Below are 72,089 nucleotides of genomic sequence, written 5' to 3' on the forward strand. Positions count from 1 at the left end.
CCACCGCTGCCCAAAGGCGGGAGGTGGAGGTGGATGCCCGCACGTGCGTTAGCGACCTTGTGCGCTATACCGAGTTCCTGTGGGAGGAGGAGGAATGCCTCGTCAAGCACGCAAAGAGCCTTACCGCCGCCGTGGCCACGGCAGACGCAACCTTAGAGGCAAGGAATTAGGAGATCTACGAGGAGAACCACCGCTTCGAGAGGGGTCATCTGGAGCGGCAGGGGGCGTTCGAGGTGAGCGTTGCTAAAGCTGTAATAGCAGCAGGCACCGTATTGCGGTTGCCCAGCTCGTCAGTAGGCTCCTCCTCCTTCGCCTCTTACTGAGCGCGCTCGGCGGAGGAGAGGCAGCCGAAAGTATAGTACAAAGCCCCTCCGCAGTAGTATTTAGGGGCTATTTTGTTCAGTTCATATGACTATAGATGTGGTGGAACTGTACAACATACTTAAAATTAGCTAGTATATATAGTTGAACTAGCTATTTCAGTATGTGGTTAGCAACAATTGGGGAAAAGTTTGGTCGGTTCAGCTGTCGAGTTGAACTGTTTGTATAAATTAAGAATGTCTGCTTAATCTATGAATGAAATCTATGCTTAATTACTGAATTTTAGTTGCAAAAATTAGATACTGCTAGTGATTTTTAGCTTCATATTTTGACAAATCGCAGTGTCACAAGGTTGAAAAATGGCAATGTTACTAGATCAACAAATGTCAATCTTTCCAGTTTGACAAATGGTAACATACCCAATATGAAAGATGCAAATCGCACCAAATTGTTTGTAAGTGGTTGCACACAGGTCATCAAAAAGAATCGTCTGCGTTGAAGAGATGCACTAATCCTGCTCTCACTTTGCATCATGTTGTCCCGGAGTCGACAGGTGGGGCGCGGGAGGACAGCAGCTGGCGGCACTGAGAGGTACCGTTCGACGGTGGCATCTGTCAGGACCCCGATTCCAAGTCACATCGATCTAGCCGGTAACACCTCATATCACATTGCGGCCTCACGCACGGTATCCCCACGGGTGTCTCCTTACCATGGACTGGGCCCGTTTGCGCCTTTTGGCTCAAGTATATGATAGTGTCGCGAGCATCCATATGACAGAGAACCCGGGCCAACATGGCTAGTCGTGAACCCAAAGCGGCACAGACCTATGGAGACAGGCATACATGAATCACATCGAGCATGTCGGTCAACAGCGTGCGAATCCGGGCTGTAGCACTGGGCTAACAGGACTCCGAGGAACCCGGACTATAGCAGGCTAGGCAGGACTCCGGAAGTCACCGCGTGATGTTTCCCCGAAGGGACAGACATAGGAACAAAGTGAAACACATGCGGCCAGTCAAGTGTCCTGAGCAGTAGTGCTGGGCTAGCAGGACTCTGGTGAACCGGGCTGTAGCGGACTACTATGGCTCATGGAAGCACTAGACTACTTTTCCCCATAAGAGAGGCTGCCAAGGATAAACCACTAGATTGTCGGATCCCACACATACCAAGCATTTCAATCATACACACAATATGCTCGATATGTGTAAATACAACATGGCATCACAACAAGACTCTACGACTCAAGTATTATTCATTAGGCTCCGAGGAGCGAGATATTACAAACATGGGTCTCATGACCCAACAATCATAGCATACAAATCAAGCACATGCGGAAGCTTAACATGTCTGAGTACAGACATCTACAAATGAAAAAGGCTGAGAAGCCTGACTATCTACCAGATCCTGCCGAGGGCACAAGATCGTAGCTGAGGTATCAAGCTAAACGTCGAAGTCCACACGGAACTACTAGCGAGACTGACGTCTCTCTGCAAAACATAAAATAGGCAAACGTGAGTACAATTGTACCCAGCAAGACTTACATCAGAACTATCTACATATGCATCGGTATCAATAAAGGGGGTGGTGGAGTTTAATTGCAGCAAGCCAGGTTTGACTCAGTGGCTAACCTGAACTACGACTGCAAGCAACTCTCTTGAGGTGGCGCACACGAGTCCACATATTCACCATTCAATACACCACTATGGATCCGCTCTCGTCTCCCTACGAGAAGGCCATCCATAGCACTCACACTTATCTTGCGAGTTTTAGAGTATCCACTTTCACTTGTCTATGAACTGTTATAGGCAACCCAGAAGTCCTTTACCGCGGACGCGGCTATTCGAATAGTTTTATACCCTGTAGGGGTGTACTTCGTCACACATGTTTCCACCACTTAGCGTCTGCACACGACATGTGCTCGACAGACTTCAAGCGAAGGCCGACATGGGTGTAGACCACGACCTGACTAACCGCACAAGTCTCTAGTCCAGGTTTATCGCCTATTCGGGTTCCATCCGCAAGGAAATCCGGTCGGGGTGTCCTCAACGGCCCCAAATGATGTGTACAGGGTCCCGAGATGCCAAACGGGCGCCCGGCATACCCGGCCACGGTGTATCTACCGCATCATAGCCGACCCCTAGGGTCACAGCTCCGCACGGCCGCCAACACATAACCTATAAATACTAGAAACTAGTTGCAACTCCTGGACAAAGGACGAGAGGGGTCAGTAAGTCGAGCGGGGTCATATTTCAGGGCCCAATGCGTGGTAGTAACTGTTTCATGGATCACAAACACGGAACTTAGTTCCTGAGGACGGCTTCAATGAGACAACCCACCATGTACTCCTACATGGCCTCTCACCGCTACCTTTACCAAATCATGTTCACACACTTAGCTCTCAACAGTAGGACATGTTTACACACCTTCGATTCATCCCCGATGAATCAGGCCTGACTCAACTCTAAGCAGTAGCAGGCATGACAAACAAACATGAATGAGTAGGCACATCAGGGCTCAAACAACTCCTACTCATGCTAGTGGGTTTCATCTATTTACTGTGGCAATGACAGGTCATGCAGAGGAAAGGGGTTCAACTACCGCGGCATGTAACAGTTGAATCGTTGTTGTCCTAATGTAGTAAAAGAGAGTAGGAGCGAGAGAGTGGGATTGTATCGGAATGAACAAGGGGGTTGTGCTTGCCCGAGATTCAAGACGTGAGGTAGGAAGAAAGGAGGTCACAAACTATCACAGTCTTCTCGATCCAAGCTGCACCTCATAAGGTTGTTGATTCATTGCATACGTTGATCTTGACATCCTCGCTTTTGAGATCTTCATCCATGCGATGACGACGGAAAGAAAATCTACTAGGATTGATCTTCTCGAAGATCGAGCTATACAAGATCAACTCGCGGAATGGGATGTCGACACATCTCGAGTTGAGACACAACACACATCGAGAGGGATGGAAGGACAAACGACAAGATTTGATTTGGTGGGCAACAATTCCACGCTTAGAAAGATGGTGGATGGCGTCGAGGTGGCATGGAAATAATGGCCATGATCCCGTAACGGGGCACCTTGGGAAAGGTGACTCGTTGGATTGTTCCCTTAAGTGGCAAAAAGAATTACTTTTGATCCATAGCTCATTGAAACTCTTCAAACCAGCCTAAGGCAATCACAAACGATCGTGTGAACAAATTCGAAAGAATGGCAAACCCATACCAGAATGGATGATGTGGGCTACCTTGTTGAAGACAATGCAAGGAATGATTTTGCTTGCACGTGCTCTCAAGAACTTGAGCATTTCCATATTCATCAAGGTTTTACCAACATCCGTGCCAAGGATCCTGGCAACACATCTTGCTACCATGATGAATAGTGTTGGACAATGCAGATGCAAAGGAAGACAACACTTTCCCAGATTTCACCTTAGCGAGGCCAAGGAAGCAAAATCTAGATGATCGACCGAGAAACATTTGGCACTTTGGTTCTAATGTTCTCCTTGATGTGCTAGCGTAACCCATTTATAGATATGGTTTAATAACAAGAACATCAAGTAAAAGGTCAGACTTTGGAAGCACAAGAATCCATAAGGAATAACTACGGAGGCAGATCCTGCGAGATCCTTATGGGGAGGTGACCAACTTCTTCAACCAAGATACTACAATAATAGGCCTTCCGGCTAGGTGTGTTGGCCATGACATCCACGTTACCGGGTTTACCGAGAGACCAATATTATAATTCTTGGGACATGTCCCAACCATCATATCTGCCTGAGATTCAGATCTGGTTGGTGTCAGGATATTCCAGGCTCATCGAATCTAGAAAGAAAAGTGAAAGTTTGCAAAACAAATCGACGAGATGACGTTGCGAGATTCTCGAAAAATGAACTATGATAGCAAGCTCCAAAACATGAGCTGGTCCTGCTAAACACATGTGAACACGTTGTCGCAGACAACCATGACCACGTAGTAGTCTTACAACGAAACACTACCGAGTTTTGATTGGGACCCATCATTGGAATAACAAAGTCTTGTGCATGTCCGTCCGGGCCCTTCAGGGTTAGCGCATGAACTTCTTTTCTTTGAACAAATCAATCAGTGGCTTGGTGTGCTAGGAAATACCGATGGAATGGAGGTAGCTAATCTCTCAAGCCATAGTATACTTCGCACGTGCATGACTGACTTGGGATGATTCCCGAGGAAGCAAAAACTAACTTTCTCAAATTCACGATGGCAACTTGCACCTAATGCACGTGAACTTGGAGAAAGCCACTTCTTCCATCCAAGCATAAGCTTCATGAACGAAACACGAATGCATGGTTACAAAGTTCCCAATACTAGCTTAATGTTCAACATGAATCATGGGGGAGACAAAATGTTGCTGATGGGCTCAACATCAACTCATCGGAGTTTCCATATCACTGGACTTCCACCATCATGTGAACACGGTGATAGCATTGGTCAGACCAAAAGATGTAATGGTGTTTGCTCGAGGGATCAACCACGAGTAAGACAACATTACGAACATCATTGGTTCTGATTTGACTTGACAATAGCCCATACTCAAGTCAAAGTTTTGACAAGACAATAAATCCAACAACTGATCACGAGGACCAATTGGTGAAGATATCATCTTTCTTCAACACACGCACACACAAAAAAGATATCCCTTAACATGAACTAGGTCAGACAAGCTTTTATCTTCCAACTATCCAAGTTGTTGTTTAGCTTAACCAACTAGCTCAGGGGTATCCAACACCGATTCTTGGAGAAAAGGCGTGGCTACAAGAAACCAACTTGATCACGAACTCAACATAGCGGTCAGGTGACAACCTAGTAACACTTCCGAGAAGATATTCGGAAAATCACGAACCACCGATATGCCACTAAGCTCGAGAACAATCTTGCTTTTCAGGGCAAGGCGATATGATCAAATAATCAAGGATAGACACAGTCCCAACTCTTGATCGAAGAGTGCACCAGGAAAATGGACTAGGTAGCACGATCAATCTTAGAATGATGACTCAATAACCAACACGCTAAGAATGAGAATATTGTCCATTAACTACCAAGCAACACAGTTGCTAGGAGTATTGATTCACACATCACGATTCACTTGTCGGCATTCCGGTTGCGACAACACGGGACCGAGGAATGAAAAAAATGATGGCAAGAAGTATCACTGCGTCAAGAATTCATCAGAGATGGTGCAATTCTCATGACAATCCTGACATAAAAGGGGTAATACTCCAGGGTAGAACAGAGCAAAAACTGGGTTGGCATTTGATTTGTAGAACACAACTACTTTGACCCAATCCTGGATATGGATGAGGTACTGGAGTTTGTTTCTCCTAGTCATCCTGAAATAGAATGGCTTAACGGACCACACGAATAATAGTCATCCTTGGACGAATGCACGCATACCCTTGACTATCAATTGATATCCGAAGGTTAGGAAACAACTAAAGAGGGACAACTCAAAGGAACATATAACTTTCTGAGTTGTGGATGCATAGATTAACTTGTCGAACGAGTTCAACATATTTCTTCCGGATAACCCATGCAGAGAGGTAGGATTGGCAGAGTCACAAGTATAATGGAGAACTCATCAAGAGCACTCTAGTTGTGATCTTTTGGTTCAAAGAACTTCCGCCAAGGATGGTTCAGGGTATCTGGAAGAATGATATACCATGGACCTCGAGGACTATCACAAGGGTTACTAATTATCCTAAAGGAACTACCAAGCACTATCAACATGAATTAAGTAAGGTGAATCTCGGGTTCAAGAACCCAGTAATAGAATACATACTAACTATTAACATCACGGGATGCTTTCGAGAATGATGGCCAGAATCATCACGCCGGGAACACAAAACATGGATAGATTACTAGATGGTTTCATAAGACACCTAGAGTCATAATAGTAGCTCCAGCATATACGCCGAGGCAACGGAGTACCTCACAGACCGTGTAGTGTGCTTAATCTGGCCCAAAGGAACATTGAGAACGGGAAGAAGGAATTTACAAATGCATCAGACTATTTCAAAACCTGGGATGACTCGGACAGCATAACGGCTGTAATTGCTCAAAAAAATATTTGAGACATCCTGCAAAGTAGTGGCATAACCACTTAACATCACAATATCAAGGTTCTGAGGCCAGCTATGAACATACAGAAGTAATAGAAACTGAACCGAGACTTGAATCCAAGAATCCTACAAGTCTACGGATTATTAACACGTGATCCTGATAGAAAGATGAGAAGCCTAGTTCTTAATCCCCGTAGAAGAGAAGAGGGTGACTCAGATCAGAAGGGCATAAGGTAAAGGAGTAAAAAGAGCCTTACGTTCCCTTCCACAATCAATTCGCTTACATAACTAAAGCATTTCTAGACTCGACTTCGACCAGTTTGGCTTGGTAATCCTACAGGCAGTCAGGCTCTGATACCAATGCTGTCAGGACCCCGATTCCAAGTCACATCGATCTAGCCGGTAACACCTCATATCACATTGCGGCCTCATGCATGGTATCCCCACGGGTGTCGCCTTACCATGGCCCGGGACCGTTTGCGCCTTTTGGCTCACCTATATGATAGTGTCGCTAGCATCCATATGACAGAGAACCCGGGCCGACATGGCTAGTCGTGAACCCAAAGCGGCACAGACCTATGGAGACAGGCATACATGAATGACATCGAGCATGTCGGTCAACAACGTGTGAATCCGGGCTGTAGCACTGAGCTAACAGGACTCCGGGGAACCCGGGCTATAGCAGGCTAGGCAGGACTCCGGAAGTCACCGCGTGACGTTTCCCCGAAGGGACAGACATAGGAACGAAGTGAAACACATGCCGGCCAGTCAAGTGTCCTGAGCAGTAGTGCTGGGCTAGCAGGACTCCGGTGAACCGGGCTGTAGCGGACTACTATGGCTCATGGAAGCACTAGACTACTTTTCCCCATAAGACAGGCTGCCAAGGATAAACCACTAGATTGTCGGATCCCACACATACCAAGCATTTCAATCATACACACAATAGGCTCGATATGTGTAAATACAACATGGCATCACAACAAGACTCTACGACTCAAGTATTATTCATTAGGCTCCGAGGAGCGAGATATTACAAACATGGGTCTCATGACCCAACAATCATAGCATACAAATCAAGCACATGCGGAAGCTTAACATGTCTGAGTACAGACATCTACAAATGAAAAAGGCTGAGAAGCCTGACTATCTACCAGATCCTGCCGAGGGCACAAGATCGTAGCTGAGGTATCAAGCTAAACGTCAAAGTCCACACGGAACTACTAGCAAGACTGACGTCTCTCTACAAAACATAAAATAGGCAAACGTGAGTACAATTGTACCCAGCAAGACTTACATCAGAACTATCTACATATGTATCGGTATCAATAAAGGGGGTGGTGGAGTTTAATTGCAGCAAGCCAGCTTTGACTTAGTGGCTAACCTGAACTACGACTGCAAGCAACTCTTCTGAGGTGGCGCACACGAGTCCACATATTCACCATTCAATACACCACTATGGATCCGCTCTCATCTCCCTACGAGAAGGCCATCCATAGCACTCACACTTATCTTGCGAGTTTTAGAGTATCCACTTTCACTTGTCTATGAACTGTTATAGGCAACCCAGAAGTCCTTTACCACGAACGCGGCTATTCGAATAGTTTTATACCCTGCAGGGGTGTACTTCATCACACATGTTTCCACCACTAAGCGTCTGCACACGACATGTGCTCGGTAGACTTCAAGCAAAAGCCGACGTGGGTGTAGACCACGACCTGACTAACCGCACAAGTCTCTAGTCCAGGTTTATCGCCTATTCGGGTTCCATCCGCAAGGAAATCCGGCCGGGGTGTCCTCAACGGCCCCAAACGATGTGTACAGGGTCCCGAGACGCCAAACGGGCGCCCGGCATACCCGGCCACGGTGTATCTACCGCATCATAGCCCACCCCTAGGGTCAGCGCTACGCACGGCCACCAACACATAACCTATAAACACCAGAAACTAGTTGCAACTCCTGGACAGAGGATGAGAGGGGTCAGTAAGTCGAGCGGGGTCATATTTCAGGGCCCAATGCATGGTAGTAACTGTTTCATGGATCACAAACACAGAACTCAGTTCCTGAGGACGGCTTCAATGAGACAACCCACCATGTACTCCTACATGGCCTCTCACCGCTACCTTTACCAAATCGTGTTCACACACTTAGCTCTCAACAGTAGGACATGTTTACACACCTTCGATTCATCCCCGATGAATCAGGCCTGACTCAACTCTAAGCAGTAGCAGGCATGACAAACAAACATGAATGAGTAGGCACATCAGGGCTCAAACAACTCCTACTCATGCTAGTGGGTTTCATCTATTTACTGTGGCAATGACAGGTCATGCAGAGGAAAGGGGTTCAACTACCGCAGCATGTAACAGTTGAATCGTTGTTGTCCTAATGTAGTAAAAGAGAGCAGGAGCGAGAGAGTGGGATTGTATCAGAATGAACAAGGGGGTTGTGCTTGCCTGGCACTCTTGAAGATAATTATAGTTCTTCATCGGTGTCATCGATCTCATCGTCGAAACCACGTCTATTGAGAGGGGACAAATACCGGCAACAGAGAAAGAAACATAATCAATGCAATGCACAATATGATGCATGATCATGACATGTCAATATGCTGTGGTTTGAGCTAATGCAACTAGCAACATGTTAAATGGAGTTGGTTTGAACCCTAGGTTCAAATTCAAACTCCATATGTGAGAGTTTAAATTCCATTTATATGAATTGGCCTAAACAGCAGCCATAAGTTGTTCTATCATGCATGAAAATGCCATAAACAGATTCCTTGAATTTTTCTGATAATTTTTCATATATAGATTATTTCATTCTAAGCTACGGTTGATTTTATATGATTTTTAGAAGTTAATAACATTTTCTGGAATTTCCTGAATAGAAATAAATCCAGAAATTACATTATTGCATCAGCGTTACGTCATGCTGACCTCAGCAGGTCAACATGCGCCATCCAGGTCAAACCTGACCAGTGGGGTCCACTGGTCAGTGACCCAGTGCATCCTAGGTCAATGATAGGTGGGTCCCGCTGGGTTATAAACTAAACAAAACAGAAAATAAGCCCGATGTTAATTAGGTGTGGGGCACGAGCGAGCTGGCAAAAGGGATAAGCGGCCTCCTGGAAGCACCAAGAGCTCATTGCCATGCCCAGCAACGATGGGCACGGGCTGCAGTGGCAGGGCACGACAAGGCAGGCGGCGTCGAGCTTCGGCCGCGGTGGCCGGCGGGGTTAGAGGAAGGAATTGAGTGGGAGGAGAGACGGGTTGGGAGCAGAAACTCACGACGATCATGTAGGGAAGGTCAGCGAGCTCGGGGAGGCGCCGGAGCGAGCGGGGCGGCGAGGGGGATCTTCGGCGTCCGATAGTGAGGATGAGGATGATGGCGTCGCTTCAGGCGTTCCGCGGGCGCGTGCTTCGTCTTGGGGCTCCGTGGCGTCGAGGCGGAGCCTCTGGACATCATGGGGAGGCGAGGGAGAGGCGATGGCCGCGGTTGCGCTCGTCGGCGGCGACGACAACGCTTGGTGGTTTGCGTGCGAGAGAGCCAGAGGAGGAGGGGAGCTCGGGGAGAGGTTGAGAGGGCCTGGGGGGGCGCGTGGCGTCTCCAGGGCGACACCGGGGAGGCGGCAGCAAGCAGGAGGTGGCCAGGTACGACGTCGGCGCTCGCCACCGAGCTACTTCGTGCGCTGGCAAGGGGAAGAAGACAAGCGTGCCCCTGGTGGGCTGGGCCAGCCAGCTGGGCCGACGTTGGTGGGCTGCACAGGTAGGTGGCCAGGTAAGTGTGCTCTCTCTCTTTTCTAAATTGTTTCTGTTTTCTATTTTTCTGCAATTGTTTTGACTTAATTAAAATGCTAAGACATTTCCAAAAATCATGAAACTAATCATGGCTACTATTTATAATATATCCAACAGTAAACATTTTAGTTTATGATTATTTGAGCATTTAAAATATTTTATAGCATTTAAATCCCTAAATGCAAATATCATATGATTTAATTCAGAGCCCAAATATGTCATGGAAAAATGTGCAACGCCTCTGGTTATTGCTTCCAGCATTTTCCAGAAATGATGAACATTTTTGAAAACCATTTGGATTCACTGAGAATATTTTTAGTTGAACCTAGTGAATTTCATTTGTTGCTAGGGTTTCAACAATCCCCATTTCAAGTTTCTTTGGAATTAAAACATGATGGCATGAAGAACAAGCAAAGTCAAGCAAGGGCTGAACTGGGGCTGTGACATCATCCCATGCCGCTGAGGGGGGCGCGCACATGGAGAGGAAGGCAGGCGGCCATGGAAGTCAAAGGGATCGCTTCCCAGTGAGCCTGCGCAGCGTATAGCTCGCACGCTTCCCTGTGAGCCTGTGCATTCGAGGACAGCTTGCATGCCTCTCGGTCAGCCTACGCACTGGACTGCGCTCACACGCCTCCCGTTCAGTCAAGGTCAAGCAGCTGTCCGCACGACACCTCCTACAGCCATTAAAACCAAGACACATGGCGTCACGTGAATGGTTAATAGAACGCACACGGTTTGAACTATACAAACGTTTGAGATATTAAACTGGCAGCTATTTTTTCAAAATGCCTTTGTTGGCTGTCATTATTTGAGGGTGGCTTCTCTCAAAATGGACAAGAAAAATACCACATCATGTCGGGTGCCATTCCATGATAGAATGTCAAGTTTCATTTTTAGACGAGTTTTGGATTTACTAGAATTTAAAAATAAAGTATCTCAATGTTTTTTCGGTAATCAACGGTGCCCTGGTGTTTGAAATTCATTCCCATTTCTTGCATGGGACCTAAGCATGCACGCAAGGACACATATTTGATTTTTCAACCAATTTATATGCACTGGAGCATGTGCATGTAGTTCAAATTTGAATTATGCACATAGATGCATCGAAAACTCAGTTAATGCATAAAAATGTCCAAACGAACCCCCAAAAAATCACAAAAATTAACACAACACTCCTATTGTTCTATGTTGACACGAGAAAAATTTGGAAGCAATAAGAGGCAATGGATATCGTTTCGTCCCCAAAGGTGGGACGTTCCCTACCGAAACCATCATGATTGTTGTGAGAAGCTCTAGTTTGTGAGAAGCATATACCCAAACCTGCCCCAAATGGGACAAAAATTTTACCACGGCATGTTGATCCCGCTCCATGATAGCATGCCAATATCATGAATTTTAGACAAGTTTTGGATTTACTAGAATTTAAAAACCTGGCATCTCAATGTTTTGCCGGCAATCAACAGTGCCCTGGTGTTTGAAATTCATTCTCATTTCTCGCATGGGACCTAAGCATGCACCCAAGGATACGGATTTGATTTTTCCACCAATTTATATGCACTGGAGCATGTGCATGTAGTTCAAATTTGAATTATGCACATAAATGCATTGAAAACTCAGTTAATGCATAAAAATGTCCAAATGGACCCCGAAAAATCACAAAAATTGACACAACACTCCTGTTGTTCTATGTTGACACGAGAAAAAAAATTGGAAGCAATTAGAGGCAATGGATATCGTTTCGTCCCCAAAGGTGGGACGTTCCCTACCGAAACCATCATGATTGTTGTGAGAAGCTCTAGTTTGTGAGAAGCATATACCGAAACCTACCCCAAATGGGACAAAAAATTTACCATGGCATGTTGATGCCGCTCCATGATAGCATGCCAACTTTCATGAATTTCAGACAAGTTTTGGATTTACAAGAAGTTAAAAACCAGGCATCTCAATGTTTTACCGACAATCAACTGTGCCCTGGTGTTTGAAATTCATTCCCATTTCTTGCATGGGACCTAAGCATGCACCCAAGGAGACATATTTGATTTTTCAACCAATTTATATGCACTGGAGCATGTGCATGTAGTTCAAATTTGAATTATGCACATAAATGCATTGAAAACTCAGTTAATGCATAAAAATGTCCAAACGAACCCCGAAAAATCATAAAAATTGACACAACACTCCTGTTATTCTATGTTGACACGAGAAAAAAATTGAAAGCAATAAGAGGAAATGGATATCATGTCGTCCCCAAAAGTGGGACGTTCCCTAGCGAAACCATCATACTTGTTGTGAGAAGATCTGGTTTGTGAGAAGCATATACCCAAACCTGCCCCAAATGGGACACAAAATTTACCATGGCATGTTGATGCCGCTCCATGATAGCATGCCAATTTTCATGAATTTCAGACGAGTTTTGGATTTACTAGAATTTAAAAACCAGGGATCTCAATGTTTTGCCGGCAATCAACAGTGCCCAGTTGTTTGAAATTCATTCCCATTTCTTGCATGGGACCTAAGAATGCACCCAAGGACACAGATTTGTTTTTTCAACCAATTTATATGCACTGGAGCATGTGCATGTAGTTCAAATTTGAATTATGCACATAAATGCATTGAAAACTCAGTTAATGCATAAAAATGTCCAAGCGAACCCCGAAAAATCACAAAAATTGACACAACACTCCGGTTGTTCTATGTTGACACGAGAATTTTTTTGGAAACAATAAGAGGCAATGGATATCGTTTCGTCCCCAAAGGTGGGATGTTCCCTACCGAAACCATCATGCTTGTTGTGAGAAGCTCTGGTTTGTGAGAAGCATATACCCAAACCTGCCCCAAATGGGACAAATTTTTTACCACGACATGTTGATGCCACTCCATGATAGCATGCCAAGTTTCATGAAATTGAGACGAGTTTTGGATTTACTAGAATTTAAAAACCAGGTATCTCAATGTTTGCGGCCGAGTGATGGTGGCAAGGTGTTTGACATTCATTCCCATTTCTTGCATGGGACCTAAGCAGGCAACCAAGGACACAGATTTGAATTTTCAACTAATTTATATGCATTACAACATGTGCATGTAGTTCAAATTTGAATTATGCACATGAATCTCAGTTAATGTATAAAAATGTCCAAGCGAACCCTGAAAAATTCCCAAAATTGACACAACACTCCTGTTGTTCTATGTTGACACTAGGAAAAAAATTGAAATCGGGAAGAGGCAACGGATATCATTTCATCCAGAAAGGTGAAACGTTCCCTACCGAAACCATCACACTTGTTGTGAGAAGCTCTGGTTTATGAGAAGCTTGTACCCAAACCTGCCCCAAATGGGACAAAAATTTTACCACGGCATGTTGATGCCGCTCCATGATAGCATGCCAAGTTTCATGAATTTCCTACAAATTTTGGACTTACTAGAATTACAAAAGCAAGTACGTTGACGTTTGCCGGAGAGCCATGGTGCCGTGGTGTTCGAATTTCATCCTCATTTCTTGCATGGGAGATATGGATAAACCCATGGACATATATATGATTTTACAACCCATGTTGGTGCACCGGAGCATGTGCGTGTAGTTTAATTTTGAATTGTGCACCTGAAATGGCTAGCAAACCAATTTAATGTATAAAATATTCAAACGAACCCTGAATAATTCCAATTATTTTAGGACACACATATAGTTGCATGTTCACTCCAGATAAAAGGTCTAGCAATTCAAACACCGTCCATTACCGCTGTGACCCCATTATGTAATTCAAATCAAGATAAAAAATCAAGTAGATCGCACACAGTTTATTATCAGCAACCGTGTGAGATGCAGCACAAAATATCCTGGAGCACCGTCGGAGTATAGTACGCCTATGGCTTACGCGAGAAGGTGCGTCGGCTACAGTCCACAGCCGGCGTCTCAACCTCACTAGATCGCTCCCCAAATATCATTTCACTGTTCAATCATCGCCAGTGAAAGATGGGCACGTGGACCCATGACATGAGGGCAACTTCGGTGGCCCACACTGGCGAGAGCGTGGCCGCAGCCGCCATGCGCGTGCTAACAAGGTGCATGAGCGTGGCCGCAATCTGCGACCGGGTGTCCATGGCAGCCCAAACGGCCGCTGTTGCTTCTCAGGTGGCGGCAACAACATCTGTCTCGGGGATAACAACTAGCGAGAGCGGCACAGCAGCTGTCCGTTCTGCAGCGGCGGTCTTAGCCTTGATGGAGGCCACCCACGACCATGTCGAGGCCGCCCATGCCCATCTCCAGGCGGTCACCACACAAATCGAACAAAGCTTCTCCGACAATGGTCGGCAACCCACAACCGAAGAGCTGGCAATCGCTGAGAGCGTTCGAGCAGCCGTCCATTCCTCTCCCGCATACCTTGCAATGACGGAGCCCGTCCAAGCCCAGATCGCGTCCGCCCACACCCAGCTCGTGGCGGCCTTTTCCAAAGAGATGGCGGACGCAGATGGCGAGATACTTGCCGAGTATGGTGCGATGGATGCCATGGAGCCCCTTTCCCAGGAGACCATCGAGTGCGAACTGGACATGGAGGCGGCGGCGGAGATCGACGAGCACCAGCCGTAGTAGTACTCTTTGTTTTCTTTAATTAAGAGCGTCGGTCTTTAATTAGTTAGAGTAATTTTTAGGTCAACTAGCTCTGTTTAATTGCTGAACTTACTCGATTAAGAAGTGTGGGTGTGTTGTAGTCTCCTTTTTGTACCCAAATTATGCAATGACGTGGATGACCACTGTAACCATGGAAATTCAAACCATATTTTTGACGTTCAAACTCATCACAAACGGGTGAAGCTATCTGAATCGTTTGTGATGTTCACATATCGTACACAGTTCTGAATAAGGGACCGTGTCTAATGACACTTTGTGCGCCAGTTCTTTCGCTGAAGTGATTCCAATTTTTTGGCTTCCGCGGAAATATCTACCTCCCCCTCCCCCTTACCAAAAGCCACATTTCCCCTATTTCCGCCTTCCTTTCCAAGTTGAAACCTTCACTCCTTGCTTGCAGCGCCGCCTCCTCGTCGGCGACCCTCCTTCACGCTGCTCGGCCTTGTCTATCCAGGCAGGTAATCCACACCCGACCTCCATCCTCCTCCTCCTTCCACATCCCACATTCCCCGACCGCCGGCGTGAGCGCGACACCTTCCACCCAAATCACCGACCCCTCCACAAAATAAGTGCCACCCTAAGCCATGGTGCATGTAGTATGGCCAGGATCTCAAGGAGCATTTGGCAACGGAGAAGCAAATCACGGCCACACGCGCGGACGAGGTAACAATGGCTGCCATTCGGGCCGACCCCCAGATCTTGGAGGAGCACCTTACCATTTACTAGCTATGCCGGTTAAGCATGCTCGGTTTACCCATTGCGTGTGATGCTCCTGCCTTTCCTTTACAAATTCTAGTGAATTGTGCTATCTAATTTTACCATGCTCGGTAGAATTTTTGTATTGTTGTGCATGTGAGGAATAAATCGAATTTGGTTGCAATTAATACATGAGAAACATATACAAGTGCTATATTTCCTAGTTCTTAATCGTGCTTGGTTTGGATAAATGGGTTTTCCATGTGGCTTGAATTAATCTGATGAACTGCAATGTGTTTATTTTTCATCAACATATTTTACTAATAGCATGTGAACCCTTACTTAACATGATGACTAACTACCTTATATGTGTTGGAGGGAAACAATGGGAAGCACTGAGGTTTACAATTGAGGTTAGCACGTGCATGGTCTGTTGTCTAATAGCACATTATTGTTCAATTGTAGGAACCATTCTAATATTTTGGTTTTTATCAATTTGGTCTTGCACATGTAGGTCCTGCTGTCGGAAATTTTGACCCACTGTTCGACCCTTTTTGCATATGAGGAAATGAGTTGTCCATGAATATCAATCAGGTCACGAAACTCAGAAAGATTATTAGGATAAAGAAATTAGCGACAAAAAACAACAAGATCTTTGTCTGCACAATGAAGAAGACATCAGTTCACTACAAGATGGTACTAACTATTATACCTTGCCTTTTTTATTCCTTTGCCCCATTTCTAATATAGAGAAGATATTTATGCACATCCTTGTTTTCAGGCCTTTCCAAAGCACTTCACTAATGATTACCTCTCAGAACACCTCTATGGTGAGGAGGCGAGGAAGGTTTTCATACAACACCCACGGTTCAATATTGAAGTGTTTCTGAAGAGGATGAAGGACGGACGGTCAATCATCCACAGACACTGGCCTAAAGTTGCAAATACCTTCAACATGAATGAAGGCTCAATATTCGCCTTCCACTTCAGCAATTTTCCAGATGAGATGCATTTGTCTATATACCGTCTATGATGCTAATTCAGAAAGGTTCTACATGTTGCATGCGAAACTTGGTGCTGGTGCAGTTGTGTAATGGGGTAGGTGAGTGCTGAAGCTATATCATGTTGTACTCTGATGTATTTCAATTATGAAATCCTGCTTCCTTAATATGGAAATGAAATATATTATGTGCCTAATATGAATGTTAATTAGATTAATAAATGGATTATTAATAATAGGGAAATTAGCCTGCTAATGGTGAATTAGCCTGCTAATTGGGTTTTGCTATTGCAAATGGTCATTGAAAAAATACCGTGGGTGATGACCTCAGGCAACGCACAGTTTCTAGGAATAAACCGTGTTAGATCAATGAACAATCACACACGACTTTATCTTGAAAACTATTTGCGTTAGACCACCTTGCGCAAATGTTTACCACATAAAAATTGTGTGTGATGGACAACCTTTGCCACACAGTTTCTTCTATGGACCGTGTGTGATACATTCAATAACGCAAACGATTTAAATGGAAAAATTGTGTGAGGTACCTGTCGGTGTCAAAACCGGCGGATCTCGGGTAGGGGGTCCCGAACTGTGCGTCTAGGCCGGATGGTAACAGGAGGCAGGGGACACGATGTTTTACCCAGGTTCGGGCCCTCTTGATGGAGGTAAAACCCTACATCCTCCTTGATTAATATTGATGATATGGGTAGTACAAGAGTAGATCTACCACGAGATCAGAGAGGCTAAAACCCTAGAAGCTAGCCTATGGTATGATTGTATGTTGTGATTGTTGTCCTACGGACTAAAACCCTTCGGTTTATATAGACACCGGAGAGGGTTAGGGTTACACAAGGTCGGTTACAAAGGAGGAGATATCCATATCCGTATTGCCTAGCTTGCCTTCCATGCCAAGTAGAGTCCCATCCGGACACGAGACGAAGTCTTCAATCTTGTATCTTCATAGTCTAACAGTCCGGCCAATGGAGATAGTCCGGCTGTCCGGAGACCCCCTAATCTAGGACTCCCTCAGTAGCCCCTGAACCAGGCTTCAATGACGATGAGTCCGGCGCGCAGTATTGTCTTCGGCATTGCAAGGCGGGTTCCTTCTCCGAATACATCACCGAAGAATTTGAATGCGAGGATAGTGTCCGGCCCTGCAAAATAAGTTCCACATTCCACCATAGAGAGAATAATATTTTCGCAGATCTAATTTGCTGGCTTCTTTTGGCAGCATGACGTTATGGCATGGCCCGGTGATTATTCAAACCGTTTCCTTTAACCAGCCCCGCACATAACGCGAGGCAGTTTTTCGACACGTCTTGTCAAAGCAGAGATCGTGTCCCCTTATTATGGGATTCTCATCAATACGGGCGTGGGTAACCCAACCGCTCCATCAATTGCGGTGCTTGGGGGATAAGCGAGTTTTACCAGGAAGGTGGGGACGCTTAGCTTTGTCCGCCCATATAAAGGGATAAGGATTCACCTTTCTATCCACGCCCTCTTCCTCCTTTGCTCATCCGTTTTCGCACACTCGAGCTCTAGCGCCCAAGTCCACACTTCCCACCTCAACCTTCTCCAACCATGTCCGGAGCGGGAGGCAGGTGGATGGTCTCCTCCGTCACGGAGGGAGGCATCAAGAAGTTGTGCGGAGCCAAATACTTAGCCACGAACATCGCGCATCGGCTGCCCGCTACGGGGTAGATCGTCCCTACCCCAGAACCTCACGAGAGGGTAGTTTTCCTTCACCACTTCCTCCACGGACTAGGGTTTCCCCTCCATCCATTCGTCCGTGGTCTCATGTTCTACTATGGGCTGGACTTTCTTGATCTGGCCCCGAACTTCATCCTCAACATTTCGGCGTTCATCGTCGTGTGTGAGGCTTTCCTCCGCATCCGGCACCACTTCGGCCTCTGGTTAAAGACCTTCAATATCAAGCCGAAGGTAGTACGAGGCCAACAAGCAGAATGCGGTGGAGCCATGGCGGGTAAGATGCCCAACGTCATATGGCTCGAAGGCTCCTTCGTGGAGACAATAAAGGGATGGCAATCGGCATGGTTCTACATCACCGAGCCACGTGACGCCAAATGGGCGGCAGCCCCTGAGTTTCGATCCAGATTCCCAATACGGCTCACTTCCTGGAAAGAGAAGGGCTTGTTGTGGGGTTCATCGGTGGAGCTGGACGGACTCCAGAAATGTATCCGGACTATGGCGAGCAAGAAGCTCAAGCTTGTCAACATAGTCCAAGTTATGCTCATCCGCCGGATCCTCCCGTGTCAACAACGGGATTTTACCTTGTGGGAGTTCGACCCGGCCCAACACCAGATTCTGAGCGAGCTCTTCGATATGACGCACAAGGATGTCTGGAAGGTGCTGTTCAAGGGCGCCGAGGTCCCCCCTTCTCTCGCCGAGGACCGCGGACTAAGCGCAAAGCGTCTAGCGCGTTCGGTGAGTTCATACGTCCCGTAGGACATTTATTTTCCCTAGCTTTATTATGCGCGGGGTCTAATCTCCATGCCTTTGATAGGACTGGGTGGAGATGTCGGGGCAGATTAACTGTCCGGCCCCTTTGCCCGAAGACACTGCGAGCGCTCTCCTGACGGAGATGCTGACTCCGTCTCCTTACAAGGTGCCGGAGAAGACCAAGAAGGCCAAGGGAACCCGAAAGAGTTCCCGGCGCCAGGTGTTATCGGACTCATCGTCTGATAACTCTGCGGCACACTCCTCCCCTGAAGAGGAGGAGGAAGAAGAAGATGCTCCCCCTCCAGGCGGGGGAGACAAGAAAAGGAAGGCCGCCCCAACTGGGGAGGCCGAAGGGTCCAAGAAGGGGAGGACTCTCCTTCCGGACAGTTCCACCGCCGCTGACGAGGGCAAGGACGATTGGTTGCCCCGGGCCAAGCCCCTGGGGAGATCGTAAGTATTCGGATACCAAAGTTACCCATAGGATTCCTTTGTCGCACTACTTTTCCTAACGCCGAACTCAATTGTGCAGGCCGCCCCGAGCCAATATCGAGGTATCATCGGACAGCTCCCTGGGCTCGTCGGACATGGATAGCGATCCATTCTTGACCGCCACCTCCCCTCATCCTGCTGACAACGCCGAGGTGCTGTCTCAAGAGGCACCGGGTCGAGGGGAGACAGTCCTGGAGGCGCCTCAGGGCGACCTTCCGGACTCCGGGAGCCGCGGGGACGGGGACCCCAAGCGCTCCGAGTTCGGCCCTCAGCCGAACACCGCGCCGGACCCTCCAGCGGTTCCGGGCTCGGGCAGGCAGCCTCCTTCTAAGAGGGGCAAGACGCCTATTCCGGTGACCTCTGTCCATCCAGAGGCACCGGACAATCTGCTGGAAGCGCTTCGCAGCACTTCCATCGACGAGGAGCACCGCACTATCATGAGTGCGGTGATCCAGAAGGTTCATTCCGCCAAGAGCGGATTGACTGAAGCCTGTGCCAGCCTTCTAACAGGCTTTGAGGTAAGTGTTTTAAAATGTAGTAGAAATATTACCGCATAGACAGTAGCCCCTGATGCTTTGTTCGGTGTTCACAAAGAAAAGCCGAACAGAGGATCAAATAATATCGCAGGAGTCTAATATAAGTGTGTCAATATGCATATGCAGGCTTCGCTGCTGGCGTCCGCCGCCCTGACTGCGGAGGTCGCCGTACTGAAGCAGGACATCGAGGGGTCCAGGAAAGAGCTCGGCCTTGCCAAGAGGCAGCTCGAGGAGAACAAGGGTAAGTAATACCCTGTCTATAGATATGTATATATAAAAGAGGACGCGATTGCAAAATGACAGGATCATCGTATGTTTGCCAGGGGCCACGACCGAGGTGGCGACCCTGAAGCAAGCGCTAACCAAGGCCGAAGATAAAGCGGCCAAGGAGCGCACCGAGCAGGAAAATCAAGAGGCTCGGGTGGGCGAGGTGCAGCAAGAGCTCTAGACTCTCATGACGAATCACGAGGCGTTGGAGCTTGACTCGAAGACGCGAGAGTCTGAGCTTGCCGCGGCCCTCGAGGGCACAAAAAGTGCCAAGGCCAAAGCCCAAAAGGCCCTCCAGGAGATCGACGCAATGAAGAAGATAGCGGCGGGTAAGGCATTCTATATGCAGAGCAAGCATGCAAAAGTAAATTACCGATTACTTACCCGAATTCGGAGCTCTCCAGGAGCATTCGCAGATTTGCCCCGCAGCGTGTCGGATGCCGCGCAGTTTTACCAGGCCGAGGAGGGAAGCTCAACGGAGAAGCTATTCTGGTCTCAGTATACTGGGACCGAACACCCGATGCCTCTGAGCGACCAGCTAAAGCAGCTGGTCGAGCCGCACAAGGCGGCCGAACAGGCCATGAAGGGCCTTATAGTCCGGCTGTGGCCTGGCGACGCCCTTCCGAACAGCTACTTCAGCTTGGTGAGGCGGCTTGTGGATGCCTGCCCACGGCTGGAGGTCGTCAAGCGGTCCGTCTGCATCGAAGGTGCACGCCGGGCTTTCACCCGTGTGAAGGTGCAGTGGGCCAAGCTAGACGCCATGAAGCTGATCAAGGAAGGGCCGCCGCAGGGCAAGGAGCATCGCACCCCCGAAATTTATTATGAGGGTGTCCTGAAGGGTGCCCTTCTTGTAGCGGACGAATGTTCAAAGGATGTAATATTTGAGTAAACTTGCTCGTGTGATCCTGTATGATGAAAACTTGTTTCATATGCGCTATGCAACGCTTGTGTGAATTTAAAATATTACCTTCTGTTTGGCCATTTATCCAATCTGAGAGATGGCTAGTCATCGGCTTCTGCCCCCATGCCACGAGTGCTAGGGTGTTCGGGATAAACCTCAGCACTCTCATTCCCATATTTGGGTCCTTCGAGGGAGGTGCTGAGCACAACGAACAAGGCAACCGGACTAATAATGCTTTATCACTCTCACTTAGCCATAGAATTCTATAATTTTAAATTTCGGCGAAGCCCCTAGTATTCAGAAGGCCGAATTCGGGGCGCGATACACGCCTGTAAGCCGGACAGGGCCGACCCCTCGCCCTAAGCGGCATAAGTCTTTAGGGACTCGAAAAACTTCGCCGAACAGCGACCAGTCTCTTGCCTTATCATGACAGTCAGTGTTAGCTTTCTCTACGGAGGTGCTAAGCCCGGCAGAACCGGGGCACAATCGCAGTAGTTCTCCTAGCGCTACCTTAGCCGATAGAGCGGAACGTAATGTACCAAAACATAGGAGCCGGGCAAACCCAACATTTGACCAAAGACATGATTCGGAGCTGATGCATATAATGCTATAAGTTAGGGGTGCCGCACTTGTGAAAGTGTTCGGACTTTTCACACCATATTGTGAGGCACGTAAGCCCCAGGTGTATTGGCCGTACCAAAGTGTACGGTTGCAAGGCGTCATTAATGAACACACACACACACACACACGCACATATATATATATAACAAGAATGCAATAATAGTCGTAAGGTCATGCATTGTTTATTAAAAAAATTGCGTTAAAGCAGAGTGATACAGATAGTGCGATAAGCAAAGACTAGGACTGTGTCCCTTCCAAGGGCAAGCTGAGGAATGATATTAAATCGAATATTTTGCTCATTACTGTAATCAACCTGGGAATTCCGTGGTATGACTTAGCTGTCTGCCTCCTTGGTTGCTGCATCATGTGTTCGGCAATAGTGCTGCCGGACAGTGTTTCCAGAGATTAAGGTCCTGAAAAAAAAGAAAAATAACCAAACGGGAAGCCCCTAGTGCGGTGTAAGCCGCGTCTTGGGGCGTGCCACAGTTGTGCCCCTCCCCCCTTTTTAATGCGTAATTATGTACGCGTGGCACGAGCTTCGCCGTTTGGCTGGGACTGGGGTGGGGGCCGCATTGCTACGCGAGCTCAGATCGCGCCAGGCGGTCTATTTGCCGATTTCTCCGAGCACGCTTGAAGGTGTCCGGGTTTTGAAACGCCGAACTGGTGGATTGCCTTGAGAGGCTGTTTTGCGCTTCTGCTGCAAGGGCCGCAGTGTGCTCCTCTGTTCGGAGAGAGCACTCTGTGTTTCCATTGACTGTAATAACCCCGCGAGGTCCTGGCATATTGAGCTTGAGGTATGCATAATGCGGTACCGCATTGATTCTCGCAAATACGGTTCGCCCGAGCAGTGCATGATAACCACTGCGGAACGGGACTATATCGAAGATTAACTCTTCGCTTCGGAAGTTATCCGGGGATCCGAAGACCACTTCCAGTGTGATTGAGCCTGTACAATGGGCCTCTACGCCTGGAATGACGCCCTTAATGGTCGTTTTTGTGGGTTTGATCCTTGAAGGATCTATACCCATTTTGCGCACTGTGTCCTGATAAAGCAGGTTCAGGCTGCTACCGCCATCCATAAGGACTCGAGTGAGGTGAAATCCGTCAATGATTGGGTCTAGGACCAGTGCGGTGAATCCGCAATGACGGATACTAGTGGGATGGTCCCTGCGATCGAAGGTGATCGGACAGGAGGACCAAGGGTTGAATTTTGGGGCGACTGGCTCCAACGCATATACGTCCCTGAGCGCACGCTTCCGCTCCCTCTTGGGGATGTGGGTTGCGTATATCATGTTCACCGTCCGCACTTGCGGGGGAAACCTCTTCTGTCCTCCAGTGTGTAGCTGCCGGGGTTCCTCCTCGTCATCGCTATGCGGCCCCTTGTCCTTGTTTTCGACAATTAACTTGCCGGCCTGCTTGAACACCCAACAGTCCCTATCTGGGGTGTGATTGGCTGGCCTATCTGGGGTGCCGTGTATTTGACACGAGCGATCGAGTATACGGTCCAAGCTGGACGGACCCGGCGTACTTTGTTTGAATGGCTTTTTCCGCTGACCGGATTTAGAGCCTTTGAATCCGGCATTGACTGTCGTATCCTCAGTATTTTCATTGTTAATGCGGTGCTTATGTTTGTTACGACGTGACCTGCTATTGCCGTCCTTGGTATCTGAGGTACCATGGTTCTTTGATATGTTATTACTGCGAGCCAGCCAGCTGTCTTCTCCCGCACAAAAGCGGGTCATGAGCTTCATGAGAGCTGCCATAGATTTTGGCTTTTCCTGACGAAGGTGCCGGGCTAGCCACTCGTCTTGGATGTTGTGTTTGAAAGCCTCTAAGGCCTTCGCATCTGGACAGTCGATAATTTGATTTTTCTTTGTAAGGAACCAAATCCAGAATTGCCTGGCCGACTCCTCTGGCTGCTGAATTATGTGGCTCAAGTCGTCGGCATCTGGTGGTCGCACATAAGTGCCCTGAAAGTTGTCGAGGAATGCGGCTTCCAGATCTTCCCAACAACTAATGGAGTCCGTTGGCAAGCTGTTAAGCCAATGCCGCGCTAGTCCTTTGAGCTTTAGTGGGAGGTATTTGATGGCGTGTAAGTCATCACCGCGGGCCATGTGGATGTGGAGGAGGAAATCCTCAATCCATACTGCGGGATCTGTTGTGCCGTCGTATGATTCAATATTTACAGGTTTGAAACCTTCTGGGAATTGATGTTCCATTACTTCGTCTATGAAGCATAAGGGGTGTGCGGTGCCTCTGTATTGGGCTATATCGCGACGCAGCTTGAATGGGTCTTGCCCGCTGTGTTCGGCCCAGCCGAATTTTCTTTTACTGTATCCGGCGTGACGTTTATCGTCTCACAGAGTGGTGCGCCGTCGTGATCCGTAGATCAATCTTGCATGCTTTGCTTTGTCCTCCAATATGTCTCGCAGGTCTGGCGTATCTCCCCATGCCTTTTTATTTGAATGGCGTCGGGGTGGAGGATGAGCTTTTGGCTGGAATGCCTCTCTATCGCGGCCACGAGGTGGCCGATCAGCCGTATCATGCGCTTCTTCCTCCAGTCGGGGTAGTAACCTGCACTTTGGGTAATTCTTGGAGGGGTGCTCGAGTTTATATTCCTCGGCCGCGAGGACTTCAGTTCGTCTGTCAGCTAGCAGATCTTGATCAGCTTGAAGCTGCTGCTGCTCTTTCTTCAGGCTATTTGCCGTGGCCATAAGCCGGCGCTTGAAGCGCTCTTGTTCGACGGGATCCTCTGGTACGACGAATTCACCGTCGCCGAGGCTTGCCTCGTCTTCAGAGGGGGCATGTAATTGTCATCCTCCTCCTCTCCGTCTGCTGCTCTCTCAGGAGAGCTGGCTCCGCCATCCTCCTGCTCTAAATCTTGCTGGAGGGGATTGTTTGTCTTCAGCACTATCCGGAGTGTTATTATCTCCTGTGCCGGTATCACCACTTTTGCTTTGGCGGGACTTAGAGTGGCGCCGCTGACGTCGGCGCTTGGGTTGCTTCTTGGAGGGGTCATCCTCCGCTATCTCGTCGCCATTGCCTTCGTTGGGTGTATCCACCATGTATATGTCATATGACGAGGTGGCTTTCCAGTGCCCTATAGGCGCTGGTTCATGTTGGTCTCCTACATCGTCGTCCATATTGTCGATGTCGTCGGAGTCGAAGTCGAGCATGTCGGTTAAATCATCGACAATGGCTACTAAGTGGGTTGTGGGTGGGCGTCGAATTTCTTCGTCGTCCGCATCCCAATCCTGTTGGCCATAGTCCGGCTAGGGCTCTCCTGACAAAGAGAGAGACCTTAGTGAATTCAGAATGTCGCCGAAGGGCGAGTGCTGAAAGATATCCGTGGCGGTGAATTCCATGATCGGCGCCCAATCGGATTCGATTGGCAGGGGCGCGGATGGTTTGGAGTCCGGAAAAGAGTCCGACACCTTGGAGTCACGGGCTGCGCAGAGGGTTAGGCTGGGGTTCGGCTCGATCGCCGTTGAGACTGCAGCCTCTGAGGAGGTGTCTAACCACCCGTCCTCGATTGGCATAGTTGGCTCCGAGCTAAGGGTCAGAGCTGATGAGGGCGCGGCCTCTGGGGTACTGCTCGGCGGCAGATCTAGGTCAAACCCATTGTGACAGTGCGGCGCGCCCGGCTGTGGCTCAAATCCATCGAAGATCAAGTCTCCGCGGATGTCGGCCGTGTAGTTCAAACTTCCAAATCTGACCTGACGGCCAGGGGCGTAGCTTTCAATCTGCTCCAGATGGCCAAGCTAATTAGCCCGCAGTGCAAAGCCGCCGAATACGAAGATCTGTCCGGGGAGAAAAGTCTCACCCTGGACTGCATCGCTATCGATGATAGTAGGAGCCATGAAGCCTAACGGCGACGACACAGAGGAACTCTCAAAGAAAGCACCAATGTCGGTGTCAAAACCGGTGGATCTCGGGTAGGGGGTCCCGAACTGTGCGTCTAGGCCGGATGGTAACAGGAGGCAGGGGACACGATGTTTTACCTAGGTTCGGGCCCTATTGATGGAGGTAAAACCCTACGTCCTGCTTCATTAATATTGATGATATGGGTAGTACAAGAGTAGATCTACCACGAGATCAAAGAGGCTAAAACCCTAGAAGCTAGCCTATGGTATGATTGTATGTTGTGATTGTTGTCCTACGGACTAAAACCCTTCGGTTTATATAGACACCGGAGAGGGTTAGGGTTACACATGGTCGGTTACAAAGGAGGAGATATCCATATCCGTATTGCCTAGCTTGCCTTTCACGCCAAGTAGAGTCCCATCCAGACACGAGATGAAGTCTTCAATCTTGTATCTTCATAGTCTAACAGTCTGGCCAATGGAGATAGTCCGGCTGTTCGGAGACCCCCTAATCCAGGACTCCCTCAGTACCTGTGAACGGAAACGTTTTTGATGGAGCGACTATGTGGGATGTACATACGAACGGAAATGTTTAGCGGGGACTAACTGTGTGGGATGTACTTGCGACCAGAAACAATTTTGCCTGTATAATTGTATTTTTATCTCTACTGTACGTATTTCCGTATTTGAGCGCTCGCCGGTCGCACACGACCTCATTTTGCCAAGCGTGTGTGCCAGGAGGGCATATCCCTGACGGTTTCTGGGTCATGTGGGAAGGACCCCCCTATCTCCCACACTCACTAGGCGACGGTTCCAAATGCCATCGCGGAAAGGGGTTTAAAACTGTTTGTATAGCACCGACGCACACCAGTGCTTGTCAGCTCGTGTTCTCTATCTTCGTGTGCTGGCCCATGTGGCAGTGGGTGAAAATAAGTAAACTAGAGGCCCATCTGACACGCGATGAAGTAAACAAAGTTGAAACCACTCGGGGTAGCATCCTGCATGCTAGTAAATTGAGAGCACACTTCTTCCGCGTGAAGGACGCACTCGCGCACAATTCACCACTACGCGACAACATGCACAGAAGGACGCACTCGCGCACACCCAACAGGCCATCACACTACACACACTAGCACACGTGTGCACCGGCGTCGCCGCCGACTGAGATGGACGGCGAGGCAGCCAACAAGCGGAGGCAGCTCGAGCCAACACCGCATCTGGTGAGCCTGGACTTCATCAGCAGCCTCCCTACAAAATCTGCCATGCGGACTGCCCTGCTCTCCTGGGGATGGTGCCCCCTCTGGAGCCGCGTGCCCCTCAACCTCACCGTCGACAACTGCCTCTGCGATGGGGATTGCAAACGCATGGCCATAGTCTCCAAGATCCTTTCATCGCACCCTGGGCTAGCCAGGCGCCTTGACATCTGCATGTTCAGTACCAACTGCAAGGTCCAAGCCAAGTTCGACGAGTGGTTCTTATCCCCCACCATAGATCAGCTTGAGGAGCTCAGCTTTGAAGCTGGATGATGTCGCTATCCGTCCTCGCTCCGCCTCACGCCAACGCTGCGCCGCGCCAGCTTCAGCTCCTGCTATCTTCCCTAGATTAATGTCGCACCCGCCCTTCTTCTCCCTCAACTCAAGCCGCTCGACCTCTTCGACGTTGGCATCTCAAAGAAGGCTATGGAGCACCTGCTCCGCAGCTGTACTGTGCTCGAGTACCTTTGTCTGGAGCAGATCCACGGGTTCATTAGCCTCCATATTGCCTCGACGAATCTCCGATGGATTTATGTGTCTTACTGGCCCCGCAACAAGATATCAATTGGGAAGAGATCACTCTAGTTTTCCATGTTATGGTCATTGAGAATGCGCCTTTCCTTGAGAGATTGCTTGTATCTGATCTAGAAGGTCCAACAAAAATCAGGGTCATTGACACGTCGAAATTGATAGCGTTGGTGTACTCGCCTGCCAAATTCTCGGAACTCTTTGTTGGATCTGTAATCGTTTAGGTACAACACTCATCTTCTTCTCCATCTTCTTGAAATTCACATTTTAAAATCCGTTCTTGATGTATTTACGACTGTCTTCCAAAAATTGATTCCCACAAGCTTGACCCAGTCTATGCGCACAATGAAGATCCTGGCAATAAAATCTATCAGCCCCAATCTGGATCAAGTTGTCGGATTACTTACATGCTTTCTGTGCACGGAGAAGATACTCATCGAGGTGATACTTCTTTCCTATTAGTAAATGGTAGTCACAATGTAACTCAATTTTTTTCGTAATTTTCCCAAATTATGATGGCAAGTGTAGTGTTTAAAATTGCATCTATGCACTGCACTGAGAGAAATGTTTTTAGTATTTTTTCTCACGTGATCACCTGCATCATTTTTTTGTTGTACTACTATAGTATCCTAGGCTAGTCATAGTGGAAAGTAACTTAGACTAGTAACTCTATGGTTACCCTAAGGGCAAGTACTACCTCCATCCTGGTTTACTCTTCCTATTTTGTAGTATCAAAATTTGACCATAGATTTAACTAACAAAATGTTAATGCGTGTCACTAAAAATTATATTGTTGGATTCATATTTGAACATAATGTCAAATGGTATAATTTTTGGTGACATGCATTGGCATTTTCTTAGGTAAATCTATGGTCAAAATTTTACACTAAATACGAGGTAGTACAAAAGTGGGCTATAACAGCCCTCTACTATGTAGGCCAAAACACGTGCCAAATTCACTTGTGATGCATTTGGCATCGATGCCCCTCCATTGCCCACCTGGTGCCCCAATCTGGATCACCTACTTTGCTCCAGTGCCAAATTAACTCACACAATGAAAAAACACTTGCGTGGGAGAGAGAGAGAGAGAGGAGTGAGGCAATAAAAAACACTTGTTTGGGAGAGTGAGAGTCTGGTGTAGTTGGTTTGATTGATTTGTTTATACATGTGGGTCTGTGTGCACAACGGTGCCAACTCTCTCACATCGCGAGAGCAGTGCCAAAATCTTTTGATTTGACATCGATGCGTATTATGTGTTATACTTTTTAGAAATATGGCATCGGCCACATAGTGGAAGGCAACAAATGCCTAAGCTCTTCACGTGCTCCTAGGTAAATGAGAGGAAAGAGAAAGAGAGAGAGAGTGAAAAAATATCACTAGCCAGCCAACCCTATCGTATGAGCGAATGATATTGGTACCTCTTGATGACACGACAATCTTATATAGCCAGCTCCTCTAATATGTTCTCTTCTTTTGTAGATGAAAAAAGACCCGAAAGTGAAAAATGTGCTGCACTATAACAATCTCATCGAATGCCTTGATCTCCATCTTACAGAAATTGATTTGATTGACTATTGAGGCAGCACATCTGAGATTAAATTGGCCAGGTTCTTTGTTCTGGAGGCAAGTATGCTCAAGGTAATGAGGTTTGGCGTTCTCTGGCGCAACAATGAATGGTGTGCTGATCACTGCAAGCGTCTAAGCCTAAATGACAAAGTCTCCGCATAAGCCAAATTTGTTTTTGAAACATCAAGTGGCCAGAGACTCAAAAATTTATTTGCCCATTAGTGACTTGTCAGGGCGGTGGATTTTAGTTTGTATGATAATGCTGCATCCACCTAAAGTAAGGAAAGTTCTTACGTAAACTTCCTAGTAATTCCCTCTTCGTAGGTGCACCATTACTCCTAACATTTGTAATATCAGTTTGAAACTTGTAATATTGCCATGTCCTATTCCCGCGTTTTCAAAATCCTGTGAATCAAAGAGGTCCTGAGTTGGTGATGATGTTGTGCCTGCCATCTTTCACCAATAGCCGTCGGATCTAGATCTGACGCATACAAACCAAACTTCTGCAGTTTTGCAAAAAGATGCCCGCACTTGTTCCCTATTTACAAACAACTCCTTATATCTCACAATCAGCCTTATCTCCTCCCCACCACATCTAGAAGGCCATGGAAAAATCTGGTGTGATGGCCGCTGCCGGCGCCGTCCACCCCCAATCTTGGTGTTCCGTGCAATGCACGGGCATCTATGCACGAGAAATTATGTCAAACGCGGCTAGTTGTAAGCAGGCTAGCTCTACAGCCATGATGATAGTGACTGCAGACGGCGAGGCTGACTATGGTATGCCAAACACGACGCCTACATAGGTGTCATCTCCAGCGCAGGGTCTTGTCACTTCACTATGAGGAGCAGCGCTTAATAATTTGACCAACGGGTACTACAGTACTACTACATTGGTAGTACTACTACTAGTACTAGCACCACCGTATGGATTTAGTAGTACTACCACGTCCATCTGGATTTAGTATTTGACTAGCAATATCTAGTAATGCATGTCACAAAAAATGTACTACTCCCTATGTAAATAAATACATGGTGTATTGTTTTATTCCTTCCGGTAGATGGCTCAAATCTGAAGTCTCATCAATTAGACTACTATTGTACTCACCGAGCGCTCAGCTTTGTAAGCTACCAACTAAAAAATGCAATCAAAGACTACTATTGTACTCCCTCCGTACTGGTGCATTAGTCACGTTATGAAAACCAAATAGTAATCCCGAAACTTTTAGGCGCGGTGCATTAACTACCCACCCCATTCCCTGTTTTTTGCCACGAAAAAAGAAATCACCCAATACGAGATGTGGGGTGTGTATGCATCCAATGACTTGAGACTACTCCCTCCGTCTAGGTGTATAAGTCATCTTAGAGCATGTGAAAAAGAGGAGTGGGCTCTCATGCAAGAGCCTAGCTATATGCGGATTCCTAGGCCGACACAATAAATATGAAGAAAGAGAGAGACAAGATGAGAAGAAGTAGTACTCTTATAGCCAGCCTTATAGCTAACCTTATTGTATGAGTGGCTACAAGTGCTGGCTCTATATGACATGGCAACATCATATAGCCAGCAGCTGACTATACTTTTAACCATGCTCTTAGGTTGTGCACCGTGACCAAGATGAAGGGAAACTAACCACTGCATGTCATGTTTGGTAGTCTCAAGTCATTGAAAGCATGCACGGCCCACATCTCTCATTGGTTGATATGTCACGAAATAACAAACGAGGAGGGAGTTAATGTACCGTGCCTAAGTGTTTTGGGATTATTTGGTTTTCGTAAGGTGATTTACACAACAATTTTGGTTACATGCATTAACATTTTATTAGTTAAATCAAAGGTCAAAACTTGGCGCAAAATGCAAAGGGGACAAATAAACCAGTAAACATCAAAGTTCTCTCATTTGGCCCCAACTAGAGGTCCGGTGAGATGACTGTACTGCACCGGCATGGAGGGGGGCGCAACTTCATTGATTTACTACACCTGCCTTTGGGTGTATGACACTTGGGCCCAATAGGTGGCTGGCCCACCTATCATACAACCAAAGGCAGGTGCAGTAGAGGGCCGAGGAGTAGATGGCCAACACACACGTGAATGCTACGTAGTCTACACTTCTCGTATAAAGGCTCCCCGCCAGTCCAATCTATGAAATCCTACGCACCTACGCATCCTAACCAAGGGCAAGAGTGATCACTCCAATCGCAAGATCAGTTGACTAGAAGCTAGACCCATGGAGGCGATGAGCGCGAGCATCAGCCGGCTGTGCCAGATGCTCCACGACGCCGGCCTACAGCCCGACACTGAGGAAAGTCTCCAGGTCGTGTTTGAGGCCACCAGGGCGATAGATCGCTTGGACGACAGCTTCGTCTCCTTGTTCAACGAGGTCCTCGTCAGCTTCCTCGATAAGTTCACCATCGTCAAGAAGCTTGCGGACAACCTTGACGTACGCCTCCAGCCCACCCACCCAGGCTCTGCGATGCCCGCCACCCTCAACGGCCTTTATGGTGACAACCTCTTCAACGCACTGGTGGCCCTGCGATTGTCCGCCATCGAGTCGGAGAATGTCCACCTCGAGGTCGTGCTCGCCGCGCAGCGCCTGGTGCATGAAGACACCGTCGACATAATCACCCACGTCTACGTGCAAATTGTCCACAAGGACTACTACGTGCCGGAGGAGGACGATAGGTCGCTGGCCTTCTTGGACCGCAGGGCAACCTTGGACGGCATTGTTCAGAAGCACGTTGAGCTCGCCGCCAATGCCGCTGCTCCTCACACGTCGGTTGGTGACCCGGCGCACTAGGGCGGGAGGATGTCATTGATGGATCTGTATGTATCTTTATCTTTCCATCAAATCCATGTAGTAGTATATGGCACTACTAGTAATTATCTTACCTTTCGCATCAACTTCATAATTTTCGTACGTACTCCATGCATGAACCGCGTCAGAACCAAACTTCTCATTACTCTAGGGAAAATCGTTATTTCTATCTATCGGTCGCGCCATGGAGCAGAACCAAATTTTACAAGTTACAAGTTCAAAAGGAAAAGCCTGCTGTGTTCGCGTCGCACCCTCACACGGTTGGTCCGGCACGCCGCTCAAGGGGGAATGCGTGTTGTGTTGCATTTTCACTTACAAGTGGGACCGCAATTGAGCAAACCGACTATCGGCAAACCCCCACCCCACCTGCGCATGATTGGTGAGAAAACATGAGGGAGAAGAGATGGCTGTAGCACGGACTCCAAGAAAATTGGTGTCATATGGGACTCTGTTGGGTGGTGTGTGCCGTACTGCTAGACATGAATGCTAGTTATGGACCATGACACCCCACTATATCGAGCCTATATCGAGGTGCTGGTTACGTAGAACAAATTTCCTGGAGTCCCTGCTCAGCCCTCCTCTATCTCTCTTCTCAGCAAGCCAACAGACGCGTGGAGCCCATCATCTGTTTGCTCGCATGCGGTCCCACATGTCAGTGAAAACGCAACAGGACCCACTGAACCTGCACATCTTTCACCTCAACGTGCTGGTGATGAAAAACAAATCCAATAAAGATCTTTGATGGCCGCTTTTGGAGTTACCAAATAGTAGTAAGATTCTATTTACAATTGAACCCAAGATGCACATCACATGGCTTCAACTACCACTCCATTTTCTTGCATGACATGACCTGGATGCTAGATGTCCCACGTGTCGGCAAAAGAAGGAAGAACTCGACCAAATCTTCTCCACATTTACACTGGAGGAGTAGGAAACATGGCAAGCCCTGTACCTACATCATACTACGTACAAGCCCACCTCACGCAGTCACGCTATCACCATATTTCTCGGCCTCCATGTGACACCTAGCTCTAGTTGATCTAACTAGAACTAACTATTGGTTGGCTCTATGTGATGTGGCAACTTCATATAACCGGATGTTGGCTATACTACTACGACACTAACACTCCAAAAAGTGAGTCGAAAACCATTTATAAATTGAGTTTAGACATGCATATGCAAATGTACCATTCATTACATACAACAAGTCATCAACACACAACGACAACGAGGATACATGTTGGATTATAGATTAGTTCCAACAAAAGATTCTAGTAAATACTAAAGTTTTCATCACACAACAAATAACAAGCAATGAAATGAACTTCAGCTCAACCAATCCTCGGCGTTGGAAACATTTGCTTTGAACCAGAAGAGTCTGTCTCGGAAGGGACAACTACTGTCAATCTCGAGCCCAACATAGGACTGATCATCCAGGCTGAAGCAGCCTATTTCATGACCCATATTGTGATAGCCACGGAAGGGAAGCATAAAAATGTCCGAGGTATAGATATAGTTGCTTCTCATAAATGGTAGTAACATTGTGTGAACATCAGTTGGGTCATCATTCACCATCATTGGATAGTTTTGTTCAAGGAAGACCGATTTTCCTCCAAGAGTATCAATACTAAACCAGGGAGAAGGTGTTGGCCCTAGCACAGTAGTATCCATCTCGAATACCCTACAATGGATGTTGGAATAGGTCCGGAGAGTGCGACCATGGGAGACAACACCTGCTTCCTTAGTAACATCAGCGGTGCCCAGTATACATACAAGAAGAGGTGATCCATCAGAATAAGTTGCCATGCGCCACTGAGTATATGGGTCCTCATGCTCGTGATCATCATCATCGTCATCTCCCCCTTGGTTATAAAATTTTTCAAGTATAGGTGGTGGAATGTTCACAGGACCTTGGAAACACAAGAAGGTTAATTAGTAAAGGGAAACTAGCTAACCCGCATGCATGTGGATGAAACAATTATAATTATGGTGGAAGACAAACATACCGAAAGCATAAGGATTACATGCAAAAACAGTGCCATGAGTGGTGGCAGCAAACACAAGACCCTCGTATTGAATTGCATCATAGTACACATCCATGTATAGAAACTGATTTTTGAGCAATATCCATCCAGTCGAACTATGAAGGAAGGCAACAAGCTTGTCGAAGATAGCAACAACTCCATAGTCCGTGTAATCCCAAGAGCGGCCGGGAATTTGACAAATTGCTATCTTCTGTAGACGACAGTCACCATGATTGTAGTTGAACGTATGTAGAATATCGGTGTGCTCAACCTCTAGGCAGTCTGAGATTTTTGGAAGTGGAACCCGGTGACGAGTGTACACATTCACAAGTTCCCACTCGCAGTTGTACCCAATATAAACAACCCAATCTCCATTTGCACCTGCCCAAGCCTTACCCTCAAGCGATGGCATCTTAACATCACACGTATCATTATCAAGCGGCACCAACTTGCACAAGGCGAGGCTTTCATTGTCTGCACGCCAGTGACCAGGGTCATGGTGGAGAATATAGGGGAGATCAAACCGCTCCTGGACCCTTGAGTTCTTTGTAAGGATGTTTTTAGTTGAGTCGAGAATGGTCTTGAACGAACCTGCCATGCTAGCCGAGGTGATGACGTTGCACCGATCAATGAGTTCCTCCACCTCGTCATCATTCAGATTGGGGCAAGAATAACGGGGTCGTTTCCGGCTTGTTCCCTCCATGGAGAAGACGATTGAACAATGGCAGAAGGAAGGGTTAAGGAAAATGGAGGGGGGAGGAAGAGCGTGCGACGGCAGTTCCAAATCGAGAGGGAAAGGCGAAGAGGCGGTGGACGGTTGCCACGGTACATGAAGAGGCGCCCCGGCCTACATAGACGTCCGTCCGGAAATTGTACAAAAGGACTCGCCGTCGTCTCACTGACATGTTGGAATGGGACCACATGTCAACAAAGAGGCTAGCGGGGAGCGGACGGTTGCCACAAAGGTCACACACTAACGAGAAGGCCGTCCTGTCAGACCTAGAGCCGCGAGGCCACTTTGCGCCCCACACGGTTGGTTCGCCACGCAGCTAGGCCAACTCCAGCGCGTGCAGCTCGGACGCGCGCTCGCTCAACCCCTTTCCCTCGACGCCCCAGAGCTACCCGACCATGGCTACGTGTTTTGTGCACCTGGCGGCCGGATTTGGAGCGGATCCAGTCGGGCTTGAGCTTGCCCGGCTATGGGAGGCCGCACCACGCCGTGGACTGGTCGGGCATCGGGCCGAAAGGCCCCGGCAAGGCTGCATGTTGGTACCGACTCCTCCTCTAGACGCTCGGATCTACACCGTCGGGTCCGTCGGCAGATACATGAATGACGGTCGGCCGGGCTTGGTGCTGGCCCAAAAGCTCGTCGGCGCACTATTGCCACTCATTACATGCGACGACTGCCCAAAGAAGGTCTTGCGCCGCGTGTCTACAACACTGGAACATCCCAAATGGGTGTTCATCAAGTGCTCAACCGATGGGGTATGTGCTACTTTAGCTTCGGTTATGCTCTCGGATTAGACTACTTGTGCTAACTTAAAATTTTATTGTGTAGAATGGATGCAAGTTTTGGTATTGGGAAGAATTGTACATCGATATATTGATAGAGTGCAATTTAGTAGATGTTCTAGCACTTTTAGCTAGCATGGAGGCTAGAGATGAGACTAGTGCACTTGTTGATAGAATAGAGGCTAGACATGAGACTAGATGCGAGGAAGCAACATCTACTTCTTTACACTCGAAGAATAAAGAAGCACGCAAGATCGAGCCTCCGCAGATCAATAATGGATGCATCGAGAAGGCACTAATCCAACTTACAGGAGCAGTTATGGAAGTTGGATATCTTCTAAAATGTATTCTTGTGGTTCTTGTTTTCTTTGGTCTTGCTTTTCTAGTCAAAATTTGGTGATGTATTTCCATGTACCAAAAATCAATGATGAAAAAAAGATATGTGTTTGCAAAGAAAAATCTACGCGGCCGAGATGCGTCTGCGCGTTGGGCGCACGGCCACCGCATCTGAGAAATGGCCCGGACACGACCCCATTGCCCTACCAAACGAACAAAATCCAGGAAAAACGAAGGTCCATTTGGGGTCGTGCATTGGAGTTGGCCTTACAAGTGAGACCGCAGTTGAGGAAACCGACTATCAGCAAACCCCCACCTCGCCCACCTCACGATGGCTGAGTTAGAGAAATGAGGAGATTGAAGAGATAGCTGTAGCATGGACTCCAAGAAATATGGTGTGAGATGGAAGTCGTGCTGGTGGTGTGTGTCGTACTCCTGGACGTGAATGCTTGTTCTGGCCCATGCCACCCTACTATATATCGAGGATTCGAGGTGCTGGTTACGTACAACGAACACATTAACATATGTCCCACCTCACACTGTGGCCAAATTTCCTGCAGTCTGTGCTAGGTTAAAAAGTGTTCTTTCTGAGGGTGGGTGGCTAGTCTCAAGTTTAAAACTTGTTGTATTACATATACGTAGACGTAGAGATAGTGCAGCAGTTTTGGAAGTTTGAACCCAAACATTAGAATGCAATTTCTACTGGACTCATACGAGGACCTATGATGATGGTATTCACAGCTACAATAAAAACACCGCCCAACGCGCGAAGCATGTGAAGCTAGTACAAATAATAGTATTATTGTTGATTGGACTCATCCGATAACCTGTTGCAATGCACGTACAATTATGTATTCAGAATATATATTTTTGCCTCACTGCGGCACCCACTCAGAGAAGCGACTCGAAAGCCATTCATAAATTCAGTAAGTTTATCACAGGCATATAATTTTATTAGATACACCAGGTCATCAATCCACAACGACAACGTGGATACATTATAAATACTAAAGTTTTCATCACACAACAAATAATAAGCAATGAAACGAACTTCAGCTCAACCATTCGTCGGTGTTGGAAACACTTGCTCTGAACCAGAAGTGATTCTCTAGAAAGGGCCAGCTACTGTCAATCTCGAGACCAACGCAGGACTGATCATCCAGGCTGAAGCGGCCTATATTAGGACGCATATTGTGATAGCCACGATAGGGAACCATAGCAATGTCTGAGGTATAGATAAAGTTGCTTCTCATAAATGGTAGTAACGTTCTGTCAACAGCATCTGTATCGCCTTTCACCACATTGGATAGTTTTGTCCAAGGAAGAGTGAGTTTCCTCCAAGAGTATCAATATTAAACCAGGGAGAAGGTGTTGGCGCTAGCACATTAGTGTCCATCCCGAATACCCTGCAACGGATGTTGGAATAGGTCCGGAGAGTGCGACCATAGGAGACAACACCTGCTTCCTTAGTAACATCAGCAGTGCCCTATATACAGACAAGAATAGGTGATCCATCAGAATAAGTTGCCAGGCGCCACTGAGTATATGGGTCCTCATGCTCGTGATCATCATCATCGTCATCTCCCCCTTGGTTATAAAAGTTTTCAAGTATAGGTGGTGGAATGTTCACAGGACCTTCGAAACACAAGAGGGTTAATTAGTAAATGGAAACTAGCTAACCCGCATGCATGTGGATGAAACAATTATAATTACGGTGGAAGACAAACATACCGAAAGCATCAGGATTCCATGCAAAAATAGTGCCATGAGTGGTGGCAGCAAACACAAGACCCTCGTATTGAATTGCATCACAATACTCATCCGTGTACTTAAATTGATTTTTGAGCAATATACTTTGAGGCGTGGAAGTAAGGACGACAACAAGCTTGTCGAAGATAGCAACAACTTCATAGTTTGTGTAATCCCAAGAGCGGTCGGGAACTCAACAAATTGCTATCTTCCGTGTACGACAGTCACCATGATCGTAGTTGAACGTACATAGAATATCGGTGTGCTCAACCTCTGGGCAGTCTGAGATTTTTGGAAGTGGAACCCGGTGATGAGTGTACACATTCACAAGTTCCCACTCGCAGTTGTAACCAATATAAACAACCCAATCTCCATTTGCACCTGCCCAAGGCTTATCCTCAAGCGATGGCATCTTAACATCACACGTATCATTATCAAGCGGCATCAACTTGCACAGGGTGAGGCCTCCGTCATCCGCGCGCCAGTCAGCAGGGTCACGGCGAAGAAGATAGGGGAGATCAAACCGCTCCTAGGCCCTTGGGTTCCTTGTAATGATGTTATTAGTTGAGTTGAGAATGGTCTTGAATGAACCTGCCATGCTAGCCGAGGTGATGACGTCGCATCGATCAATGAGTTCCTCCACCATGTCATCTTTCAGATCAGGGCAAGAATAACGGGGTCGTTTCCAACCCGTTTCCTCCATGGAGAAGACGACCAAACAATGGCAGGAGGAAGGGTGAAGGCAAATGGAGGAGGGACGAATAGCATGAGACAACAGTTCCAAATCGAGAGGGAAAGACGAAGAGTCGATGGACAGTTGCCACAATACACGAAGAGGCACCCTGGCCTACATAGACGTCCGTTCGGAAATTGTACAAAAGGACTCGCCGTTGTCTCACTAACATGTTGGAATGGGACCAAATGTCAACAAAACATGGTGTGTAATTTCTCGTGCAAAATGCGATCTGGCCACGTTGGCCCGAGGTGCTGCATTAGTTATCGACCTTTATTTTTTTAGTGGCGTGCCGTTCAGTTTTGAAGCACAACTAACTGGTACTGTATGCAGAGAAAATATAAAAAAGATATATAGGCTGGAGCTTCAGCGCTTTCTTACTAAGGGATGCCCACTTGCTTCTCACACTATCACCCTCTCTCCAGATCTAAAAAAGACGGCCTCCCTCTCCCTCCTCACCGGTGGTCACATATCCGCCAGGGAAGAAAAGGACGTGCAGCGTTGACGCACTCGTCATCGGCGAGCGAAGTCACGCAATGACGACAAGGCCGTCCTCGCAGACCTAGCGCCCACGCGGGATGGCCTCCGTCCCCAAGCTTGCTGCCGTAGTGTGTGAGGAGGACGACGACCACGAGTGAAGCCACTTCTCATCGACCCTCAGGTATGCTACCTCTTTTTGAACCATACCCTTGTTCTATTGCCCCATCTACCATGTCGCTGCATGTGGATCTTTTTCCACTCCACCATCTTCCCAATTTGCTATCCTCTGCTCTGCTGGTCACACACACAAAAACCTCAATTTGCACTATTAAAAGAAACCTTACTTCATGCAGACTAATCCATGTTTGGGTTGAATAAGGAAAGGAAGGGAGAATGTACTTTCCAAGAGACTAGGCATCGAACCCGCATCTAGGTTGAAAGGGGGAAATCGGTAGCTAAGGAACGAGTCTCGTGTCTCTTGGTTGAAGAAGGTTAGAAAGGCATGACAACGCAATAGATAATGACCAGGTCGATCGGTTTGTTGTCCTCACATAGGACAAAGGTGGCTAAAGAGAACAAAAATGAGACGTAATCCACATATGCTGCCTGGATATTTGTTGCTCTGAGCAACCATACCTCCCTCACCACTCTATGCGTCTGTGGAGGTACATCATACTGGTGCGCCCACTGTCCGAATGGGACTCCCGTGATCTTATTGCCACTTTTTTGCTGTTAGTATAACACCAGTGGTCAAGTGAAGCAATGCTATTGCTAAAGTGATGCCAGATTTAACTAATGCCACACTCAGTCTAATGCCACCGATAAATTTAAGCAATGCCATTTAATGTCACTGGATTATTTCAGGGTTTGCTGTTGATTGTGGATGTACTAAAGATTTTTCAGCTAAGGCATTCTAATGTTGTTGCACCACCAATATACCAACTACTAATGTTTATAGATTACATACCTCACTTTCATGAGATAAGTCATTTTTTTGTACACTATCACCAAAATGCCAAGGCACTGATGTCATTTTATTTTGGTTAAACTGCACAAAAAATTATGAAGACAAGATGAAAGGTCAAGAGTGGGCACCTCCTCCTCCGGCTGTTCTCTTGATTCATTCGATCGATTTTTTATGTTTGATTGATTATTAAGATCGGGATAGCAATTTTTAGGTCCCCTCGAGTTCAAAATGATATTTACCTTGAAGGTACATGGTTTGCAATTTTTTTATATTGTCATTAGTTAATAATGCTAGTTACCTTCGGACTTTTGTATTTGGTTTAATGCTCTTGCACAACTAGTATACCAATGCTGAAACTTGTTACATTTACATTTTGTATTGTTAATTCTTATAGAAATCTTCTAGTGCTAGAGCTTATGGAAATATGTTCAGTAAAACCATTGTACTGTAATCTGCAATAAAATAACTACTCTACTGTTGCACTAGCCACTGGATTAGTGTATATTTGTACTATTCGAATGGTGTTGCATTAGCGTATGGACATATATAAAGTGTGGCAGGCTTTCCCAAATATGTGCTCAAGAAAACTACTACCTGTTTTTCTAAATACTAGACGTTCGGGTACTTTAAATTGAACTGCGAAAATGTTTTATATTAAGGAACTGAGGGTGTAGAGTTCACTCAAATTATCCATGTAAAGCTAGTCACACCTTTGTTAAAATTAATGTTCATTATGTTATCGGAGGGGGTCTGTATGTTTATCTCTAATTCCTGTCGACTACATACCTGACATCATGATGTAATGTTAAGTCATTTCCTTTTGTACAGTGTCACTGAATTGTCAAGGCGGTGATGTTATTTTATTTTAGTTGAACTGCACAAAATATTCTTAAAAGAAGAGGAAAGGTCAGGAATGGTTCAATTTTTTCAGAAAAAACTATGTATGCCTTCCTGACATCAGACAATGTTGCCTTATTTATTGCTTCAAACAGGTGGTTAGAAATAGTCTTGCTAACTTTTCCCATTAAGAAATTGGAATGCTTATATTTGTGAGTCTATGCTTAAACTAGTGCCACTTTTATAGTAATCACACTTTCAATATCTATGCAAATAGGGATGCTCGATTTTAGTGGAACTACACAAAAAGTCCAAATGGCTCAACATTAGGAGCATGTTTTCTTCCAAACCTTTATATCCAATTGGTGGCACTATGAGCTGTTCATTACGAAGGTACATGGTTTGCTACTATCTTGCTACTCTTTTGTACTATCATTAGATAGTAATATTAGTGGTTTGCATGTGAATTTATTGGTAGGGTGGACCTACATTGGAGGTGCAGGACATGATTCCATGATTGGATGCTCAATTTCAGTTGTATCGATTTCACCTCGTCCATCACTGCGAACATGGATATCCTTGGTCTGATGAAGAATAGGCGCTATATTTCTGCTCTGAACCAGAAAATCAATTCAGTATGAAATTGTCCAAGGCAAAACATGACAGTATCAAATTGTCTAGTGCAAAACATGACAGATGCTAAGCGGAAGAGACATGTTTAAACCGAAAATACAAGGTGGGGTATATGTTTACTAGCTGCTTGATATTTGTGTCGACAGAGATGTCTGCCCATTGCTATTTGGCAAACAAACAAAGTGACCACAATTTTGGTTGAACTGCACAAGAGAATAGTATAGTCACTACATGCAGTGCCATTTGAAAATAGACACAGAAAGATTGGATAGTTAGTTCATGGAGTGCAGAAAAGTAGTACTATACTATTTATTGGCCAACACTAGATGCTTCATTGCTTTGGTCTGATTGTACAGTGGGCATCATTTTGCCTAAGACCAAATCATATTGCAGTGGATGTTCCTCCATCATGTGTGGTTCATTCTCATGGTTCCAGCTGTTGGTGAAACCACTTACGTTTGCAAAAGGAATTGTAGACTTCACAAACAAATTTGTCTTTCACTCTGTACTGAATGTTGGCCAAGAGAAGCATCCATGTTAGTAGGAAGAACATATGTTTTTTTTCTAGATCTTTGCTTTTGGAGCTACATATTTATATATGATCTGGTAATCATTGAGATGCATTAACATGTTGATCTTGTGTATGGGAATCGTACTAGTTGGTTTTGAATTTGGGCTACTAATGTGAACATATTACAATGCCAGGCATGTGAGTCCCGTGGGAACATTTTTAACGGATCGGCTCTTACTGTTGTGCACAACATGATCCTAATTTCTATGTTCTCAGTGTTTACAAGTTACTAACAGTTCATTATTTCTATTCGCTCAGTGTTTACAAGTTACTGATCGATCACTAGATAGCCTACTAATGCGCTCCTGGCAGTTTTAGTCATGACGCACGATCCGAAGTGGCAGTTTTTTGAATAAAAATGCCTACCTCTGAAGAAACTGACAAGCTGCTCTGAAGAAAATGCCATGCGAATTTGAAGAAACTACCAGCAAAAACATTCGCAAATGCCTTATCTCCCAGCGAACGTTCATCAGCTAATGTGATCCTACATGTACACCATCCAACCTACTCGATCCTACACGTACACTATCCGACCTACTCGATCCTACACGAATAAATAGCGGATCATGCACGTAGTACCTCCTTTCCGGCTTGCATGGCTCAATTTAAAAAATAACCTACTCGATCCTACACAAATAAATAGCGGATCATGCATGTACTACCTCCTTTCCGTTTTGTAGGGCTTAATTCAAAAATCTCACCAACCAAGGTAGACGATGAGTGGTGGAATCATTTTTGATAGGGAGGGAGTACCTCATCTGGTTGATTCGAGTGCACTCGTTTGACCATCGTGCCACCATGCGACCCGGCACGGACGGGACGCACCACTGACGGGACGGGACGACACAGTCATAATTTCAGTTTTTCTAGTTTTCCACAGCAAGCTGGCACGCTAAGCCATGCCTTCTTATGCATTGAATTCAGATGACCGCAATGACCGTCGCGTTTCCCGCAACACGCTGGTTCGCCTACCTTCCGCCTATAATTACTGTTTCCCGACCTTCTCCGGTGGCACCATCACCCAACTCGCCCTATCCTCATAAGCCCCCACCAGCCCGACGTCGTTCACCACTTATCCTTGCTCTCGCCACGTCCGCCATGCCCCCGCCCATTTGAGATAGGCGACGCCGGAGGTGGTCACCGCCGGAACTAGTGTTCGTTTTTTCAACCGGAAGGCAGACGGAGGGAGGAGGCATTCTATCGGTCTTTAGATGGCATTGCGGAGTATGAGGAGTTGTTGGAGCGTGACCGCCTGGCGGAGGAGCAGCGTATCGCTGATTTGCGCTGCCAGTGGGACATGGAGCAGCAGCACACCGACGCTCTGAGTTGCGAGCAGAGCACCCGCAACTTGGCCGACTACGTGGAGGCCGGTGCTCGGCAAATAGCCCTAGAGGCTGTCGGGAACGCACGCGTTCGCGACGCTGAATTTTACTACCAGCTCGTCAACTAGGTTTCCCGCTTAGAAGCTGAAGCGTCGGTGGACCACACCGGCATGTAAAGGGCCAACACGTGCGAGCAACGTGCTCGATCGCACTTCTGGCAAGTCCGAGGTGAGGCGGAGGACGCCGGTGCCGGCATTTAGCGTGTACCGTAGATGGCGGCCTGCATCGTCTAGTTAGCTAAGAGTAAGTTAGTACTTGTACACTACTAGAGTATTAGTGGGATTAGATAGTTAACTTGGCTATGATGGTTGTTAACATGGAAGTTCAGTACTCTATATCTGGATTAGACGTGTTACTTTGCTCTGAATGTTGAACTTTCCATTTGAATGTATGGAATGGGCTGTTACTTTTTTAAATGGGTTGTATTTGTCCGCCACGGGTTTAGAGGCTGACTTGTGGGCCTACCAGGTTGATGCATACACAATCAGGAGATGATTGTACGTGGAGAGGATGATAGCAGGGGCCCACCAAGGTCATGGCAGTACGCAAGCAAGTGCTTCCTTATTTCAAGCCAATAAAAAAATGGCTCCTCCTAATGGATATCTGACATCTGGGTCCCATGCCATTATCAACGTAGTCAATAAACGAGAGAATTGCATAACGAGCGGCTGACACCAGGGATCCAGCAGCTCGCCCAGTTATTTTTGTTTTGGGTTAATTTTATAAATTCCACTCCAAATCTAGTGATTCCGAGAAATGCCACTGCAATTTCCAAACTTTGAAAAATGCCATTTCATGCCATTTCTAGTGGCATTTTTCAAAGTTTGCAAAAATTGCAGTGGCGTTTTTCAAAGTTTGCAAAAATTGCAGTGGCATTTTTCAAAGTTTGGAAATTGCAGTGGCATTTGTATGAATCGCCATAATTGGAGTGACATTTATCTAATTCGTTTTTGAGACGGAACCAAGGTGTGAACTGGGCTGTGTGGGGCACTCTGGCCTGTCTAGACAGGCTTTTCTTTTATGTTTATTACCACAGACCAGCCCAGTAGTTTTTTTTCTTTCTGAAAATGGTTAACCCAGTTTTTTTGTGCTTTTTCATGTAAGTCGCTTTGTCAGGCCTGTTGGGCTATAAATCTTTCAAGACGAGGAGAGCTTCATTCGGCTGGCCCAAAAAATGGCATATCAGTAATGAGAAATGGGTTGTACATTTTTAAAACACATCAAACCGGCAATTAGTTTCATTTTTTTCATTTCGAGATTTTAAATTCCATTTGATATTTATGCGTGGTCAATTTGTTGGATTTTATATTGATATACATTTATTTTTAAAATCAGTTTGAATGTGACTCGAAATTTTGAGATTAAAAACAGTTCGGACCGCACCGAAATATGCAAAATTTCATAGAATTTTTTAACTATGGCCACAATATGGGCTGTAATGCTAACAAAAAGAATATGGGATCCAAAAAAAGCTTAAGAATTAGCACATGGGTTCTAAATTGTTAGAAATAATGGCAGATGGGTTTTCCATAGATTTGACGCTTTGCTAAAAAAAGGTTGACGCACAAGCAGTGACTGTTGGATGTCCATCCAACGGCTGCCGTGCTTCTTCAATCTCTGCTCTTCCTACTCCAGTCGCTCAAACAAGTGCATGCGGGACTGCCTGCTCCCTCCTCCCGCGGCCGGCTTGCTGCCGCGCATGCCTCACCGCCCCACCGTACTCCCATCGCTGGCCTAGCCATCCCTCTACTCACCCACACCTGCTGTTATTCTCTGGCGACGGCAGACGAACCAGTAAACCCTCGTACTCCTCTCCGCATGGGAAACAACTGCCAAGTCTTCCCTGGTTCCGTGTCATTCCCTTCCTAGGCTCGTCGTCGTCCACCGACCTGGTGCTCTCCGCGCGGCGTGGTCAACGTGGTCAACGAACGACATCCATCGGAAGTGGACTATACATGGAGAGGTTGACAGCTGGGTCCACAGCCGCACGCAAGGAAATGCCTCCTTATTATGCGCAAAATAATGATTCCTCCACCTGACAGCTGGGACCCACCAGAAAGGCCTCTGTATTTCGTGAAAAAAAGTTCCCCCCGCTGACAGGTCAGACCCACCAGCTATATCTTCGCACGCAAGGAAGTGCCTCCTTATTATGCAGAAAAAATGAATACTCCCCTGCTAGCTGGGACCCACCATAGTGGGACGCTGACTTGTGGGCTTACTAAGATGACGGGGACGGAGGGCTTTGTCAACTTAGTCAATATGAATGATTCTAGCTCTAGTGACCGTACGATGTCCATCCAACAGCCGTAGTGCTTCTTCAACCTATGGTCTTCTTGCTCCAGCCGCCCAAACCAGTGTCGGTCGTGCCGCATGCTCCTGCCTCCCGTGGCGGGCTGTGATGCCACGGAGGGCTCACCGTCCTCTACTACTCCCACTGCTGGCCAGGCCATCCCTCTACTCACCCAAACCCCCTATTATTCTGTGGCAACGACAGCCTCACACCGTAGCCGAACCAGTGAACCCTCGTACTCCTCTCTGCGTGGGCATCCACTACCGCATCTTCCCCAGCTCCGCGTCGTCCCCTTCCTAGGCCTCACTATCATCCACCGCCCTGGTGCTCTTGGCACGGCGTGGTCGACGTGGTCAATGAACGACTTCCATCAGAAAAGTACTGTACATGGAGAGGCTGACAGCTGGGTCCACGGCCGCAACAAGGAAGTGCGTCTATATTATGGGCAAAAAAATTTATTCGCCCCCTGACTGCTGGGACCCACCAGCTACATCTTCGCACGCAAGGAAGTGCCTGATAGTCGGGACCCACCTGGTCGAAGTGTATGTAACATAGTCATTTTGGTCGCGAACGTGTACATACATACTGGTCCATCGGTCTGTCTGCAGGCTGCAGCGATGAACCTTGGCCGAGTAAGTAAGGGCACGTGTCATAGTAGAGGCGCGCACGTAGCATGTACACGTACGTACAGCCAGGGAGCAAGAAAGTAAATATGGCCACGTACATACATATGGGCGGGGTCTCGAACGCCTACTCGCGCATACGTACGGCTAGGGCTCGTGTACATGGCTGGGTCGGAACGGAGAAACTGCATCATCGTCGTGTTCATCGAGAGCCAGCCAGCTTGGACGGAATAGCCGATCGAAACGAGGCCTGGCATACTGTAAGTGCATCTAGTGCGACCCCTAGTTGGTTTTGGAGTACTGACGACAAACCTAGTTGAGGGACTAATGTGTTTGTGAGAATTGCAGGATAACACAGGTAGAAGTCCCTCATTGATTCGGTTTTCCTACCAGAGATGACCCCTAAAAATGTATGAAGACATTGATGTCAAAGGTGGTATATGAAGATATTCACATTGAAGACTATGACAAGAGAAGACATCGCATCAAGCCTATGGAGCTCGAAGACTTAGATCTTTCGTAGTTCTTTTTCTTCTTGGTGAGTCATAGGAACCACCGTACTGTTAAGTGGGGTCCAAGTGAACCAGTCAGAATGACTGAAGTGATGCTTAACCAAAACCTATGTCTTCGAGTGAAGACTATGAGAGCGAAACTTGTCCAGAGTCGGACAAGTTAGCTTTGTTTGTAGCCCAAGTAAAGCTGCCGCGTGAGTTTGAAATCTGACCGTTGGAACACGTGTCAGTTCCTTAGTGACCCAGGGTCATTTCGGACAAATCAGGTCGGGTTGCCTAGTGGCTATAAATAGCCCACCCCCTACAACCATAAACGGTTGGCTGCTCAGAGTTAGTGTACGGCTTTTGTCGTTTGAGAGCAACCCACCTCGAAGCCTTTGAGAGATAATTCCTTGCGAGGATAAAGCCCTAAGCACCCAGAGCCAAAGAGTGTTAGGCATCACTTAAGTCTTCTTGTCTGTGTGATCTGAAGACTTATTACACTTGAGGACTGTGAATCCTCCAGCCGGTTAGGCGTCGCGTTCTGAGCATCCAAGAGACACTGTGGATCGCCGGTGAACAAAGTCTGTGAAGGTTTGGGAGTCTACCTTGAAGACTTACCAGAGTGATTGGGCGAGGTCTGTGTGACTTAGCTCAAGGGCAATACGGTGAGGACTGGGTGTCCTGAGCTGCGTGTTCAAGACTGAGTGTCCGGGACTGTGTGTCCTCAGGTTTAAATACCTAGCCGCCCTAACCAGACGTACAGTTGTCACAGCAACTGGAACTGGTCCAACAAATCATTGTCTTCAACGAGTCACTGGTTTCATCCTTCCCATCCCTTTACTTACTATTGGTCCTTGTGAAGTCATTGTATGATTGCACTATCTTTTGTCTTCACTGAGTGACTGCGTGTTCTGTTTGGCTTCATAATATATTCCTACCTGATCCTTACTACATTGCTGCTATTAGTCATTGTGTTGAATACTTGACTATGGTTTGCCTAGTGTAGTCTACCTTCCGCTGCATGGTAATAGGTTTATTTCTATCGTTTGTCTTCATAACTTCCACGTTTTGAAGACTTTCATAAAAATCGCCTATTCAGCCCCCCTCTAGTCGATATAACGCACTTTCAATTGGTATCAGAGCAAGGTACTCCCTTGTTCTGTGTGATTCGGTTTAACCACCTGGAGTTTTAGCTATGTCGACTGCAGGGATAATCAAAGTCTCTGCTGCGTGCCCCGTCTTCGATGGAACTGAATATCCCTACTGGAAGAATAAGATGCGCATGCATCTTGAAGCCATTGACGTCGACCTATGGTATGTCGTCAAGAACGGCGTTCCCAAGGCTGGAGAAGGTGTCACTGCTGCTGACGTCAAGAAGTTCGTTCAACTGGACTCTACTGCCAAGAATATCATCTGTGGTCATCTGACCAAAGGACAGTATGGCCGCGTGAGTGCTTTGGAAACATCTAAGCTAGTCTGGGACTGGCTCTCCAAGGTCAACGAAGGCATCTCAACCCAGAGAGATCAGAGAATCAGTGTCCTTCGCAACCTCTTCAACCGCTTCAAGAGAAATGACAATGAGAATGTCCAGCTCACATTTGATCGACTCACTGACATCACGGATGAGCTTCAAGCCCTTGGCGCTACTAAGATCACCAAGCATGAAGTCGTCAAGACACTACTGAGATCACTTGACAGTTTGTTTGACACCCTAGCCCTGATGATTCAAGAACGTCCTGATTTCAAGACACTCGATCCGTCTGACATACTTGAGAGGCTCAACACACATGAGTTTCAGCTTTCTGAGAAAAGAGATATCTATGGTCCAAACTATGGGCGAACTCGTGCCTTGAAGGAAAAAGCTGTCTCCTCATCTGAAGAAGAATCTGACAGCAGTTCTGATGATCCTGAAGACATTGGAAGGGAACTTGCTATGCTTGTGAAGAAGTTCCAAAAATTCACCAAGAAGAAAGGTTTCAGAAAGTCTTCACGATCAAGCTCAAGGAATGATGAAGCTTCTACTCATGACTACAAGAAGAAAACATGTCACAAGTGCAAGAAACCTGGCCACTTCATCTCTGAGTGTCCGCAGTGGGACAATGAGAACAAAAAGAAGAAGAAGAGCAAGGAATATGACTCTGACGACAAGAAGAAGAAGAAATACTCAAAGTCTTCTTCCAAGTCTTCCTCAATGTCTTCATCACACAAGAAGAGCTCAGCTGGCAAGGCACATGCGTTTGTTGGCAAGGAAATGGATTCAGAGGAGGAGTCCGCTTCTGAGGAGGCGGAGGTGGAGTCTGAGGAGGAGTCCGATTCTGGCGTCGCAAGTCTGGCTACAGTATACGTTGCCAAGTCCATCTTCAACACTGAAGACAATGACTTCATCACCGACACCGATGCAAATGACAAGGACTACTCCGCTCCTACCTACTGCTTCATGGCACGCGGTGCCAAGGTAAACACATGCACTAATCACTATCAAATGTCTAGTGACAATGACTCTGATTGTGGTTCAAAACCCAGCTACAAAACACTTGCTAAAATTGCAACTGAACAACCGAAAGCCATGGAACATATTCAAAAACTGTTAGACAAAAGCGATGATCTGTTAGGCGCTGAAATGACTCGATCTGAGTCCTTAATTGAAGACATAAAAAATCTTCACGTTAAGTATGAGGAACTTGAAAGTCGTCATGAAATGCTCTCAACAACTCATGAAAAGCTTTCCTATTATTATCTTCAAAGGAAGCAAGATCTTGAGAAATTGAGAGCGGCTCATGAATATCTTCAAAAGGAAAATGAGTCACTTCGCGCCAAACAGATCAGTTCTGCTCAGGAAGGATTTGAACCACCATGTCTTAAATGCATTGAGCGTGATAATACTACTTCTGTTGCTGAATGCTCTACTGCTACTACTGTTGCAATATCTTCAACTGTTGATGTGGAAACTAACCCCTCTGCTAAGGATACCACTGCTATTGCTGATGAGAATGCTAGGTTGAAGACATTGCTTGAAACAGGGATGTACAAAAGTCTTAAAGGGCATCAGACACTATGTGATGTCCTCAAAAAGCAGATCTTGAACCGAAACCCGAGGAAAGAGGGTGTTGGGTTCGTAAGGAAAATGAATGCTGATGGCTCTTACTAGAAACCTGAGCAGTACCCCAAAACCATATGGGTTGCTGCAAAGGAATCTTCAGCAGATCCATCCACTCTATCTGGCTTCACTTGTGCAAATCCCATTGTCATTGATGAATCCTTTGATGCAAACTATAAAATGTTTAAGAATCAGAATGGTGAAGTGTTTACCAGGTACATTGGTACTAACTACAGGAATGTACCGCCTATGAAGAAGATCTGGGTTCCGAAAAAGTGTCTGGAGAATCTTCCTGTGAATGTCATCATGACACCACACGTGAAGAAGACAAACCCTAGACCACAGGCTTCATACGGTCCAAAGGCCTCATACAGACAGAGGACTCACCTGAGTCGCACTAACACAAATGTTTTGCAGGGAAACCATACTCAGGCCTATGAATATGAGCACGGTTCATCAAACCGCCATGTTCATAAGACCAAGAACTATTCTACTTATTCTTATGAGTACTATTGTCCGCCTGCAAGACTGTTTGCTAGGGCTCCAAAGCCAAAGTTCTTAGATGCTGAACTTAGACTTATTGCTTCTAAGCCACCCTTGAAGATGTGGGTGGCTAAGTAAGCTTAACTCTCTTTTGCAGGGAAAGGTCTCCAGCAGAAAACCAAAATCGTCTGACGCTATTGCTTGGGACCTTAAACATCTTGTAGGGCGCAAGATCAAATGCCCGAATGGTCTTACTATGTACTTCATTCCTGAATCGCTTGCTACTCTCCCTATTTGTCCTAATCTGGATCTAAGCTTTCATAACCCACTGGTTCGTCAAATGTTTTTGCTTCACAATTCTCTTCGTGAAGCCTATCCCCCTAACTGCACTGTAGGGTACGACACCAGCGTCTTCAGAATGGATTATTGATAGTGGGTGTACCAATCACATGACTGGCAAAAGAAGCCTTCTTATGGACTCAACCTTACGTCCATCCGACAAGAGTCACATCACATTTGCTGACACTGGTAAAAGTAAGGTACTGGGTCTAGGTAGAGTTGCAATCTCAAAGGATCAACACATGGATAAAGTCATGCTTGTTGAATCCCTTGGCTTCAACTTAATGTCTGTCTCAATGCTTTGCGATTTGAACATGATCGTAATGTTTGGAAAATATTGCTGCCTTGTTCTAATGGAATCTAACAAGTCTCTAGTGTTTGAAGGGTATCGGAAAGATGATTTGTACGTGCTAGATTTCTCAGCAGGACCACAGCTTGCCGTATGTCTTCTAGCAAAAGCTTCAGAATGCTGGCTCTGGCATCGGAGGCTAGGGCACGCTGGCATGAGGAACCTCCACACCCTTGCAAAGAAGAAGCATGTCATAGGCATCGAGGGCGTCAAGTTCAAGAAAGATCACTTATGCGGTGCCTGTGAAGCAGGAAAGATGACGAGGGCCAAACATCCCTCGAAGACAATCATGACAACCACTCGACCCTTCGAACTGCTTCACATGGATCTTTTCGGTCCCACTCATTACTCAACTCTTACTACTACTGCTTGTCTCTATGGCTTTGTCATTGTTGATGATTATTCTAGATATACTTGGGTGCACATAATCCTCTACAAGACTGAAGTGCAGGATGTCTTCAGACGCTTTGCCAATCAAGCAATGAACAACTATGGCGCCAAGATAAAGCACATCAGAAGTGACAATGGCACTGAATTCAAGAACACTGGCCTTGATACATATCTTGATACTTTGGGCATCACACATGAATTCTCAGCTCCGTACACGCCATAGCAGAATGGCGTCGTCGAACGCAAGAACAAAACACTCATTGAGATGGCCCGAACGATGCTAGATGAATACAAGACTCCAAGAAAATTCTAGCCTGAAGCCATTGATACTGCATGCCATACAATCAATCGTGTTTATCTTCACAAGCTTCTGAACAAGACATCTTATGAGCTCCTTACTGGCAAGAAGCCAAATGTCAGTTACTTCAGAGTATTTGGCGCCAGGTGCTGGATCAAGGATCCACATCATACTTCAAAATTTGCACCAAAAGCACATGAGGGTTTTATGCTTGGATATGGAAAGGATTCGCAATCCTACAGAGTCTTCAATCTCTTTCATTATAAAGTGGTTGAAACAGTGGATGTGCGATTTGATGAGACTAACGGTTCACAAAGAGAGCACCTTCCAAATGTGCTAGATGAAGTTCCATCCAGCGAATCAATCAAGCTAATGGGATCTGGAGAAATCATACCCTCCGAAGCTCAACCTGAAGAGGAACTTATCATCTCCGCACCTGATCAACCTGAAGACAATGCTCAACCTGAAGACAATCCCACTAACAATGACAATGATCAGCAAGAGCAAAACCTTCGCCCTGTACATCCTCGTGTTGCCAATGAAGTGCAGATTGAGAGAATAATTGATAGCATCAATGCACCTGGTCCGCTCACTCGTTCAAGGGCAACTCAGCTAGCAAATTTCTGTGGGCACTTCGCATTCGTCTCAATAACAGAACCCAAGAAAGTTGAAGAAGCCTTCATGGAACCTGAATGGATTCAAGCTATGCAAGAAGAGCTTCAACAGTTTGAGCTGAACAATGTATGGGAACTGGTTAAGCGTCCTGATCCTCGGAAGCACAACATAATAGGCACCAAATGGATATACCACAACAAGCAAGATGAGCATGGTCAAGTTGTCAGAAACAAAGCTCGTCTCGTTGCTCAAGGATATACTCAAGTGGAAGGCATTGACTTCGATGAAACATTTGCTCCTGTGGCTAGACTTGAAGCCATACGCATACTGCTGGCCTATGAAAATCATCATAACATACTTCTATATCAAATGGATGTGAAGAGCACCTTTCTCAATGGCAAGATTGAAGAAGAAGTGTATGTTGCACAACCACCTGGCTTTGAAGATCCAAAACATCCTGACATGGTATACAAGCTCAACAAGGCACTGTATGGCCTCAAACAAGCCCCTCGGGCTTGGTATGACACACTCAAATACTTCCTGAAGAGCAAAGGCTTTATACCTGGTTCCCTCGACCCCACTCTCTTCACGAAGACATATGATGGTGAACTGTTTGTGTGCCAAATATATGTGGATGACATCATCTCCGGCTGCACCAATCAGAAGTACAGTGAAGAGTTTGGATATATGATGCAAGAGTAATATCAGATGTCCATGATGGGAGAGCTGAAGTTCTTCCTCGGTCTTCAAATACGACAGCAACGCAACGGCATCTTCATATCTCAAGAGAAGTATCTCAAAGATTGCCTGAAGAAGTTTGGTATACAAGACTACAAAGGCTTCACGACGCCAATGCCAGCCAAACATCATCTGGGTCCCGACGGCAATGGTAAAGAGTTCGATCAAAAGGTATACCGCTCCATGATTGGTTCTTTACTTTATCTATGTGCATCTAGGACAGATATTATGCTTAGTGTTTGCATGTGTGCTCGATTCCAAGCGGCACCAAAGGAGTCGCATCACTTAGCTGTGAAGCGAATTCTTCGATATTTGGCTCACACCCCAACGATAGGATTATGGTATCCAAAGGGCTCAGAGTTTGATCTGGTTGGATTCTCAGATGTTGATTATGCTGGTGACAAGGTGGATCGCAAGTCTACATCAGGCACATGTCATTTTCTGGGACGATCACTTGTATGTTGGTCTTCAAAGAAGGAGAACTGTGTATCTCTCTCCACTGCTGAATCTGAATACATTGCTGCTGGATCTTGCTGCGCTCAGCTTCTATGGATGAAGCAAACACTCAAGGACTATGGCATTCATCTGAAGCAAGTGCCACTCTACTGCGACAACGAAAGCGCCATCAAGATTGCCAACAACCCAGTTCAGCACTCGAAGACAAAGCACATTGAAATTCGTCATCACTTTCTCAGAGATCATGTTGTGAAGGAAGATATTGAAATCATACACATCAACACTGAAGAGCAATTGGCAGATATCTTCACCAAGCCCTTGGATGAGAAGAGATTTTGCAAGTTACGGTGTGAGCTAAATATCTTGGAATCCTCAAATGTCCTATGATCAGGCACACATCCTAACACTTATGCAGATTGATGACTTAGATGTGCAACACACGAAGTAAAGTATATCTTCAATCAATGAAGACATACATTCTAAGTGTGAATACATTAATGTGGAATTTGACTTCGGAGCGCCACGATAATTGTGCGCCGTGTCTGGGTCTAATACTTCCTATACGGTGGGTAACGCCACCACCAAAGGTTCTGTTCGAAGTGTTTCACTCATGGCGTTACATTTGCTATGTCTTCACATTTGGTTTGGCTTAAGTCTCAACATGTCTTCATGTTTATCTTCACTATGTTGAATATATATATACTAGTGTTTTGTCCTCTACAGCATTCACTTATAGCTATGTCTTCTTGTTGAATCTTTTGAACTAAGTGAATGTGATCGGACCCTAACCTCTCTATGCTTTCTATCGCAAACTCTATCTCTCCAAGTCATATGCATTCTATTGAAACTGTCGAATGTCTTCTCTGCGTCCTTGTCAGCAGAAGATACAGAGACAAACATTAAGTCCGTTTTCAATGCTCATTCCTTCACCTGAAACCCGGAGAAGTGGGAACGACCACCCGACAATCTAGGCATGCATGGGATGTGGAACAACCCCCGATATGCTGCATGATGGCCACGTGTTCCTCATATGTGAATTGCCAGGGGCACCTGTGTAATAATGCAGTGCCGCCCCTGTACCTATAAATACACACCTCACAGCAGTCATTATCTCTTCTTCCACTCTCGCACGAACCCTAGCGCCACTGCTAGCCCTCGACGACACCGACGACGAAGCGCTTCGCTGCCGCAACCTCTCCGACGCCGTCTTCACGCCAACCGCGGACATCGTCTTCTCCGTCGTCACCGTAGGTGTCCTCCGTCGCCAAGTTAGGGCACGGACGATCGAACTGCTCGGCCTCCTCTTCCAGTCCGTCTAGCAGTTCTTCGTGTGGTAAATAAAACTTCCTTTTTACAGCCCCCTTGATCCTATAGCTTCGTCACTTTCTACCACAAGCAGTTTCTGTTCACACAAGTTGGATCTTTTACATACTGCATCTCATAATATGCCTAGTATATTCACTTGTATTTCACAAAGTAGTTAGATTCCTCACTTGTACTGATCCATGGATTCGTACAAATCTGGAACCAACTCCTTATCTATGAGTGAATGTCTTCGCACGATGAGGTCAATGTCTTCTAAACTGATTTATCTTCAAAATCTTCTGAGAATGCATTGACCTCTTCCCCTTCCCTCGCACCTTAATGCTGTCACAGGTACATGTCCGTGGGAGAATCCCTTGGTTCTCATAGTCTGCATTCATTTGCAGAATACTTACAACATCACATAAATTCTCCCGAAGCCAGTTCCTGTTTGTCCAGCAAGCGAAAACCTTTGAAGCCTTTGAACATATTGAAGCCTTTTAGTTTAAAGTTCATGGCTTCAGAGAAATCAGCAAGGAAGGGTGGCAGAAAGCGTCGAGGAGAAACATCAAGAGATCTGCCCGATGACCTCTCAGAGCTGTACAAGACAGATCCTGAAGAGGATTACAATCAGCGCAAGACACGAATCCAATGGATTCGACGCTATTGGGCAGAACAATGGTTCAAGTACAGATTTGCGACAAAGGAATATGCTGAAAAGAATGCCATCAAGCGACCATGGGGAGACATCCTCTACAAAAATCTTCAACCCAAGACCAGAGATGAAGCCATTGAACAAGGCTTCTATCCCTGCATGGTCCGTGGACCACAGCCTGCGGATGCTGACCCATCGTCACTGCTATGGTGTCGTGACGACGATCTGTTTAAGCGCAACTTCCAGTTTGCCCAGAACTCAGCGAAGCAGAACAAGAAGTCTTTGGGATTAGACTTCAACCCTGGTCCCTCTGCTCCCCGTGCCGATGGAACTCGCGAAGCTGAACCCAATCTTCTTGGGCCCTTCTACAACCTTGAAGGTCTCATCACCCATATAGTGGTTCAAGGGACTGCCGTAAATGAGCGTGCAGATGACGCTGACTCAGATGAAGCGCCTGCAGCGCCGAAGCCAAAGAAACTAAAGCAGCCAAAAGCTTCCAAGCCTGCCTCTGCACCAAAAATCTCACGAGCAAAGCCATTGGCAACTGCACCTCCTGAAGACAGTGTGCAGTCTGAAGATTTGTCACGCATCTCCAAGCCCCAGAAGGTCAAGATGCCTCTGCCACACACCGGCCAAGAGTTGATAGTTGCTGCCATTCTGCGCAACGATGCCATTGATCTGTCCAGTGATGATGATCTTGCAGATGACGCTCTTGAGCAACTCATCAAGAGCAAAGAAGAAGCAGAAATCTTCAATGATCTGCCTCTCTTTGACGTGACAATCATCCACAACTTCATTGATGAGTGGTTTGACATGCCCAACATCAGCTTCGAAGATCTGCAACTACCCATTGGCCTCAGTGTTGCCTTCCATGGCGCCATTGCTTCAGGGCTAGCTCTCGCTCAGCGCATCGTCGAACTGAAGCAAAAGATTGACTATGAAAAGGCTCAGTTCAAGAAGCATATGGCCAAGCTCAGCGTGCAAGAGGTGAAAAACTTCAAGATTATGCTACACGAACTCAAAGAAGCCTTTCTCAAGAAACGCGCAGAAGCTCAGGGTTCTCGGGAGCGCATGAAGAGCCTGGCTGACAAGTGTGTGCAAGGCTACAACGAGGCTGAGAAGCGCAAGGCCCTTGGGCGTCCGAGCATTGATCCCAGGATGGCTGCTAAGCAGAAGAAGAAGCCCATTGTGGCCGAACCCAATGCACCAAGGCAGGAAGTAGATCCCATTGTCTTCCCAACTAGCATGACTGGCTCGAAGCCAAAGGCCCGGTCAACCGCTTCAGAGTTGAAGAAGACGAAGACTGCTGAGGCTGAAGCCAGGAAGACGAAACATCCTGAAGCCTCTGCTACTGCCCCCTCCAAGAAGAATAGGAAGACCAAGAAGGAACGGGCTGCTCCCACAGAGCCCTTGATTGTTGAACCCATCTCCATGGTTCACCCTGACGCTGAACCGCAAGAACGTCAACTGACTGTCCATGAGACTGCTTTCACAGATGCTCATGAAGTTGAAGACTTTCCAGCAGCTGATCCCATCGCTGCTGAAGACATTGGTCACCATGACCATGTTGAAGATGATGCAGTCCTTCCTCAGCTCGAGCACCAATAGGTATCATCGCCTGTGCTAACGCACAGCGAACTCATCAGCATTGGTCGTCCTCTGACGCCAATTGCTCAGGATGCTTCATGGGCTGATCGCCCACAAGAGGAAGAAGACTTTGAGGCCCAACCAACTCCAACTCCACAGGCGTCGCCAGCATTGCGCAGGCTTCGCAAAGGACCAAGGCCTCCAGTCTCTGAGTCTGAAGCTAAAGCTGCTGAAGACATTCCGGCTGCATCAGCCGATGAAGAAGAAGCCCCAAAAGCTGCTACACCCCCATCCCAACAAGAAGCTGTTCTTGAGGAGAACGTGATTGTGACTGACCCTCCAGCTCGTCAAGTGGAGGTTGAAAATCTTGAGGCTGCCACCACCAACACCAATGAAGCCACTGACGCTGTCATGGCTGAAGCTAATGTGGAGCCTTCACCAACCCAAGCACCAGAAGTCAGCAACGCCGCTGATCCCACCGCTTCTGTTCCTGCGCCTGCTGCCGGTCCTCAGTTCGACTATCATGTTGAGCACAGGCCTCAGGTACAGAAGCCAATCCCAAGATTGCCCAGGTTTCCAGGTCCTGCATCAGCACCTGGATCCTTCAATGTCAATAGCTTCAGAGCAGACAACACATTCTTCAATAGCTCCAGGAACCCCTACTCAAGGGAAAGAATATCATCTGATCGGTTCTGGAGCTATCCGCAGCGAAGCTATTACTCCTACATTCTATAAAATCAAGGTCACATCTTCCCACACAAGCGTCTTGACATTGAAGCAATAGCTGGTCTGCCATGTCTGGAAGAAGCTCTGGATTGCTTCAAGGAGGTTGGATTGCTGCCGTTCGTCACCGATCAAGAGCATTGTAATGAAGAGTTGCTGCTCCAATTCTATGCCACACTTCACATCCGCGGGTACAACAGAGATCCGAAGACTTGGGTCCTGGAGTGGATGACAGGAAACGTTCATCATGAAGCCAAAGCCTTTGACATCATTGAGCTCACTGGTCTACCCACTCCTGGCGATCTCTACGAATCTGGCTGTCAACTTCACAGTGAAGCTGTGTAGAGCATCTTTCAGAAGCCTGAACCTAACATGAGTCAGATGCTCGGTATGATGAAGCCATTGCCCCAAGATGCTGCATATCCCAAAGAGTTCTTTGTTGAAGACCTAGAGTATCTGCCAAGGACTATTTATCACATCATACGGCGAACTCTCTGGCCCATCAAAGGACACTCTCCACATGCCAAGCTGGAAGGTGCAATGAAGACTTTGGTCTTCTATATTCTTCATGGAAAATGCTCCAATGCACAGGACTTCTTCATTCGCCAACTTGCTGCATCAGGCTCTGATCTTTTTGGCTTGAAGTTCTACGCCCCATGGGTAATGCGGCTGATCAAAATTCACTCCGCTATCTCATATCAGCCATCTGCTCGCAATCATCGGATCTTTCTGCCTGATGTGGATATGTCTATTGAAGCCATCTATCCTGAGCCTGCCAAGGAACCTCCAAGTCTTCAGAATGCGGAGCATCAAAGTTTTTCTCAGAACATTGCAGGAGTTCAAGCAGTCACTCGTGTCTATCCTTTGGCTGGAACTACACGTGCACCACATCCTGCCCTTGCTGAAGCCACCGACAGCAAAACTGCCCAACGACCCAAGAAGCGCACTCCTGTTCTTAATGACCGAGAGCTTCTGGTGGCTCTTCATCAGAAACAGGATAGGCATCATGACTGGCTGAAGCGTCAAATGCAAAGCCTCTTGGTGGATGTCAACCGCATTCGCAATCTTGCCACCAAGAATGCTTTTGTTGCCCATGAAACCTCTCGACGCACATGGAAAGGGCTGACGCTGATGTGCTCTGAAGATGATCTTCAAGAGGATGGCTTCCCTGAACACTTCAAGTTTGACTCCACACCTCCTTGAAGGGCAGTGCTGCGATGCACTCCATCTCTTGAAGACTCCGAGTTCTCTTCCTCTGCTGCAACTGTGAATGCCAGAGTGATCGAGGATGAAGACGATGCCACTTCACTGCCACCTCCTTCAGCACGCTTCGACACTGCTCCAAGTTCTTCTGCACCGCCGAACACCACCGACGACCCTGCTGCTTCACCTACTCTTCATGGGAACGAGTAGATGCTCTATGTCTTCAAACCTTTTTGGTCCTTACTGATAAAAGGGGGAGAAGCATATGAGTTTGATAGTCTTCAAGCGGGTCCATATGGGCGGGTACTTTATAGTTTGCTTCGTGTTTACAACCCTCGTTTTGATACATTTGGTTCTTTGAGTTGTAACACTTAAACTCAGTGGTCGTCTGCTACTTATTTGCCACTTTGTGATGCGATGATAAATTCCGCATGTGCGACGATAAATTCCGCACTTAGATCATTTTGCAGACGTCCATTTTCCATTATTCATGTCATTATCTTCACATACCTTCACATGCATAATGAATTGTCATCATAAGTTGAAGAGGAGCTCCACAAGTACAACCTGCCATGTGCATTTGCATTCCAAAAGCAAATTACTTATATGCACATCTTCAGGGGGAGCCCTTGCAACTTATGAAGACAATTCCTTATCCTTTATAATTTCACATATTATATTCCCCGTTGAAAACTTCAACTAGTTTGTCATCAATCACCAAAAAGGGGGAGATTGTAAGTGCATCTAGTGACACCCCTAGTTGGTTTTGGAGTAGTGACGACAAACCTAGTTGAGGGACTAATGTGTTTGTGAGAATTGCAGGATAACACAGGTAGAAGTCCCTCATTGATTCGGTTTTCCTACCAGAGATGACCCCTAAAAATGTATGAAGACATTGATGTCAAAGGTGGTATATGAAGATATTCACATTGAAGACTATGACAAGAGAAGACATCGCATCAAGCTTATGGAGCTCGAAGACTTAGATCTTTCGTAGTTCTTTTTCTTCTTTGCTGAGTCATAGGAACCACCGTACTGTTAAGTGGGGTCCAAGTGAACCAGTCAGAATGACTGAAGTGATGCTTAACCAAAACCTATGTCTTTGAGTGAAGACTATGAGAGCGAAACTTGTCCAGAGTCGGACAAGTCAGCTTTGCTTGTAGCCCAAGTAAAGCTGCCGCGTGAGTTTGAAATCTGACCGTTGGAACACGTGTCAGTTCCTTAGTGACCCAGGGTCACTTCGGCCAAATCAGGTCAGGTTGCCTAGTGGCTATAAATAGCCCACCCCCTACAACCATAAACGGTTGGCTGCTCAGAGTTAGTGTACGGCTTTTGTCATTTGAGAGCAACCCACCTCAAAGCCTTTGAGAGAGAATTCCTTGCGAGGATAAAGCCCTAAGCACCAGAGCCAAAGAGTGTTAGGCATCACTTAAGTCTTCTTGTCTGTGTGATCTGAACACTTATTACACTTGAGGACTGTGAATCCTCGAGCCGGTTAGGCGTGCGTTCTGAGCATCCAAGAGACATTGTGCATCGCCGGTGAACAAAGTCTGTGAAGGTTTGGGAGTCTACCTTGAAGACTTACCAGAGTGATTGGGCGAGGTCTGTGTGACCTTAGCTCAAGGGGAATACGGTGAGGACTGGGTGTCCTGAGCTGCGTGTTCAGGACTGGGTGTCCGGGACTGTGTGTCCTCGGGTTTAAATACCTAGCCGCCCTAACCAGACATACAGTTGTCACAGCAACTGGAACTGGTCCAACAAATCATTGTCTTCAACGAGTCACTGGTTTCATCCTTCCCTTCCCTTTACTTACTGTTGGTCCTTGTGAAGTCATTGTATGATTGCACTATCTTTTGTCTTCACTGAGTGACTGCGTGTTCTGTTTGGCTTCATAATATCTTCCTACCTGATCCTTACTACATTGCTGCTATTAGTCATTGTGCTTTCACTCCATTGTATACTTGACTATGGTTTGCCTAGTGTAGTCTACCTTCCGCTGCATGGTAATAGGTTTATTTCTATCGTTTGTCTTCATAACTTCCACGTTTTGAAGACTTTCATAAAAATCGCCTATTCACCCCCCCTCTAGTCGATATAACGCACTTTCGCGTACCACAGAACAGAGGAAACAACCTTGTGTTCGACCGACCATGGTCAAAACGGGATCCTGTTCATCGGGAGAGGTCCGACGTACCACAAAACGGAGGAAACAGACTTCTCTTGGACCTCCTACGGTCGAAACGGGGTCCTGTTGATCGGGAGGGATGTGGCATACCGCAAAACGGAGGAAATGGACTTGTGTTGGAGCGCTATGGTCGAAATGGGGGTCCTGTTCATCGGGAGGGGTGTGGCATACCGCAAAACGAGACTCCACGAGACACTGTTCATCTCCACCGTCGACCTCCTGCAGCCTCCACATGCTACTGTTCATCCACCGTCGACCTCCTCTAGCCTCCACCTGCGACTGTTCATCCACGGGCTCTTGTTCATCTAGCCTCCACCACTCCTCCACTGGCTACTGTTCAAGCAGCCCTCTCCACGGGGTCCTATTCAACCACCCCTCCACGGGCTACTGTTCATCGAGCCCTCATCGGCTACTATCCAACCAGCCCTCCACGGGGTCGTCCTATTCATCCAGCCCTCCACGAGGTCCTGTTCATCCACCCCCAACCGGCTCGATCGATCGGGGTCCTATTCATCCAGCGGCAACGGCCTTTACTACCATGGGGTCCTCTTCATCCACCCCCCGGCTGGGAATTGTTCATCCAATCCCCCCTAACAACGCTCACTGTTCATCAAGAGGCGGCATCGATCGGCTTTAGTTAGCAGCAGTAGCGAAGGAATCACACGGGTTCAGTTAATAGCAAGGGATCGATTGGGGTTCATTAACGTAGCTACTGCAATCGCTCGGGTTCAGTTAGAGCCCAACGCCTCACTTGGGTTCAGTTAGAGCGCAATGCCTCGCACACACGCACGTACGTGTATGAGAGAAACGTGCAAACCTCCGTGCATCGCTCGGCCCCGACCACCCACCGTAACTGGGAACTCCCCGATATTTTGCTCGCCCTTGCTTCTACCATGGTTTTTTCCATCATGGACGGCCCAAAGAATGTCATGCAGCTGCGTCCGGCCTGCCCAGGACAAAAAACCCATTTCCTATCATGATTTTTTGTCTTAGAAGTAGGAGCCCACCACATCTATGATGATACCGGGTTTTGTCACAATTATCGTCATAGAAGTGTCATAAGCATGACAGAAAAAATCGTTCGGCCCAAAATGTCACAGATATGTCCTTTTTTTGTAGTGAAAGTGATAGATATCCAAGAAGGATATAATAAAAACTTTCATGAAGATCATTGGACAAAATAAACTTGATTCATGTAATAGTTTGGAGATATGATGATGTGATATGTAAGTCATGTTGATGAGTAATTATGTTTTAGTAAGAATATTGGTGTTAAGGTTTGTGATTCCCTATGCAAGCATGAAAGTCAATAGTTATGCAATGAAATTACATCCTACTTGTGGTGCATTATTCGGTGTTAATTATGCTTAATGCTCACTGATGAGATTATTCGTTTCTTGGTTGGTCGCTTCTCAATCTTTTGCTAGCCTTCATTTTGCACTAAGTGTGATCACTACTTGTGCATCCAAAATCCTTTAAACCAGTTTTGCCATTTGAGTCCACTATACCTACCTATATGCGGTATTCTTTTGCCGTTCTAAGCAAATTTGTATGTGCCATCTCTAATTTTCAAAATAAACTTCTCTTTTGTGTGCTCGTACCGCTTGCGAGACGGTGAGGGGTGGCTGATATTTTTCATGCTAGATGTGATATTCTCACGATGAGTGTTTATTCACTTGTTATTGCATGAGAGTATTTACTTTATGTTGTCAAACAATAAATTCCTTGGAAAGTGTTGGTATGGAAGGCACCCGTGGATACGGCTAGCCATGGAAAGTGAAAGTATGGTGGAAAAAGGAATAAACTTTATTTTTTGTTTGGGAACCACCTATGATATATCTAGCATGGAAAGTATTGGTAACTTCTCGATCGTTCTCGTTGACAGGAAAAGCATGCCTCTCAAAATGTTTTTATCTCTATGTTTTTCGCTTTGTGCTCTGGCACCTCTACAAATCCCTAATTCCCTCCGCGAAGGGCATTTCTTTTACTTTATGCAATTTTTATTTTTAGTTTGAGTCTCCATCTTCTCTTATAAAGAACCAACTAGGGGGCACTATGATCGTACTTGAGCATTGGGTGTAGCTTATATGCGAGTGTGTTTCATGAATGGATCAATGACTGAGCATGATGGGCTAGGGATAACTTATTTTAGCATTAATATTTTGAAAGGCATGGTTGCTTGTTGATATGCTTGAGTATTTAAGTCTCATGTCAAAACTAGACTATTGCTTTGAACCATATAAAAGTCCAAATGTACATGCTATAAAGAAAAGAATATGAGATGACATGTTAGGCAGCATTCCACATCAAAAATTCTGTGTTTATCATTTACCTACTCGAGGACGAGCAGGAATTAAGCTTGGGGATGCTGATACGTCTCCAATGTATCTATAATTTTTTATTGTTCCATGCTGTTATATTATCATTCTTGGATGTTTTATAATCATTTTATAGTCATTTTATATCATTTTTGGTACTAAACTATTGATATAGTGCCAAGTGCCAGTTGCTGTTTTTTGCATGTTTTTTACATCGCAGGAAATCAATATCAAACGGACTCCAAATGCAGAGAAACTTTTTTGTGGATTTTTTTGGGACCAGAAGACATCTAGTGGGCCGAAGAAGCACCTGGGCGTGCTCCGAGGGGAGCACGACCCACCACGGCGCGCCTGGAGGCCCAGGCGCGCGCTGGTGGGTTGTGCCCACCTCGGTTGCCTCCCGAACCGCCTCTTTACTATATAAATACCCCAATATTCTAGAAACCCTAGGGGAGTCGATGAAAATCAATTCCAGCCGCCGCAAGTTTCAGAAACACCAGATACAATCTAGATACCATCACGGAGGGGTTCATCATGTCCATTGGTGCCTCTCTGATGATGCATGAGTAGTTCTTTGTAGACCTACGGGTCCGTATTTAGTAGCTAGATGGCTTCCTCTCTCTTGTTTGATTCTCAATACAATGGTCTCTTGGAGATCCATATGATGTAACTCTTTTTGTGGTGTGTTTGTTGGGACCGGATGAACTTTGAGTTTATGATCAGAGCTATCTTTTTATCCATGAAAGTTATTTGAGTCTTCTTTGATCTCTTATATGAATGATTGCTTATAGCCTCATATTTCTTCTCCGACATTTGGGTTTTCTTTGGCCAACTTGATCTATTTATCTTGCAATGGGAAGAGGTGCTTTTTTATGGGTTCGATCTTACGGTGCTTGATCCCAGTGACAGAAGGGGAACCGACATGTATGTATCGTTGGTATTAAGGATAACAAGATGAGGTTTATTTTTACATAAATAGATCTTGTCTACATCATGTCATTGTTCTTATTGCATTACTCCGTTTTCCATGAACTTAATACACTAGATGCATGCTGGATAACGGTCGATGTGTGGATTAATAGTAGTAGATGCAGGAAGGAGTCGGTCTACTAGTCTTAGATGTGATGCCTATATAATGATCATTGCCTGGATATCGTCATGATTATTTGAAGTTCTATCAATTGCCCAACAGTAATTTGTTCACCCACTATTTGCTTTTTTTCTCGAGAGAAGCCACTAGTGAAATCTACGGCCCTGGGGTCTCTTCTTTATTATATTTGCCTTTGCGATCTATTTTCCTTTTATTTTATTTTTAGATCTATTAAACCAAAAATAAAAAATACCTTGCTGCACTTTATTTTATTTGGCATTCGATCTATCAATATTTACAACTTTCTGCCGTCCACGTGCCAATTTTTGGTGCCGTTACCTGAAAGGGATTGACAACCCCTTTAACACGTTGGGTTGCGAGTATTTGTTATTTGTGTGTAGGTGCTGTTTACGTAGTGTTGCTTGGTTCTCCTACTGGTTCGATAACCTTGGTCTCATCACTCAGGGAAATACCTGTCTTTGTTGTGCTGCATCATCCCTTCCTCTTTGGGGAAATACCGACGTAGTTCTAGCAGGCATCAATGCCCCAAAAGGCATCCCCTCTTTCGTCTTCATCTATAGGTAACTTTTCTTGAGGCTATATTTTTATTCACCACATGGTATGTGTTTTTCTTGGAGCGTCTTGTATGATTTGAGTCTTTGCTTTTTAGTTTGCCACAATCATCATTGTTGTACACACCTTTTGAGGGAGACATGCATGAATCGTGATTTATTATAATACTCTATATATGTGCTTCACTTATATCTTTTGAGCTAGGCAATATTGCTATAGTGCTTCACTTATATCTTTTTAGAGCACGACAGTGGTTTTATTTATAGAAATTGATGAACTCTCGTGCTTCACTTATATTATTTTGAGAGTCTCTAAACATCATGGTAATTTTCTTTGGTTATAAATTTAGTCCTAATATGATAGGCATCCAAGAGGGATATAATAAAAACTTTCATATAAAGTGCATTGAATACTATGAGAAGTTTGATTCCTTATGATTGTTTTGAGATATGAAGATGGTGATATTAGAGTCATGCTAGTAAGTAATTTTGAATTTGAGAAATACTTCTGTTAAAGTTTGTGATTCCTATAGCATGCACGTATGGTGAACCCTTATGTGATGAAGTCGGAGCATGATTTATTTATTGATTGTCTTCCTTATGAGTGGCAGTCCGGGACAAGCGATGCTATTTTCCTACCAATCTATCCCCCTAGGAGCATGCGCGTAGTACTTTGTTTTGATAACTAATGGATTTTTGCAATAAGTATATGAGTTCTCTATGACTAATGTTGAGTCCATGGATTATACACACTCTCCCCCTTCCACCATTGCTAGCCTTTCTAGTGCCGCGCAACTTTCGTCGGTACCATAAACCCACCATATACCTTCCTCAAAACTGCCACCATACCTACCTATTATGGCATTTCCATAGCCATTCTGAGATATATTGCCATGCAACCTTCCACCATTCTGTTTATTATGACACGCTCCATCATTGTCATATTGATTTGCATGATCATGTAGTTGCCATCGTATTTGTGGCAAAGCCACCATTCACAATTCTTTCATACATGTCACTCTTGATTCATTGCACATCCCGGTACACCACCGGAGGCATTCATATAGAGTCATATTTTGTTCTAAGTATCAAGTTGTAATTCTTGAGTTGTAAGTAAATAAAAGTGTGATGATCTTCATTATTAGAGCGTTGTCCCATGTGAGGAAAGGATGATGGAGACTATGATTCCCCCATAAGTCAGGATGAAACTCTGGACGAAAAAAAGAGGCCAAAAAAATGAGAGAAGGCCCAAATAAAAAATGAGAGAAAAGAGAGAAGGGGAAATGATACTATCCTTTTACCACACTTGTGCTTCAAAGTAGCACCATGATCTTCATGATAGAGAGTCTCATATATTATCACTTTCATATACTAGTGGGAATTTTTCATTATAGAACTTGGCTTGTATATTCCAATGATGGGCTTCCTCAAATTGCCCTATGTCTTCGTGAGCAAGCAAGTTGGATGCACACCCACTTAGTTTCTTTTGAGATTTCATAAACTTATAGCACTAGTGCATCCGTTGCATGGCAATCCCTACTCACTCACATTGATATATATTGATGAGAATCTCCATAGCCCGTTGATACGCCTAGTTGATGTGAGACTATCTCCTTCTTTTTGTCTTCTCGACATCCACCATCTATTCCACCTATAGTGTTATGTCCATGGCTCATGCTCATGTATTGTGTGAAAGTTGAAAAAGTTTGAGAAAATCAAAAGTATGAAACAATTCCTTGGCTTTTCATCGGGGTTGTGCATGATTTAAATATTTTGTGTGATGAAGATGGAGTACAGCCAGACTATATAATTTTGTAGGGATACGCTTTCTTTGGCCATGTTATTTTGAGAAGACATAATTGCCTTGTTAGTATGCTTGAAGTATTATTGTTTTTATGTGAATATTAAACTTTTGTTTTGAATCATACAGATCTGAACATTCATGCCACAATAAAGGAAATTATATGGATAAATATGTTAGGTAGCATTCCACATCAAAAATTCTTCTTTTATCATTTACCTACTCGAGGACGAGCAGGAATTAAGCTTGGGGATGCTTGATACATCTCCAATGTATCTAAATTTTTTGATTGTTCCATGCTATTATATTATCTGTTTTGGATGTTTTATATGCATTAATATGCTATTTTATATTATTTTTGGGACTAACCTATTAACCTAGTGCCCAGTGCCAGTTTCTGTTATTCCTTGTTTTAGAGTTCCGCAGAAAAGGAATACCAAACGGAATAAAGCTTTTAGGATGATTTTTCTTGGACCAGAAGACATCCAAAGGACTTGGAGAGCAAGTCAGAGAAGCCACGAGGCGGCCACAAGGACGGAGTGCGCGCGATGACCCACAAGTATAGGGGATCAGTTGTAGCTCTTTTCGATAAGTAAGAGTGTCGAACCCAACGAGGAGCAGATGGAAATGACAAGTGGTTTTCAGCAAGGTAATGTCTGCAAGTCCTGAAATTATAAGTAGCAGAGTAGTTTGATAGCGAGATTATAACGAGCAAGTGACGATAGTAGCAATAAAAGTGCAGCAAGGTAGCCTAATCCTTTTGAGGGAAAGGACGGGCTAAAACATTCTCTTATAATAAGCAAAGCGTTCTTGAGGGTACACGGGATTTTCATCTAGTCACTTTCATCATGCTGGTTTAATTCGTGTTTGATACTTTGATAATTTGATATGTGGGTTTAAGCTTCTGTCACTCTCCCAATCCATCATCTAATTGCTACTCCACAATGCATTCCCTTAGTCCCAAATATGGTAAAGTGTCATGTAGTCGACGTTCACATGACACCACTAAGGGAATCACAACATACATACTATCAAAATATCGAACACATACCAAGTTCACATAATTACTTGCAACATGATTTCTCCCATGACCTCAAGAACAAAAGTAACTACTCACAAATGATAATCATGCTCAAGATTAGAGGGGTATTAAATAGCATATTGGATCTGAACATACAATCTTCCACCAAATAAACCATATAGTAATCAACTACAAGATGTAATCAACACTACTAGTCACCCACAAGCACCAATCTATAGTTTCGGTAACAAGATTGAACACAAGAGATGAACTAGGGTTTGAGATGAGATGGTGTTGTTGAAGATGTTTATGGAGATTTCCCTCCCTAAGATGGAAGATTTGTTGGTGATGACGATGACGATGATTTCCCCCTCCGGGAGGGAAGTTCCCCCAGCGAAATTGCTCCGCCGGAGGGCAGAAGTGCTCCTGCCCAAGTTCAGCCTCGAGACGTCGACGCTCCATCCCAGAAGTCCCCCCCTTGTTTTTTCTAGGTCAAAATGACCTATATACCAGAAGATGGGCACCGGAGGTGGTCCTGGGTGAGCACAACCCACCAGGGCGCGCCTGGGCTCCCTGGCGAACCCAGGTGGGTTGTGCCCACCCGGTGGGCCCCTTTGGTAGTTATTTTCTCCAATACTCCTCATATATTTGATAAAAAAATCTCCGTGAAGTTTCAGCTTATTGGGAGTTGTGCAGAATAGGTGGCTTGACGTAGCTTTTCCAGGTCCATATTTCCAGCTACCGGAATTCTCCCTCTTTGTGTATACCTTGCATATTATGAGAGAAAAGGCATTAGAATTACTCCCAAAAGCATTATTATGGATAAAAGCAACATAAATAACAGTAAGAAAACATGATGCAAAATGGACGTATCAACTCCCCCAAGCTTAGACCTCGCTTGTCCTCAAGCGAAAACCGAAATCGAAAAACATGTTCACATGCTTAGATAGAGAGGTGTCGATAAAAACAAAATACGGACATAGAAGCACCATGTTCATTGTTATAACAGCAAAAAACTTAAACATAAGACTCTTATCCTAGAACTTTTATCATAGACTTCTCATGAATAAGTGACACTTTATCACACTATTGAAGTATAAAGCAAAAACTCTATTAAAAACCAACGAACTATGTTCTCAGTCAACTTTGCAACTACAATTCATCATCTTTTTAGGAAGGGTCACATGTCGGAGCCTTTAGAAAAGTCCACATACTCAACCATCTTATAGTCTTCTATGATTGCTAACACTCACCGCGTACACATGAGCAAAATGTTTCAGCCGGACACATAGAAAGATAGGGGCTTATAGTTTCGCCTCCCAACGTATTCACCTCAATGGTGATATCAACAATAATAACTAATGCTGTGTATATTCAACTGGACATATGTGCCTAGATCTTTCCTCACCACATGATGCTTGCCAAAGGAGAAAAATAAAAAGGAATAGAAGGAAAACTTTGACTCTTTGCACAAAAGTAAATACATAAAAGTAAAAGATAGGCCCTTCGCAAAGGGAAGAAGAGGTTTCCATGCACTTATTTGTTTGTATGCTCAACCCCTTATTGCAAAACAACGTCACGTTGCATTGCCCCTTGTGATAGCAACCTTTATTATGCATTCTGTCGTTTTTATTCTTCACCATCACAAGTTCGTACAACGCTTAATTTTCTCTTACACTAAATGATCTCACACTTTTAGAAGCAATTTTTATTGCCTTTTTGCACCGATTACAACTTACTTGAGGGATCTTGTTCAATCCCTAGGTAGGTATGGTGGACTCTTGAAAATAAGATTTGAGTTTAAGGGTTTTTGGATGCACAAGTAGTATCTCTACTTAGTGCAGAATTTTTGGCTAGCAAAGATAGGGGCAAGCACCACGTGTTAAAGGATCCATGACAATAGGACTTCTATGTGAATATAAACAAACATAAACCATTAAGTTGTCTTCCTTGTTGGCATATATATTTTGATGAGGGCTCACAATCACAAAGGATTTCTAGGATAGTATATTTATATGTAAATCTTCTCTTCCCTTATTAATCCTTTCATGAGTTGCATCGTTGACTAATGCTATGTTTGTCAATCTCTAATAAAATTTTCTACTTATACTTTTCCTTATGTGGTGTCATCACCTACCATAAGATTAGTATATGATCTTCTTGATTTATTTCCTTTCTCTTTTTTCTTATTTATTTTATTTTATTTGCAACATGAAAGTAAAGAAAGCAAAAACTCAAACTAAACTTTATTATATATCTTGCACACGATTACAAGGATAGATCACTAAGCAAACTCTCAAAGAAGAAAGGATCGAACTAAACTTTTATTCATATAAAGCAAAAGATCAAACTAAAATAAGTAAAGGAAAAAATATAGTGGGATGATACGATACCGGGGCACCTCCCCCAAGCTTGGCGGAAGCCAAGGGGAGTGCCCCTACCCGATACTCAATTATCTTTTGGTGAAGAAGGAGGTGGTGGTGATGGCAATTGTGCCTTCAACTTTTTCATATTGTAGTTGAGGAGAGAAATTTCCTCCTTTAAATCATCGACTTCCAGCTCCAGCTTCAAGATCTTGTCACATAAATCCCCTTTGCTTTTTTGCCGAAAATGAAAAGGAATAGATTGATTTTAGACCGGTTAGCTCTCTTAGGGAGACTTGACTTCTTGAACTCCACATGCATATCCCCAGGTTGAGGTAGAGGAACATCCTCCTCCTCCGAGCTTGAATCATCGATCCTCATCAAGTGAGAATCCTCCTCGTCATCTGTAGTTCGAGCATAGGGAGATAGGTCCCCTTAGGTCTTTGGGTCAGCAATGAGATGTGAGACATAGCTCTCTCCGTCAGAGTCTTGGGACGACATATTTTCAGAACAGCGCAGAAAACAAAAAGAAAAGAGAACAAAGGATTTCTCCATGACACGATGGTTAACAGGTTCAGGGAGTATATATAGATTTTTTTTATCTTGGGGGACAAGTAAACTGTAGAAACGCGGAGTCTGGAAGGTGTCCCAGGTGGGCACAACCCACCTGGGCGCGCCAGGCTGCCTGGCGCAACCTGGTGTCTTGTGCCCACCAGGGTATGCTTCCTGCAAGTTTCTTATTTTCCTATTTTTTTAAATATTCCAAAACTGAAAAAAAATATTTTTGCGGATTTTTCGGAGTCCGTTTACTTACCGTATCATGTACCTCCTTATTTTCACGATTCTGGAGTGTTTCGGAAGGACTCTTTTATGTGTTCTTTCGGTGTCAAAGTTTGGATAATATTACTTTTAACATTAATGGGCGTACCTGAGATATAATGTTTTATTCATTGCCCATTGACAACCTTCGGGTTAGTACCTTCGGCATTATTTATTTTGATGGCTCCAGACTGATAAACCTCCTCGATAACGTAGGGGCCTTCCCATTTCGAGAGGAATTTTCCTGCAAAGAATCTGAAACGAGAGTTGTACAAAAGAACATATTCTCTGACTTTAAACTCACGCTTTTGGATTCTTTTTCCATGCCATATTTTAACTTTTTCTTTGAATAATTTTGCATTTTCATAAGCTTGGGTTCTCCATTCGCCTAATGAGCTAATATCAAACAACCTCTTTTCACCAAAAAGTTTGAAATCATAATTGAGTTCTTTGATGGCCCAATATGCTTTATGTTCTAACTCAAGATGCAAATGATAAGCTTTTCCATAAACCATTTTATAAGGAGACATACCCATAGGATTTTTATATGTTGTTCTATAAGCCAAAGTGCTTCATCTAATTTCTTCGACCAATTCTTCCTGGACATATTGACAGTATTTTGCAAAATTAATTTTATTTCTCTAGTGCTAAGTTCAACTTGACCACCAGATTGAGGACGATGAGGTGATGCAATTCTATGGTTAACATCATACTTGGCAAGCATTTTATGGAAAGCGCCATGAATAAAGTGTGAACCACCATCAGTCATTAAATATCTAGGGACTCCAAACCTTGGGAAAATAACTTCCTTAAGCATTTTAATAGAGGTGTTGTGATCAACACTACTGGTTGGAATAGCTTCTACCCATTTAGTAACATAATCAACAGCAACCAAAATATGTGTATACCCATTAGAGGAAGGAAAAGGTCCCATGTAATCGAATACCTAAACATCAAATGGTTCAACAGCAAGTGAATAGTTCATATGCATTTCTTGATGCTTACCGATATTACCTATTCTTTGACATTCATCACAAGATAAGACAAACTTACGAGCATCCTTGAAGAGAGTAGGCCAATAAAATCTAGATTGCAATACCTTGTGAGCAGTTCTATCTCCATCATGATGCCCTCCATAAGCTTCAAAGTGACATTTCCTTAGGATTTGTCCCTGCTCATGCTCAGGTACACAACGTCTAATAATACCGTCTACTCCTTCTTTATAAAGATGT

The sequence above is a fragment of the Triticum urartu genome, chromosome 5A (genome assembly GCF_056163025.1).
Source record: "Triticum urartu cultivar PI428250 chromosome 5A, HENAU_Tu73, whole genome shotgun sequence".
NCBI lineage: Eukaryota > Viridiplantae > Streptophyta > Magnoliopsida > Poales > Poaceae > Triticum > Triticum urartu.